General features: G+C 39.2%; 1 protein-coding gene across 1 annotated transcript; it reads right to left on the bottom strand.

The window, feature by feature from the left end:
- Window positions 1-18,245: 18,245 nt before the first annotated feature.
- LOC130025291 (butyrophilin subfamily 1 member A1-like) lies at window positions 18,246-41,509 on the bottom strand. Its single transcript, XM_056116247.1, has 8 exons — window positions 41,444-41,509; window positions 34,734-34,846; window positions 33,900-34,077; window positions 30,574-30,721; window positions 27,015-27,362; window positions 26,281-26,562; window positions 20,299-20,421; window positions 18,246-19,159 (listed from the first exon to the last, which is right to left on the bottom strand). The coding sequence occupies exons 3-8, from the start codon at window positions 33,948-33,950 to the stop codon at window positions 19,122-19,124; spliced, it is 990 nt and encodes a 329-aa protein (XP_055972222.1). The 5' UTR covers window positions 33,951-34,077; window positions 34,734-34,846; window positions 41,444-41,509; the 3' UTR covers window positions 18,246-19,121.
- Between the last annotated feature and the right edge of the window lie 30,580 nt (window positions 41,510-72,089).

Genomic DNA, 72,089 nt, shown 5'->3' with positions numbered 1-72,089 from the left:
TTTTTGTGTCACATCCGGTGATGCTCTTGGCTCTGCACTCAGGAATTACTCCTGGAAGTGCTTTGGAGACCATATGGGATGTTGGGGACCCAAACCCTGGTTGGCCGTATACAAGGCAAATGCCCTATCTGCTGCAGTATTGCTCCAGCCTCCTGTGGTCAGACTTTAAGGGTTTTATTTATTTATTTATTATTATTATTAATTAATTTATTTTAAGTTTTATTAGTGAAACACCATGAAGTACAGTTGTAGACTTACAATTTTTTGTGCTTGGGTTTCAATTATACTATGATCACGTACCCATCTCTCCACCAGTGCCCATTTTCCATCACCACTGATCCCAGTATCCCTCCCACCCCCCATCCCCCTTGTCCCACCTTGCATTCTAAGGGCTTATTTTAATTGAACATTGTTCCCTGTCTTTGTTTCTTTATATATCACATGCCATTGAGATCATTGATCTCTCTCTGTCTCTCTGTCTCTGTCTCTGTCTCTCTCTCTCTCTCTCTCTCTCTCTCTCACACACACACACACACACACACACTCACTGGCACATAACCTAGAAAAAGGTAAATTATTTTTTTAAAAAAGAAATGTGATTTACAAAGTTGTTGGTAGTTGAGTTTTAGGCATATAATGTTTGAACACCAATCTCACCATCAGTTTCAACTTTCTTCTTCCAGTGTTAAAGAATAAGAAAGAAAAAATCCTAAAGACTAAACAAAAAAAACCTCTTAGAATAACATTAGATTTGTATACTAAAGTGGAAGTTAAAAAAAATCAATACCAAAAAGTCTCTATCTTTCCTATATACACATAATGAAAGAGAAGAAAGAGGAAAAAAATAAACCCAAAACAACAATCCTGCTCGCATTGTGCCTCAAAAGAATCAAGTACCTTGGAATCAGTTTTACTAAGGAAGTGAGGACCTTTACAAACAAAACTACAAAAAAATCTACTTCACGAAATAAAAGAAGAAATGTGGAAATGGAGACACCTCTTCTGCTCAGGGATCCGGAGAACTAACATTGTCAAAATAGCAAAACTCCCCAAAGCATTCTGCAGATTCAATGCAGTTTCTATTAGGGTATTCGTGACATTTTTTAAAAGAAATAGATCAAACATACTTGAAATTCAGATGGAACAACAAACCCCCATGAATGGCTAAAATAATCCTTGAGAAAAAGAAGATGGGAGAGCACAAGGACTTAGCACGGGAAACCAGTCGCTTGGAGCAGAAAAGCGAATGGACTTTGTGTTAAACCGCACCAGCATGCCTGCCAGGAGGGGAAAGGGTGTTGCCCCATTCGCCCTCTCCTCTCTGGAAAGAAAGAGGGCGGCCGCCAGGGAGCCTTGTGGACAGCAGGTTTGAGCCGGGGGTGGGGGTGGCAGGGACCTCATGGGAAGGGGGGCCTTCCGGTCCGTCCTTCACGCCCGACCAAGGTCACCAGTTGCCCCCCACGAGCGGCTCTCCGGCATGGCCACGACTCCAGAGCACAGAAACCAATCTCTTAACTATCTAACTTTTAATAGAAATACTTCCAGGGTTAATAAGTAAAATAGCAGAAATCCAAAACCGACATCATTTAATTCTTAAACCCAGCTGTAGAAAGCAAATCATTTCACAACGCTTTTTCAGCATGTCTGATTTGGTGGGGGGGGGTCGTAAACTCTAAACAATAATGGTGCATCTTTTATCGAAACAATGAATCTAGTCAAAGTAGATAGAGTATTAACTAGAACTCATCTGCCTCACAGGAATTGGGAGGGGTGGGAGGTGGGGTTCTATCGGGGTTCGCGGTTAAAAATAAGTATTGGTAAAGGGAAATGTGTTTGATATTTACATGACTGAGACCTAAACCCGAAAGCTCTGTAACTTTTCCCACAGTGATTCAATAAATAAATAAATTATAAAAAAAAAAGAAGATAGGAGACATCACCTTCCCCAACTTCAAACTGTACTACAAAGTGGTACATAAATAAAACAACATGGTATGGAATAAAGGCAGATCTGTAGGCCAATGTAACAGAGTTAAATATACTGAGACTTTCCATCAAATATGTGATCATCTAACCTTTGATAAAGGAGCAAGTGCAGCGAGGAAAGTCTGTTCGATGAGTGGTGCTGGGAAAACTGGGCAGCCACATGCAAGCAAGTGAGCTTTTTCTAACTTCTTTAACACCAGGCACAAAAGTCAGATAAAAGCGGATTAAAGGCCTCAATATTAGACCTCAATATTAGACCTGAATCCAATAAGGTCCATGGAGGAAAATGTAGGTAGAACTCTCCATGACAGTGAAGTGAAGGGCATCTTCAAAGATGCAACACCAGACTACATTTAACTAAGATACTTCTGCATCTCAAAAGAAACAGTGAACCAGCCTTGGGAGATTATAGGAATCCAGGAATTTATCCGTTTCTTCTAGGTTCTCTTGTTTCGTGGCTTACAGTTTTACAAAGTAGTCTCTGATGATCTTTTGAATTTCTTTGGTTTCTGTTGTGATATCCCCCTTCTCATTTTTGATTCCAGGATGGAAGATGCATGCTGAAAGTAGACTATTGACTGAACGTGACTGCCACTCAATACCTCTTTTGCAAACCACAGCACCCAAAAGGAGAGAGAGAACAAAAGGGAATGCCCTGCCACAGCAGCAGGGTGGGATAGGGGGGATGGGGAATGCGAGGGATACTGGGATCAGTGGTGGTGGAGAATGGGCACTGGTGGAGGGATGGGTATTTGATCATTGTATAATTGAAACCCAAGCACAAAAATTTGTAAGTCTACAACTGTACCTCATGGTGTTTCACTAATAAAAATTTTTTAAAAAGTGACCAAGATATAAAGATAGCCCCCAGGAGTGGAATAATTATTAATCTGATATCCATTTGATAAGGGGTTAATATCCAAGATATAGAAAGCACTAGTAGAACTTTACAAGCAAAAAATATCCAACCCCATAAAATATGGGGAGAAGAAATGAACAGAAACTTCCTCAAAGGAGAAATACAAATGGCCAAAGGCACATGGAAAAAATACTCTAGTCATCATCAGAGAGATGTAAATCAAAACAATGGCATGTCATCTCACACCACAGAGACTGGCACATATCAAAAAGAACAAGAAAAACCAGTGCTGGTGCGGATCTGGGAGAAAGAGACTCTCATTCATTGTTGGTGGAAATGCTGACTGGCCCAGCCTTTTTGGAAAACAATATGGGCCTTCCTCAAAAAAGTCGAAATTGAACTTCCATGACCAAGCAATACCACTTCTGGGAATACACCCTGAGGGTGCGAAAATACATTGCAGGACACATCTGCACTTCTACATCCACTGCAGCGCTTCACAATAGCCAGAGTCTGGAAACAACCTGAATAATAAAGAACAGATTACTGGTAAAGAAACTCTGACATATCTACATGATGGAATACTACACAGCCACCAGGAAAAATGAAGTCATGAAGTTTGCTTATAAATGGATGGACAAGGAGAGTATCATGCTGAATAAAATAAGTCAGCAGGGACAGATGTAGAATGATCATACTCTTTTCATGGGCAACTCATTATCAATATTGCAAACCATAATTTCCAGAGAGAGAGACAGAGAGAGACAGAGAGAGACAGAGAGAGACAGAGACAGAGAGAGTGCCTTCTTCCCTTCTAGACACAGAGATCGGCTGGGGGTGGGTGCTGGTGCTTTATAACTATGTATCTCAAGGTGACATTAAAAAAGAATGATCACATTTGTGAAATATAAAAATTATACTATAAGCTACTATCCAAGGACATAAAAACAAAGGCCAGGAGGATTGGTCGAAGGTGGGAAGCCTGCCTCATGTACTGAGGAGAGAAGGCAGTTGAGAGAGAGAAGGGACCACTATAACAATGATAGTTGGGAATGATTATCTGGATAAGAACTGTGTGCTGAAAGTAGGTAAAGGAACAAACATGATAACCTCTCAGTACCTGTATTGCAAACCATAATGCTTAAAAGGAAAGAGAGCGAAAGAGGGAGAGACAGAGAGAGAGAGAGAAGAAAAGTGTCTGTCACAGATGTAGCCTGGGGTGTGGTGGGAGAGAAAACTACACTGGTGGAGGGATGAGGGATGAGCATTGAAACACTGCACGACTGAAACTCAATCATAACAGTTTTGTAATTGTATCTCACGGTGACTCAAAAGTAAAGAAAAGAAATATTTCAAGAGTTTTGCTAGAAAGAAGAGACAAGTTGATTGCTAGTTGAAAGGGGATATGGAGTTTCAAGTGCCTTTTTTATTCCTAGGTGAATAACTCCATAGGAAGATAGTAATCAGTGATTTAAAAGAGAGAGAACACAATTTCTTGAGTTGTGCTTTTGATTAAGAAAGGAAAGAAAGGTTCCAGTATGGGAGTACTAAGTTGGTCTTAGGTAGGAGTAAAGAGTTTGCATGTATAAAAATCAATATGAATAACTTTGTAAATCGCAGTGCTTTAATCAAAAATTGAAATTATTGACAATAAAATTTAGGATATAAAAAAAGATTTCGGATATGACTATAGGAAGGAGTGGCTAGGCTGGATAAGACAATATTATGGGGTGGAAAGATAGTATGCTGATAAGGAGCTTGCCTTGAATGTCACCAAATCTGGTTCTATCCCAGGCACTGCCAGCCCTGGTTCTATACCAGGCACTTCCTGGTTCTGTTCCAGGCACTCATCTCCTAAGTGTTGCCAGAAACTGTCCCTGAGAACTGAGTCGGAAGTAACCCTGAGCACAGCAATGTATGTTTCCCACCTCCACAGTCACTCCCCCTCTGCCCCATCCCCCCACTCCCAAATGATGGTATCACTGAATAAGATGAGGTCAAGGAACACAGAATACAGACTACGAGCACAATTCTCTATGTGATTACTGAATTTCCGTTAGAACAAAGGGAAAGTGCCAATTGAGTCTATATAGGATTTGCTGATAACTGACTCTGGTTTTCTGGGGAAACAGTGAGAATTTTCCCAGCCATTCTCTGGGTTCAAAGGCATTAGGGAAATAGGTATAGAAAGACTTGTGGGGGATGAGAGACCAGAGGAGGGGACCTTTGGGTCTCTGATTTAAGAAGCCAGAGATGTGACTTAGGAGTGGAGCACTTGTGGTGCAAATGTAAGGAACTGGATTTGATTCCCAGCACTGTCAGACACACACACACACACACACACACACACACATTCGCGCACACACATACACAGAACAAATCCTGCTATATGACTTATTTAAGTAGGTATAAAGGTCATAGGTATAAAGGTCTTTCTGATAATTACAGGGAAGATTGTGGTAAGAAGAATAGAAACCCAGAATTATAGTCTTGTTTGGTTCAACCCAGATTCAAATTACTGATCACTTTTAACACAAGATGCTCTGAAACTTTCTCCCAACTCTTTGGTGGAGTTTTATGGTGAAACTGGACTGCTGTTATTCATTTAAAACCATCTATGTGGGTTCTATTCTTTCCTTCTCCATTTGAAGAATCATTTCTGTGACAATATAAGAAAATAGAATAAAAGAAAAAGGAAAACAAAGCTTCTCTAGGAGTTGTAGACAAAAAATTCTCAGTATGTTGGGTGAATATACACTTTGATAAACTTGTTCTGGCTACACAATTGTGCAATTACTTTTTGTTTCAAGCTTTCTTTCTATTTTGAAATTGTTAATTGTGTGCCTGACTGTCCTCACCAGGCCCCAACAGCTAAAGACCTCCGCGACCCAACCAAAGCCATGCTGAGACTATTCTCCACATGCTTGGACGAGCCTCACACATAAAGGAACCAGCAGAGGAACCCAGGTGTGCGGGACCCGGGGCTGAGATCTCCAAGCCTGCAAGGTTCAGGACTGGGCCTTCCAGTAGCTAGACAGTTACACCCACCAACTGCCGTGTAACCCCAACAACGGCCAGGATCCAGAGATTATAACACCAAGCTCCCGGAAGCTCGTGGCCGCGAATGCTTATTCTCCAGTTTTCTCTCTCAGAGAACCCGGCAGGCTACCAAAAGTATCATACCAGCACATATGCCTGAATAGGAACACCTGTAAAGTTTATTTATGATTTCAGGTTACCGAGAATATCCCACCCATACGGCAGAGCCTGGCAAGCTATCTGTGGTATATTAGATATGCCAAATCCAGTAAAAAAAAATGGATCTCATTCCCCTGACCCTGAATACGGCAGAGTTGAGAAGGATGTGGAAGAAGAGGCTGATAAAATCTCAAGGCCGAACTAGGCTGCTAAAAATGACTGTCTGTACTTTCAATGCACATACGCTGGCATCTGATACATCCATCAAGGACCTGATGGTACAAGTGCGAAAGATCAAGTACGACATCATTGGTCTGACCAAGACAAGAAGGCATCAATCACATCACGTCATTTTCGATACTGGAGAAGAACTGTTCCTTGGAACATGCGACAAAAGAGGCGTGGTGGTTTCGGTGTCCTTGTCAACACGAACTTAGCCATGAGCATTGATTCATTCGAATGCCTAACAACCTGAATCGGACGATTACACTTGAATAGATGTGGCTCACTGCCAGCAGTTTCTATATTTGTTGTCTATGCACCAACATCCAATTATGGTGAAGGAGAAATTGAGAAGTTCTACATGGAGCTGGAGAAGTTCTATAAAGAAGACCACACCTTCTATAATATCATTGTCGGTGATTTAATGCCAAGATAGGACCAAGAAGATCAGCTGAAGAACTCCACATTGGGACCCATGGTCTAGAATGGAACGAACAGGGTGACAGACTGTCTGAATTCATTATGTCGACCAATACCATCCATGGTAAACTCACAGTTCCAGAAAGCCGAATCTAAACGTTGGACATGGGAGTTTCCCGGTGGAAAGTTCCACAATGAAATTGACCACATCATATTCAATCGATGGTTTTGCTTGACTGATGTTGGTGTTATACCAAAATTCCAAATGGGATTGGACTCCTTCATGCAAAATTCTACTTCATGGAGCAGGGAGAAAGGAATGCAAAGTTTAAGAAGAGAACTCCCAAAACGACCACCAACTGGGAACTCTTTGGCTGTCATTGACAACATTGAAGAGAAATATGATTGACTGGTTCCGCACCTCCATGATTGTGCGAGGAATGCCGAGAGAGATAACCACAAAAAAATGCCTGTCTTTGAACACTCTTGAGCTTATTCGCCAACGTGGCTTGGCACATGCCCAGGCAACCACAAGTGAACATCAGAGCTCATAAAACAGTGCAGAGACACGATCAAGGAAGACCTCAAAGAGAGAAGAGCAGCAGTACTGGTAGATGTGGCAGAAGTCAGGAAAAGCATTCCTAATGCCCACCTGTCCTTCACCAACTATAAGACCAAGACTACTGACGACCTCCTGATGTATCTATCACATCTTTCAGAAGGACAATGGAGAAAAATTATTCATGACTTCTACTCAGATCTCTTCGATAGCCACGTCTACCTGCCCATATACCAAATTCCACAGGATGAATATGTAGTTCCCAACATTCTCCCTTCCGAAATCCAACACGCCATCTCATCGGTAAAGAAACAAAGAGCACCTGGCCCAGACAAGGTCAGACCTGAACACCTAGAGAACCTACCGTCAGTACTCATCAATATACTGGCTCAGCTCTTCACACGCTGCCTGTCTGAATGCAAGGTTCCATCCCAATGGAAAACCAGCAAGACTGTACAAGAAGGGAGACATCCACGACATTGGCAACTATCGCCCAATCTGCCTGTTGTCTGTCTTCTACAAGCTGTTCACTTGAGTCATCCTGAATAGGATTGGCAGAACACTAGATGAAGGACAACCATGTGAGCAAGCCGGTTCTGAAAAGGATTCAGCACCATCGACCATATCCACACAATAACCAAGCTCATTAAGGTTTCTTGGGAGTTCAAGATGCCGCTCTGCTTAACGTTCATTGATTTAAAGAAGGCCTTTGATTCTGTTGAGATGGAAGTGGTCATCGAAGCCCTAGCCAATCAGGGCATTCAAACTCAATACATCAGGATCCTCTGTAAGGTAAGGTAAAGGCCCTCCCGTTGATCGTCGATTTGCTCGAGCAGGCCCAGTAACGTCTCCATTGGAGACTTTGTTGTTACTGTGTTTGGCATATCGAATACATCACGGGGAGCTTGCCAGGCTCTGCTGTGGGGGCGAGATACTCTCGGTAGCTTGCCGGGCTCTCTGAGAGGGGCGGAGGAATCGAACTCGGGTCGGCCATGTTGGCCGCTTGTAAGGCGAACGCCCTACCACTGTGCTATCGCTCCGATGCTCTGTAGAGCAAGGCAAATGCTCTACCTGCTGTACTATCGCTCCAGCCCTGTAAGAAATTATTTTTCAAGGAAAACATTGACTTAAACATTGACTTAAAAAGTCTTAAGCTGGGGCTGGAGAGATAGCACAGCGGGTAGGGCGTTTACCTTGCACGCGGCCGACCTGGGTTCAATTCCCAGCATCCCATATGGTCCCCTGAGCACCGCCAGGAGTAACTCCTGAGTGCAGAGCCAGGAGTAACCCCTTGCATCGCTAGGTGTGACCCTCCTCCCCAAAAGGGAAAAAAGTCTTAAGCTATCTTTATATATGAAAATTAAAGTTTATATTTCCTAACATGGGCATTGATTCTTTTCCAGCATTTTGAAGATATTTTGTGCACAATAAGATAAACTGGGCACTTGAGCTTTACCCTGACACTGAAGATATATGCTGTTATAAGAAAGAAAAACATTGAAACTTAGAGGTAAGTACTATAACAAAAATCTGATAAGAGGTAGCCAACATTCAAAGTTGTGTTAGACTTTGAAGCTTGTTATGGTAATTTATTCAGGTTGTTGTATTCAGCTTCCATTATAATTTCCTTCACATGCAGTGGGGAAAAATGGACACTCACAGGCATAAAGAGAAACAAGAGAATGGTAAGATGATAAACTCAGAGCCTAGAGTCTCCAGAAGGATTTTTAATGTTCTTAATGATCACATATAGTACTTTTCATTTTATAAAGCACCTCAAATTTCTTAGTTGACTTCGCCAAAACTTCAAAGCAGGGATTCACACAATCTCTCAATAGATGAAGGAGTCAGGTCTTAGAAAGCTCTGTTACATTTGTGGAAGATGTGAAAGTTGTAACGGATTTTTTAAAAATCCTAGACTCACCATTAGAAGCCTGCCCTACTATTCAACCACAGATAGAAAAAATGCCACATTCCTGTCTCCTTCCACTTCTACCGGTGGGATTCTGCTTCCATTTCTCCTTTTCATCCTTCTGATTTTCTGACTGATTATTGGGTACCATTTTGTGCCTGACTTCTCCATTTAAAACAAGTCTGAATTTTGGGCATGTAGAAAATGGCAATGCTTTATAACCCCTCTGCCAGCCTGAAGATTGGCAACTAAACTCACAGCTGGGAAGCAGTTGTTCCAAACTGGGGTCTGGTGGGGATAGTGGCCCTTGGTCATAGGTGGATGCTGTTTCTAGGCTCCTGCTTCCAGAGCCTTGGACAGGAAGCCATGTGTGAACTCAGACTTTCTGACGAACTGGCTTGGCACTACTTCCTTTCTATGTGACAGATGCACCCCTGCTTGCTGGAGACCTAGCTTGCAAGTCTGAATAGATTGGCTTCCGAATGAAAAAGAAAAAGCCCTAAATGAATTGTGAACAGAAGAACTGATGTGTCTCTTATCGGTCTGCTGCCTGTTGACTTTGGCTGGGAGATAATCACCATGGTTAACCAGGATCCCAGCAGCCAGTTATTATTCCTTCCTGGCCAGTCTCATTCATCATTGTTTTGGCAGATAAAACCCTGAAAGAATATTAAATCCCTGATGCACTGTAGCATTGTGGTTTCTCTTTAGGGATCACATTCTCTTTTTCTTCCTTCCCCCAATTCAACCCCTGCCTGCCCCTCCCCCATCCCTAGCAATGGGGACAAGAAGGGGCCTGAGTAAGTGATGCTCCTGATCTCAAAGATAGACTCCCTCCAACCCCAGAACTCTGATACCATGTGATTCATGAAATGTCCCATCTGGTACTATATAACCTAGAGGGATTCTCTGCAAATTAGTTTTTTAAAAAAACACAGGCTCTCAGATTTCCAGAATTTCCAGCTATTAGCCTTGGCAGGGGTAAAGTATTTCATGAAGCCTACATTTCAGATTCCTATTCTTCTTCTTGCCCGCTCGAGCAAATCGATGAACAACGGGAGGGCCTTTACTGAAATATACTTAAAATATACATATTCTTCTTCTTCAACTACATAAGAAAGCAATGATTACTGTCCATCTTCATTATTTGTCCTTCCTACACTGTGATGATAGCAAGAAGAAAAAGAAACTGGCTCAATCTGAAGGTGACAACTAATTGCATTTATTTTCTTAGTCAAGCCCCGACTCTCTAAAGTCAGAGCTAATGTTCCTGTCAGGGAAACAATGGCCTTTTTCAAGTTTTCTTTGTCTTGGTCCAATCTTTGTCTGCTCTTTGCAACAGGTTTGAGTCCACACAGGTTAACAGCATTTATGTAGTTCTTCCCCTTTAATTAGCCTTAAGCCCTCGCTCAGATCACTGGGGAGCAACAGCAGGAGCAGCAGCGTGGGCTTTTGTCCCCTAGTGGACCTTCACTCTGGGATGCCGCCAATCTGCTTTTACCTGCTGTCCTCATTGACGTTCATTACTTCCTTGGTGTGATGTGTGTTATTTAAAAAAATTGTTTTCTCTGTCTTATTTTAAAAGATTAAAAAAATTGGTTTCTGGATCCATGCGGGCTGGAGCGATAGCACAGCGGTAGGGCGTTTGCCTTGCACACAGCCAACATGGCCAACCCGAGTTCGATTCCTCCGCCCCTCTCGGAGAGCCCGGCAAGCTACCGAGAGTATTCGATGTGCTAGACACAGTAACAACAAAGTCTCCAATGGAGACGTTACTGGGCCCGCTCGAGCAAATCGACGATCAACGGGAGGGCCTTTACCTTTACCTTTACCTTTACCTTTACCTGGATCCATGCATTCCATGTGGACCAAATGCTGAGCCTCCCCTGAACTTGAGGTATGAAATTTAGAGCAGACTCTTGGATGAATTATTATCTGGGGTAGAGAATCACAGATGGGGACATGTTCATCTATCTGTGTGTTTTTTTAAAATTTTTTTTGAGGAGGCTTTTGGGGCCTTATCCTGCAGACAGTGCTCAGGACTTATTCCTAACTCTGTGTTCAAGAATCACTCTGGTCAGGGCTTGGGGACCACATTTAGTGCTGGGGATTGAACCTGGGTTGGCCGCATGCAAGAAAGATGCTGTGCCAGCTCTACTATCTCTGAGCCCCTGACATCCGTCCTTTTGTTGATATGCTAACAACACAACTATAGTGTGATACTATGAAGTGTCTTAGACATGGGATCACTCTTACTTTTTGCTTTTTTTTTCAATTGAAGCACCGTGATTTACAGAGCTACTTATAGTTGAGTCTTAGACATAAAATATTGAAGCACTGATCTCATGATCAGTGTCAACTTCCCTGCAACAATGTACTCAGGTTCCCTCTCATATTAAAGGTTGGGTCTCTTAATTTCAGTGTTGTTGACTTTGTGGTTTAGATATTCAGGTTTGTCATTCATTAACACCACCTTTGTACCTGAATTTTCTGACCTGACCCCTATTGCTTCTCATCTGTCTCTTCTCTCTCTCCCTTTCACTATTCCCTCGTCTCTTGATACTCTGAGACCAAAGTTGATCTGGGCACCCCCCCCCCTTTGAAACAATACATCTCCAGTTATTCTAAAAACCCCATATAAAGTGATATCATCCTGTGTTTATCCTTCTTCTTCTGCCTTCATTTTAACATGATTTCTTCCAGTTTTATCTATGTTGTTGTGAATAGCATGATTTCATCATTCCTTACAGCTGTGTAGTATTCCATTTACCACATCTTCATAATCCATTTGTCTGTCACTGGGCAATCACAAAATAATTTATTTACATTACTTGTAAATATTCACTGCCACAGTAGCTCAGAAGTGTACTTAGCAGTAGCTTTGGCTCTGATCTCCCACTCCTTATTCAACCAGCATCAGCAGCTTCTGGGCATCCAAGTGCATTGACAATCCTCTGGTATAAATTTCTGAACTTGTATAAGATATAGAGTTGCTTCTTGTTATGCTTTAAAGATCTCCTGATGTATGTTTCTCCTTGTTTTGTAGACATGTTCTGATGTCAATAATTTTCTAATTAATTGTTATTTAAAAATTTTTTTATTAGTGAAACACCACGAGGTACAGTTGTAGACGTACAAATTTTTGTGCTTGGGTTTCAGTTATACAATGATCGAGTACACATCCCTCCACCAGTGCCCATTCTCCACCACCACTAATCCCAGTATCCCTCCCAACTCTCATCCCCCCATCCCACCCTGTCTCTGTGCAGGGCATTCCCTTTTGTTCTCTCTCTCCTTTTGGGTGCTGTGGTTTGCAAAAAAAAGGCATTGAGTGGCAATCATGTTCGGTCTATAGTCTACTTTCAGCATGCATCTCCCATCCTGGGAGGATCCTCCCAACACCCTTTATTTGGTGCTCCCTTCTCTATCTGAGCTGCCTTTTTCCCTAGCATGTGCAGCTGGCCTCCAAGCCATGGAGTAAACCTCCTGGTACTTATCTCGGCTATTCTTGGGTGTTAGTCTTCTATTTTGTTACTTTATGTTCCCCAGATGAATGCAATCTTTCTATGTCTGTCCCTTTCTTTCTGACTCATTTAGCTTAGCATGATACTTTTCATGTAGTACCACTTGTATGTAAATTTCATGACTTCATCTTTTCTAACAGCTGCATAGTACTCCATTGTGTAGATGTACCAGTTTCTTTAACCAGTCATCTGTTCTTGGGCACTAGGGTTTTTTCCTGATTCTAGTTATTGTAAACAGTGCTGCGATGAACAAACAAGTGCAGATGTCACTTCGACTATACTTTTTTTTGCCTCTCTGGGATATATTCCCATGAGTGGTATTGCTGGGTCAAGTGGGAGCTCAATTTCTAATTTTTTGAGAATCCTCCATACTGTTTTCCAAAAGGGTGAACCAGTCAGCATTTCCACCAGCAATGAAGGAGGGTCCCTTTCTCGCCACATCCACGCCAACACCAGTTGCTTTTGTTCTTTTGGATGTGGGCCAGTTTCTGTTCTAATTAATTGTTAATGTACTTGTTTATTAAGGAAATGCATCCATATTTATCATGCAGTTTGCAAATTTCTCATGGTTTTAGTGGTAATTTGAATTGTTTTATGGATTTTCTTTTCAATTTATGAAAAATTTGTTTGGAACTAAGGAGTAAGTTTGCAATTGTAATAAGTGTAGTCATTATACCACTGCCATGTAACCTCATCTGTCGGCCCAGCTCTACACATCCTGGACTCCTGGAGCAACACTTTCAAATTCCACAATCCAGGAGGAGCATGCCAAACTCGATGGGAAAGTAACATAGAAGCCAACTAAGCTTAATAAACAAAAAGTATAACCCAGAAAGTTAACTGGCAGCACACAGCTTAGTAAACCCTCAGACAAGGATTCAATGACCCCACAGTGAGATAGAACAATTTTTACAAATTTTCTTTTACAGAAGTATTTTTTATAGTCCCATTAACCATTTATTTGTAACAAGCAATGTAAATAAATTATTTTGTGGTTGCTGAGGTGGCAGGCTTGGAGAGTTGTTGGAAAAATGGGGACAATGGTGGAGGTAAGGTCACTCTGGTAGTGAGATTGGTGTTAGAACACTGATTGCCCATAGTAACTGTATTTGCTCGAGCGGGCCCAGTAACGTCTCCATTGGAGACTTTTGTTGTTACTGTGTCTGGCATATCCAATACTCTCGGTAGCTTGCCAGGCTCTCCGAGAGGGGCGGAGGAATCGAACTCGGGTGGGCCATGTTGGCCGCGTGCAAGGCAGACGCCCTACCCGCTGTGCTATCGCTCCAGCCCAGTAACTGTATTATGAGCAATTTTTGTAAATCACTGTGTTTAAATATAGTACAAATAGTGCTTATAATAGAACAAGTCCTGTAATATGTACATATGTTAATATAATCTCTTCAATAACGATCTGGAGAAAGAAGTATAATTATCTTCATTTGACATATGAGAAAATTGAGACACAAGACGATTTAATAATTTTCTTCAGTTTGAAGTTAGTAAATAGTAGATCTTGAATCCAGACACAAGTAATATGAGTTTTAATTTGTGCTTTAAGATCCATATTTTAAATTTTGCCTGACTTTAAGCTCATTGGTTCAATATTATTTACCGAACTATCAGACTTTGATATGATTGATATGAACTATAACCTTTATCAAGAAAACACTTAGATAAAACTTTGTTTTTTCTGGAACTCCTGTTCTATTATAATGATATATACTAGTGAATCCCTAGTTTACATACACTAACATTTGTGTTATTGTATTTTTATTTTAATCACCTAATATTGACACTTTAATTTATTAACAGGGAAAGCAATTTTCTCCTCATTTAAAAAATTTAAAGTTGTATTTTCACAATGTATATCTACGCCATAGATTAATTATCCCTAGAATTAGATCCAATTAATGACTGGACAATGTCTTTGAGTCTCTTGGGAAATTGGCATTAGGGAATGAATGCTGATTCTCACTGATAGTTGGTAAGATTCTAATAAACTATATATAAAACTGAGGCCGGAAAGAACTAGGGAGAATTTTAAATCCCTGTGGAAAGTACAAACTACTTGGAAAAATACTCAGGGAAGAAGATAGTATATTAGTAACTTTTCAAAAAATTATAGAAGAAGCAATTTCTTTCAGTGAGATTAACAAAGTGGGGTATGTTTAAAATAATTTTAAAACTTCTCCTTGCCATGGAGTTGATAAAACAGTTGTTTTGCTAGAAAAAAGGGATGATTTTGTCAAACCAACAATGAAATATTATCTCTTGCTATAGTAATTGGAACACATCAAAAAGACCAAGAAGAACCAGTACTGGAATGGGTGCAGGGAGAAAAGAACTCTCATTCGATGCTAGTGGGAATGTCGGCTGATCCAGCCTCTCTGAGAAACAATATGGATATTTATTTTTTAAAAAAAACTTAGGAACTTATGGGGGCTGGGGTGATGGTACAGCAGGTAGGGTATTTGCCTTGCATGTTGTTGACCTGGGTTCTGTCCCTGTCATCCTGGATGGCCCCCAGAGGACTTCTAGGAGTGATTCCTGAGTACAGAGCTAAGAATAATCCCTGAGCACCTCTGGTGATTTCCTCCAAACCTCCCCTAAAATCTAGGAGTTGAGTTTCCATGGGTTTGGAGAGCATAATGACATGTATCCTTCATTGTCATACAGGGAAATTTCTCTGCTGTAAAATTCCTCTGCTGATTTACTCTTCCTTCCTCCTATTTCCTGTCCTTCCTACTTTTTCCATTCTTTTTCTTCCAAGATTTCAATTTTTAAAAATTAGTTAAGGTTTGTTTGTGATCTGACATGTGTGTCTTAGAGAATGTTCTATGTGCTGTGATGAATATAAACTTCCTTCAAAGTACAACAAAAAGCAAGCAAACAACTTCATCAAGTATTGGGGAGAGGAGATGAACAGCCAAGTACTCAAAGAAGACAAAAGTATTCAAGACAGATATGAAAAAAATATTAATTATTACTGATTATCAAAACATGAAAATCAGAATGACAATGAGTGACCACATCATACTAGGAAGAAAAGGTAACATCGAAAAGTCTGGAAGCAATAAGTGCTAGAGGGGATTTGGCAAAAAAGGAATTCACATTCACTGTTGGTTGGATTACTGCCTGTTTCAGCCTCTTTGAAAAATATTTCAAGACTTCTAAAAAATTAAGGATAGAGCTTTCATATCTTACAATTCCATCTTACAGTTCCACTCTTGGGCATCTATCCCAATAACATAAAATCTTTAATCTGAACGTACTTATTCACACCTATATTAATCTCATCATTACTTACAATAATCATGATATAGAAGCAAATATAATGTACAACAACAGATAAGTAGATAAGTATTGTGGGAAAAACACAATTTTGTATCTTTTAATTGGAAAATTTAATCCATTTACATGTAACATTTTTTTTTTATATATAAGTACTTGTTACTTGCAATTCCAGTGAGGGAGATATGAAGAATTCCACCAAGTTCAATGAGAAAAACCTATCAACTAATCAATCAACCAAACAAATAAACATAAACCATGGAAAGCTCAACCAACACAAATCAGTTCAGTAAATCCTCAGAGAATCACTTTAGTAATATCATGGGGAGGATGTTTAGTGAGCATGAAGGAACACAGGTAGTACAGGTAGTCATCAAACCATAACAAAATATGAAAGAAGAAATGATGAAACTACTGTCAGAAGTAAAAGAAATGAGGAGTTTAGTAGGAGATGTAAGAAACAAACTTCACAGGAGGTATGAGCAGCAGAATAACAGCAACTGAGGAAAAGATTGGAAATCTCCAAGATGAATGGTCAAAGGAATTAGAATTGGATATTTTGTCTATAAAACTGAGCTTACATGAATCAGGGGTTGGGAGGAATCATAGCAATACTGTTGGAAGAAAGTGGGCTCTCTAATAATGGATGTGGTATTAGAATAATGTAATGTAAAAAGTATAATTAAGAGCAATTTAAATCTTAATATATCAATAGAAGTGGCTTAAAAAAAGCAAAAAGGAATACATTTCAATTCCATGGGTAAAGTAGAAAACATTTTTCCCAAAGAATCAGAATACATTTTGTATCAAGAAAACAGGTCAGGGGCATAAGTTTTGCATAGGCAAGAACCCAAATTCAATTATTGACCCTGTATGGACCCTGGAGCACCATCAGTGTTGCCCTTAATGGTTCTCAGTAACTGCCAGTTAAGATCCTGATGGCTCCTCAGCACTTCCAGGTTGGCTCTGGTGGCCCCAACACCTATGACATCAAGTAGTGACTCATTATTAGGCCCCAGAATCGATTTTTTTAAAAGAAAATTTCCTTCAGTTATATAATGTCCCCAAACCTATCCCTTCACTAATATACATTTCCCACCACCAATGTCACCAGCTACCCTCCCACCTGCCTCTATGGCAGGCAGGCATTTTTCTTCTCTCTCTCTCTCTCTCTCTCTCTCTCTCTCTCTCTCTCTCTCTCTCTCTCTCTCCTTCTTTATTCTCTCCCTCTCCTTTGGTATTGCAGTTTACAACACAGATGCTGAAAGGTTATCAGGTAAATCCCTTTAGCTACTTACTGTAAACACTTTTAATGAATTATACTAGCGAGTAATATCAGTGGATTTCCAAATTATGGAAATAATTTTTATAATGCCAAATTACAAAATAAATTTATCCTTCAAGCATTTAGAGAGATTGATATTGTGTAGGAGAAGGTAGCAAGGGAGAGAAACTGAATCTCTTTCTGTGACCTTGAGCCCAGACCTAATTGTGAGCACCATAAATGTTGCCAAAATGGTCTCTTCAGATTCAGAATTCTGTTGTCTCAGCCAAAGTGTCTGGAGATTTGGGATACCAAAGCTTTTGAACAAGGGAAGTAAGAGCTTCAATATTGTTGTGTCACATACATGAGCACACATTTGCAAACACACATATAACTCAAGGCAGGAGGAGATATGCACATTCATGGAACAGTCCCAGAGAAGGAATAGAAATGTGAGCAAACGTGGTATCACAGAGAACAGCAGCGGTAGAGGGGGATGAGAGAGTTTCTGAAGACTTGAATGACATCAGTCAATTTGACCAAACTGGTATTTACAAGATAGCATTGTAGCACTGTAGTACCGTCCTCCTGTTGTTCATTGATTTGCTCGAGTGGGCACCAGTAACGTCTCACAACAAATTGTGAGACTTATTACTGTTTTTGGAATATCAAATACACCACGAATAGCTTGTCAGGCTCTGCCGTATTACAAGATAATTCACGCAAAAACAGTGGAATACATATTGTTTATAAGTTCATACAGGACATTTACTAAGATAGACTGTATTTTTTTGCTTATTATTTATTTATTTATTTTTTAAATTTTTAATAGTGAGGCACCATGAGGTACAGTTATAGATTTACAAATTTTGTGCTTGAGTTTCAATTATACAATGATCAAATACTCATCCCTCCACCAGTGCCCATTTCCCAGCACCACGGATTCCAGTATCTCTCCCCGCCCCCATCCCACCTTGCCTCTAAGACAGGGCATTCCCCTCTGTTCTCTTTCTCCTTTTGTGTGTTGTGGTTTGCAAAAGAGGCATTGAGTGGCAATCCGCCTTATCACCTCTGGATAGATCAACAGAACAAAACTCAGCAAGGAATCACTGGCTTTGAAAGAAGAAATAGAAGAGAAAGGGCTTATAGACCTATACAGGGCTTTACACCCCAAAAAGAAAGAATACACATTCTTCTCCAGTGCCCACGAAACATTTTCCAAAATAGACCATGTACTAGGCCACAAAACATACCTCAATAGAATCAGGAAGATAGAAATAGTATCAACCATCTTTTTAGACTGTATTTTGAGCAAGAAAACAAATCTCAATAGATTAAAATGATTACAGTATTGGGTGTTCCTGAAACAACTGTTTAATACGCTTTCCCAGCCTCTTGTCTTCAGCCTGGAGACAATCATGACAGCTCCGTTGTTAGGAATTCCCAGAATATCCTTTTACCCTGGTGACTTCGGAAACTTTTGAGCAACCACGAGTTCATGAGTGCAATCCCCAGTGATATAAAGTAATTTTTTACTACAACACGTTCAAAGATCTTGGCAAGGGCACCATTATAATATTAATACTCATGTTTTTGTACCATCATGATAATAAATTAGGGATATCTTAAGAAATCTATCTGGAAACTGGTACATTTATAAATACTTCATGGATTAAAGTAAAATAACAAGGAAAATTGGAATTTTCTCTCCTTCCCTTTGTTGTTGTTGTGATGTCCAAGGGTCCCAAATTTAGTTGAAGTGTTCACAGATGATGGAGTGGGGGTGCAGTGGAGATTGAACAGTCCTTTGTGGTACTGGAGAATGAAAAGGGCAGTGCACTTAGCTTGTGTTTCAGGATGAAATTGCAGATTCATGGAACATGCTATCAATTGTCTTCAGTTGTGGAGCACCTTTGATGACTATCTGAGAAATAAAACATGGCATATAAAAATTTATAAAGCATTTTAAGACAGGCTTGAGAAGAAAACAGTATAAATGCTTAGAGATTATGTTAGAAAAGAACAAATGCCTAAAACCAATCTATTAAGTTTCCACCACAAGAAACTGTGAAAAAGCAAAATACAAATAAGAAATTAAATTAAGAGCAATGTCAATAAAATAGCTTATTAGTAATCAAAATAAAAAGTCAGTAGATCAAAGCAGTTATTTCTAAACATCAATAAACTTGGAAAATTTCTAGCTAATTGAGAAAAAAGTATTAGACCCAAAGTTCCAACACCAGGAATAAAGAAAGAACATTAAGGCATTAAATGGGTAATAAGGAATTCTTTTAAACAAGCCTATGCCAAATTAAGAAACTCAAAATATAGAATTTCTTAAATCAATGATTGATAAATTAAGCAAAAAGAATGAAGTAGTTTGCAAGTGCACTATATAAATCATGTATTATGCAGTGGTCATAAGTCCTGTCTTCTCTCTAATCAACCACTGTTAGTGATTGTGTGGTTACAAAGACTGGAATTGAAAAGGGAGACTCAGCAGTGTATCTGAGCCCATATGAACATACGTTGGGAAAATATCCATAGCATAGCTGTGCCTCTTTGATTGGCTTATTGAGATATATTTTAATCCACGTTTCTTATACTAGAGATATATGGTGCCAGAATGAGTATCACCCAAGGAAGGTCAATTTAATACTTCAGAAACATTGAATGCCTCATATGCCATATGCATAGTTAGCGTATCATGGATATTTGGTTCTTCCATCCCTGATACTTCCTTTTCTATCTTTTATATTTTCTCCCACACCTGGTGATAATGATAACAATAATAATAGTCACCTTTCACCAGATGCCTTTATATTGGCATTATGTAGATATACTTTGTATGCAATTTGTACAAATAGTTTTTTTAAGCCACACAGAAGTTGCACAAAGAAAGTACGAATTCATATTTTTACAGTTAGGGGATTGGAATTTCTTAGACATGATTTCCTTTGAATGGAGTCTTTACTGTTATTAATGTGCTTTCGAAGAGGAATACCGAAGAATAGATATCTCTGAAAAGGGATGTTTGATATTAAAAGAAAAAAATATCTTTACCTTTTCGCGTTTTTTTAAAGTATAGACAAATCCCAATGATTATGATAATCAATAGTATCCCCACAGATGTTCCCCACAGCGCGCGTTCTGTGACACTTGATGAACTGGAGGAGAGCTCAGAAACTGAAATATAGAGAGGTTTCCCGGTGAGTTTTATTAAGAGAGTAGTTCCCACACTGACTTTTTGTTCACTGAAATACCTATAATACGATCCTCAGCAACAGTACATTGTAGATCCTTCATCTCTCTCCATTTTCCTTTCACTATTTGTTTAAATTGTAAATAAAATTCCATTCAAATATTATGTCACTCAGGTAGCCTGTTCAGTAATGACTCCAATGGTAGACAAGCAAGCAATGTAATAGAATTGAGAGTATGGAAAAGAGGAGGTTGTTGTGTTTAAGATGGGTTGAGAATAGCCAGAATCTGGAAAAAACCTGAGTGCCCAAGAGCAGATGACTGGTTAAAGAAACTTTGGTACACTTACACAATGGAGTACTATATAGCTGTTAGAAAAGATGAAGTTATGAAATTTACATACAAGTGGTACTACATGGAAAGTATCATGTTAAGCGAAATGAGTCAGAAAGAGCGGGATAGACACAGAAAGATTGCATTCATCTGAGGAACATAAAGCAACAAAAAGGGAGACTAACACCCAGGAATGGCTGAGATTAGTACCAGGAATTTTGCTCCATGACTGGAAGGCCAGCCACACGTTCTAGGTGAAAAGGAAGCTCAGATAGAGAAGAGAGCACCAAATGAAGGGTGTTGTGAGGGCCCTCCCAGGGTGGGAGTGGGAGAATCATGCTAAAAGTAGTCGATAGACCAAACATGATTGCCACTCAATGCCTCTCTTGCAAAACACAGTACCAAAAAGAAGAGAGAGAGAACAAGGGGGAATACCCTGCCACGGAGGCAGGATGGGAGGGGGGGGACGGGGGGTGGGGGGGATGCTGGGACCCGTGGTCGTGGATGATGGGCACTGGTGGAGGGATGGGTACTTGATCATTGTATAACTGAAACCCAAGCACAAAATTTGTAAGTCTATAACTGTACCTCATGGTGTTTCACTAATAAAAAAAGAAAAAAATAAAATTGAGATAAAAAAAATAAAATGGGTTGAGGCTGGCAGCATGAGACAGCATGGAAGAATGAGGTGAACCGAAGTACCTATTGGTTTGAAAAATATAAAAATTGGAAAATAATTAAAGTGTGAAGCATTGGAGTTTAGTATTTCAGGACTGCAATATTTCCACTTTTGGACCAAGCCCAGGTCTGACAATGGTGATTGAAGTCAAACAAGTCTGAATTTTCTCAGTGAAAGACTTTTAATCATTTCCATCACCATTCTTATTCATTGGCTTTTTCTCACTCCTCAGGTATCAGGTATGACATTATCTCCAAAAAGTCTTTGTGTAGGAATGGAGAGAGATGGTACAGTGGGTACCGCACTTCCTTTGCATACACCTGACCCAGGTTTAATCTTCAGCACCCCATAAGGTTGCCCCAGCTTTTCCAAGAGTGATCCTTAAGTGCAGAACCAGGAGTATGTCCTGAGCACCAGCAGGTATGAACCAAAATAAAAAACTAAAAATATTAAAAACAAAAAATGTTAAAAACTCTGTGAGCTTTTCGGAGGTTTTATCAGGGGAGCACAGCCACTCATATACTCTCCACTGAAGAATTGTCAACCTGTATTTGAGAAAGCCTGTCCTCTTCCACCAAGTGCGCAGCGTCAGGAGGGATGCACATGGAGTTGTGAGGGAGAAAAAGGAGGACACCCAGTTTGCCAGCAAGATCAGCTGAATCAATCCTGGCAATCAATGAGGTGATAGATATAACAGTCAGATCCCCCTCACAGACTTTGTAATGTGCCTATCAAGTGGACAGGAGGGGGGAGGTAAGGGTGGGGATAACGGTGGGGATGAAATATGGGGACCCTAGTGGAGGGACATTGACATTGGTGGTGGAATTGCGTTGAAATACTATATACCTAAAATTCAGTTATCAATAACTTTGTAAATCTAAGTTCTTTAATTAAATTTTGAAAGTTAAAAAAATTTAAAAATGTCAAAGAATATTAACGTTTCTGAGAATAAAAAAATTGTGAAGAAAGAGTACAAAAAAAGGGAAATCAGATGAAAAATTGTTACTTATCCTTTCAATGTTATACTAAAATATTATATAATAATTTTGTCTAAAGATCATTGACAGAAAAATAGAACTTTGCTTTCATTACTTGTGGACTATCGACTTAGGGATTTTATTTAAGGATTTCATTTTTTAAAATGAGTTTTTAAAAACTTGTTGTTGCTGTTGTTGTTGTTGTTGTTTGGGCCACACTTGGCTGTGCTTAGGCCTTTCTTTTGTACATGGGGATCACTTCTGGTCATGCTTGGAGAACCACATGGAATGCCAGGGATGCAATCTAGTTCGGCTCCATAGAAGCAAGCCCTTAAACCACAGTGCTCTCTTCAGCCCTCTCAAAGGATTTTGGACTAACTTTATTTTCCTAATGTTTCTCTTATTTTCAAATTATTTTAAATGATGACAATCACCTCATCTAAAAGCTTCTCTGAGAATGATTTATTTTTACTGAACCTACCTACATTATACAGTAGGTTCCTTTTCTTTTCCATCGCTCAATCTGTATTAAGGGAAGTGTCCAGCATGCAGAGGATGAGTGCATGAGTGCCAGCCCTTTCTATCATCTGAGCTTCTAGACACCAGCTTTTTTTTAAATTGAATTACTATGAATACACAGTTACAAAGTTGTTCATGATTGGGTTTGAGTCATGCAATATTCCAACACCCATCCCTTCACCATAGACAGCAGATGTTAAGAAAGGAATACAGGCTTCTCAAAACAGTTACAATCACTTATAAGCCCATGTGGGAGAAACTGAAGAGGTCCATTGAGTGATGAGTAGACCATGCATTGGCAAATAGAAAGAACCAGCAAAAATATACTTACTGAAGGTGAGGATCAAAGTTACATGCTTGCTTTTAACAAAGGGTTCTAGAATCTAGGTATGCAATTCTGATTGCATTTTTTTTTTTTGCTCAGAGAAGCAGAGGTAATCACTTAAATTGTCATTCATAGTGATGAGTAATATTTGTAGAAAGGATATAATAAAATTTCTGTCCTAGAAATTTCAGTAATTCTGAAAAATTGTACCAGCCTCTCTGCCTCACTTGAACTTGTGGAAAGTTGCTGGTCCAGGAAAAGAAAATGCAGAAAATGAATATGGCATAAGAGCTTTACAAAAATAACATGAAGAAAGATAACGAATGGGAAGAAAGAAAAAGAATAATCAACATTTACTTGAAAAATATTGCCATAGAATAGATGGATACAAACATTTAATTATGGACTTAAAAATCATTATTGAGTGATTAGACTCTATAAAAGGAAGTAGAAAAAGTACAAAGAGAAGTTAAGAAAACAGGCAGCACAAGATTACTTGGTAGAAATAAGGAAATGAGGTATAAATAAATGAAAACAATATTCGTCAAAATCAAAGCCACATCTCATGGTGTTCAAGGGCTGCTTCTGACTCAGTGATTCGAGATTGCTTCTTGCAGTGCTGAGGATTAAACTGGGGCTCCTGCAAGCAAAATTTGCACTCTAGTCCTTTAAGTTATCTATGCAATTGCAATGAATATTATTTTTACAGAATCCCTCAAAACTCTAGCACTGGTGGTGGGTTTGGAGTCCAGTTTGAATCCAGTCCCTGAGATAGTTATTAAGAACTTTGTAAATCAAAGTGTCTAAATAAAATCACTGTCACTGTGCTCCCGTTGTTCATCGATTTGCTCGAGCGGGCCCAGTAACGTCTCCATTGGGGACTTTGTTGTTACTGTGTCTGGCATATCGAATACGTCACGGGGAGCTTGCCAGGCTCTGCCATGCGGGCGAGATACTCTCGGCAGCTTGCTGGGCTCTCCGAGAGGGGCGGAGGAATCGAACTCGGGTCGGCCATGTTGGCTGCGTGCAAGGCAAATGCCCTACCCGCTGTGCTATCGCTCCTGCCCTATCTAAATAAAATAATTTAAAAATTCTAATAATTTTTTAAGGGGGGAGTGTTAGAACTAAATACCCAGAGGTGCTCAGGGCTTAGGTATCAGTCTTGTGTTCAGGGGACCAGGTGCTGAGGATTTAACTGTAGGCCATGTATGCAGTAAGTGGCTTACTTTGTTTAATATCTCCTACATCTACCACTGTCCCACCAAACATGATTTTTTCTCAGAAACCTCATAAAATTTCAAAATGTTTTATTATAACATTGTTAACTGATTCAGTTTTACAGACAAATACAGTGCTTGATAAAAAGAGGGCATAAATAAAAAGACACCAGGTAAATCTTACAAAGAGAATTAGGAGAGATTAGTCTATTAAAGAAAATTTGAAAGTGGCTTGCCAAAGAGTGCATTAGTCTGAACGGTTGAATCTGCTCCAAATCCATATGTTGAAATACTTATAAATATTATTATTTATATATTTTATATGTAATTATATAATAAAATAATGGAGCTTGTAGGCGGTTTCTCTGGTTTGTGAGGCTGCTACTCATATAAAAGAGGACCCAAGAACTCCGTCACCCCTTTCATTATGTTTGGACAGGATGATAAGCTGGCAGTCTGAAACTTGTAAAGAAATTTTGTCTAGAACAGAACCTACTGGCACATTGGCACACTAATTTTGGCTGCTTCTGAATTGTGAAAACTAAAGTTCTTTATTTATGACACATAGTCTGTGATTTTTTTTTTATAAATAGCTGTAGGAAAGGACCAAGATAAGTTTTAATTCTATGAGGATGTGAACTAGGATGAGGATGGGAACAATCTGTGTTTGGCGGGTAAGGGGAGAGGTGGTGAAAAAGAAATTCTCATCCACTGGTCGTGAGGAATGTTGTCTGGTTCAGCCCATATGGAAAACAGTATGGAGAATTCTCAGTGAACTTAAAATTGAGCTACTATATGACCAGAAATTCACATTTGGGTATCTACCCCAAGGACAGGAAAGCATTAATTCAAAAGCATATATGTACACTGTTATTCATGGCAGTACTTAGTACAATAGCTAAGATTTGTAATTAACTTTGATAACTAACAACAAATCCGTGGATCATGATATGATATATAAATAGATAAATATGATGTACATATAATTCCATTGTGTGTATAGATACACATGCATATACACAATGGAATATTATGCAGCTGTAAGGAATGATGAAATCATGCAATTTGTTGCAAAATGGATACATTTGGAAGATACCATGTTAAATGAAGCAAGTCAGAAGAAGAATAAGCATAGGGTAATATCATTTAGATGTGGCATTTAGAGTAACTGGATGAGAAAACACAGTGGTTTAGGAGCGTTGACTAGAACACTCTTGCCTCCATATTGTAGGGAGGAGAAGGAAAAAATAGAGAGAAGTAGAAGGGGAGAAGAGATAAATGAGAAGCAACAGGACCAGCGGTCAGGGGTGTAGCTACAGTGGTCATGTTAAGGAATGATAAAGTTAAATATCCAAACAAGGCTCAACAATACTGAAATCGTGAGACCTAAACTTTAATAACCAAACTTAAAAGATACCTGTCAAGATTGCACACTGGGGGTGGGGTGAAGGGATAGGAGAGGGAACCTCACTGGTTTAGGGAAGTTGACACTAGTGATTAAATGTTGTATGCCAAAAACCCAATTACGAATAACTTTTCAATTCATAGTATTTTAATAAAAATTGGGGGAAAAACTTGTCAAAGGTAAAAGAAAGGATTGGAAAAGTTGTTCATGAAAGGGAAGTGGTGAAGAAAAAAGGGGAACAAATTTGGGTCTCAGCAGCAAGTCTGGTGTGCATGATAGAAAATAGAACTGAGCAGATCTGGTGAGAGTAAAAATATTCCATGTTGGTGGACAAGAGCTGTGAGCATATACGTACATTTTAGGGACCTATGGAGGTAGAGGAAACTTACCAGATACGGATAATTGTCTTTTCTTTTCCTGATTTAATACTGGGTTCCAGACAGAACAGGTCATAGTCTCTTGCAGAGTTTCTGTGACTAACAAACTTATTGTTGCATGGAATAGGCCTCTTTGGTCTTGATTCTGAGACTCAGACACATTTTGAATTATCATTCCATGGGAGTCCATCAACTGCATCTTTGGTTGAGGGAACCAGTTTTCTGCCTTGCACTCTAATTGGATATGACTGAGTTTAGCAACTGCTATACTGAAGTGAGGATCTGAGCCCAGAACTAGGAAGAGGGAAAGAGAGATATCAGGTTATAAGCTCATTACTCTATATATCCCTCCTATTTTCTGAACTGTTAATTGATGCTTTCCAAACTCTAATATGCAGAACATGAAACCTAGGATGTGATGATGTCTTATCAACATCCAACGAGATCTTCTAGACAATATAGATTGGACTAGAGAGGAGTACACACTGTCCACTACAAATGGCTTTGTCTGTTTTTGACTCCCACTATGACTCTCTATATAATCTATTATCTATCTGCAAACCATGAAGGCTTTTCTAAATCATGTGTTTCTAAGGAGTAACTGATGGATTACTGATAAACAAGAAAAATAGTGGAATCTCCCTTTCTCCTATGTCTTCTTTATATTTCATAGGAACTCAGAGGAAATTCATCCCTGAATAATATCACCCTGGTGGGAATTCAAGGAAAGAAATGTGGGCAATTACCTGCCACTTTAAGTTCAATCACTGCATGGTTGTCCAAGGAGTTTTTTTGAAATCGACAGTAGTACTGCCCGTTGTCAGAAGGTCGGACATTATTGATTCTCAGGACCACAATTCCTTTATTTATCACATTTTTCACAAGCTTTATCCTTCCTTTATATTCCTCCAGTGTTTCCTGAGGCTGGTCCATCCCATTCTTATACAAATGCACCACTTGGGAGGTCAGTGAGCGGGACCAGCGAATCTGCATGTTCCTTGCACTTTGAGGAGGTGAAAGGGAGCATGGCAGTTCAGCTACTCCACCTAGGATGGCCACCACAGGTTCACTGGGTCCCTGGACTTGGAATGCTCCTGAAAAACAAAGAACAGGAACCTCTACCTTATGCTGACCCTTCTGGAGAGATCAACATTTACTGAAAACTGTAAGACTGTGAGGCCTTTTGGAAATTGGGGCAGGTTGATTCCACTGTCATCTGGCTATGACTGTCAGCCCCCAAATCTGACCTTCTACCCTGTTTCAATGGGCCCAGTCTGACTGTTCCTGAAGCAAGTGGCTGCATATGTCACTCTGCAAGAGCTCCCACAAATTTCACACTATCACCAGCATAGTATGAACACAGCAAATGTGATTGGAAAGACTTATAGAAGTTTACCAAACTCAGTTAGCAAAGGCATTAACACAGAGGCTCAACCAGTACTAACCAGCTCAGTAAATCCCCAAACAATGACTTCAGTGACACTCCTGTATGTAAAAACGAACTCAAAGAAACAATGGCATTACAGGTAGTCAGGAAAGTCAGCGAAGCACAAGGAAGCATGAGTGCTGAAATGTGAAAATTACAAGTGAAACGAAGAAGAAACAAATGAAATGAAACAAAGCCAATACAAGTTCTGACCAGCAGCTGAGTAAAGGATCGAGGAGCACAAAGATGAGATGGAGGAAAAGACTAGAAAACAACAAAAGATGGAAAATAATCTGGAAAGAAATGAATAGCATATTAGAGAATGATGGAACAATATAAGAATCATTAGACGAGTAGGAAGGCAAATATTTGAAAAATCAATAGTTAAATAAATCATAAATAAGACTCTCCTAGTATTGAAGAATGCAGGCACTGAGAAGAGGTCTAAAAGGTCCCAGCAAAAATAAGATTTAACTAGGAACATTCCAAGAAACATCCTCTAAACAACAAACTCCAAGATAGAGACAGAATATCGAAAGAAGCGAGAATAAAAATATGGAAATTACAGACAAAGGAAATATTATAAGACTCACAGAAGATCTGTAAAATGACATTTTTTTATTTGCGTCAAAAGAGAATGGAGGAATATAGTACAAAAATTCAATGAAATGAGCACTTCAGTAAGAATATACTATTCAGCTAGGTTATGATTCATATTTGAAGGAATGATACAGAGCTTCAGGGATAGAAAACACTTTAGGGAATTCATGGACCTGAAACCAATTTTACAAAAAGCAAGAAAGGAGCTTCTTTAAAGGACAAATCAGACTTCCCAGCATGTGGCACTGAATATGGCACTAAGTCGTGATGCTTATGGTTGCCCTCCACTAGGTTAAGGAATATAAGTTTACTCCCAGCTTGCTAAGGGATTTTATACATTTTAAATGATGAATGTTTCACTTACGTTTAATATTATAGGTCTTATTCATTCAAAGAGATTTTTATTCCAGTCTTATTAGACACTTAAGCAGCATTAGCATCAATTACATATTTTCTTATATAAAACTGATATTCTCTCTCAGGATAAAACTCTAAGCTTATAGGCCTATTCAGATTTACCCTTAAAATGTTCTTCATTCTCTTCACTCTTACTAAAATCTTCATTTGTAGGCTTTACCTATTCCATGAAAACTCTGAAATATATTAGCAAATGTTTTTTTTAAAAAGTTTTATTAATGATAGGGAAAACATGATGATTACCACGATGAAACCCAAGTACAAAATAAATTTAATGCACTATATTTTAGATGCCAGAATTAAAATATACTTTTGTAAATGAGAATGAATGTTAGATTATATTGTATTAAAAATTTTAGATTTGTTTATTCACATAGGTTAAGATTATATAGTAATAAATCATCACAAATTTTGTTGGTTTATTTGCTGAATTTCCCATTTTTTTTTGAGCAGACAACATGAAGTAAATTTGTAATGTGCCAGCCAAGGGGGGTAGGCTAGGGGACTGGGAGGGAAACTGGGGGCACTGAGGGAGGAAAGGTCACACTGGTGGTGGGATTGGTGTTGGAATATTGTACACTTAAAACAAGTGTATTATGAACAACTTTGTAAATCACAATGTTTTAATAAAAATTAAAAAGTTTTAAAGAAATAAACATAAAGAATAGAACAAACTCCTTTCACCACAACACCTCGGCCCCCAACCACAAATCCAAACCAACAGCAATATCAGAGAACAGATAGGGAGTCAAGGATGACTGAGGGACGATTTGGGCCAGTTAAGGAGATTCGATAACATAAAGTCCCGGGAACAATGTCAGTTTAAAGTTTTCAGCTACTGAATCCTGGGAGTGTGGCAGTGTTGAGTCTACTTTTATATTTGCTAGGAGGAAGCTGGAAGCATCCTAAGTGAGAAGTGTAGATCGGCTAAGATCAGGCAAGGAAGGGACCATGCAATAGTTTCACCAACAGTGTAAAAAGATTTCCTTTATCCTCATAAAATTTAAAGAAAAACGAAATCAGTGCAACTTCATGGTCAGCAAGATCCTAGGGGTCAGTGTTTGTCTAAACAACCCAAGTGACTCACTCACTGTAGGGTGTGGGAAGCAGCAAAGTGGTGTGACTGCAAGGGCTTGGCAGTACCAACATCAGCTAGCACCTTCAATGCAGGTTCTGTCCTACTGTAGGAGGAAGGAATTGCACAGGAACTCTGTGGACTCTAGACTTGATAGTTAGCAATTATACTAATTAAGAATCTAAAGATGATGTGGCCAGATCCATAGTACAGTGGGCAGGGTAATTTGCTGGGGTTCAATTCCCCAGCATTCCATATGGTCCCCAGAGCTCCTCCAAGGGTGATTTGAGTGCAGGGTGAGGAGTAACCCCTGAGCATCACCGGGTGTGACCCAAAAAGCAAAAAAAGAAAAAAACAAAAAAAATATCTAAAGATGCTCAGTGGGAAGATATTGAGAAATATTAATGTTTACCATGAGCATAGGATGTGCAAATGGGGCATACAAGCTTATTTTTGCCAATCTCATTTGATGCTATTTGCAGAGTCTCAGAACTTATGCTTCTTTGTACAATCAAGGTATTCTTCACTCTCTCTCTGTCTTTGTTCCTTTCATGTATAGCTACATTTTTGCACGCTCGCATATGCATACACACACACACACACACACACACACACACACAGTACCAAGATATGAATAAGGAAGCTTAGAACAGTTCCTTGTACTTAGTAGGAAGGATAAAGTTTGCTTTTGCTCACTAAATATTGATATTTTGTCTTTTTTTCTTTCAACTTTCCTTCTTATTTTTACCACATATTTAAAGGATTAGAATTTCTTATAAATTCTCACCTGCAACCAATACCTGTATCTGCAGACAGAAGTAGAATAAAAAGATGCTGCCACGATAAATTGGAGAGACTTGCTGATTTCTTGGGTGACTCAAGCAGGGCAAACCTATGATCATGTGCTTCTGACACAGTGGGGATGGACGGTCACTCTGTAGTGAGGAGGGAGATAAGAAGAGAATTTTGAGGCTGAAGTCAAGTGGTAGAGAAAGAGAGTGCAGAATCTTGGAAAGATCAGCTTATTTATGAAACTAAGGCCATTGGTGGAGTAAGATCTTGCTCCCTTTTATACAGATTTTGGGATCCTCTTATTTAGTTTTCATGGACTTTTCTTCCTCACCCCACAGTTTAACCTAAATCCTAAAAATAGGCTTAATTATGGATCCCTTTTCTTCTCAAATACTCTCTCCTTTGTGTTTTTTCCCTTTTATTAAAACAATTATTTATTTTTAATTTTAAATGTATTTTGAGGCATTTTAATTTACAATAATAGTGAAGTCAGTGGTTTATAGTTGCAGAACTGCAGTAGCAAATCCTCAATCAGTGTGTCAAGCCCTCCCTTTCCTATTCCTTTAGCCTTCTCTGTTCCGAGTTCTGTTCATCATGTCTTAGGTTGCAAAGTTTGTTTCCATTGAGGATTATCTAATCTTTTGCTTTGTTTCTTTATACTGTTCATATGAGAAATGTCGTATATTTGTCTTTTACTTTCTTTCTCACTCCACTTAGCATTTCACCCTCTAATTTCATCCAAGTTGCAGAAAATGGCAAACTTTCGTCTTTTTCATAACTGAGTATTATTTCATTGTGTATATAAGCCAGCATTTCTTTAACCAGTCATTTGTTTGGGGAAATTTAAGTTGTTTACATATCTTGACTATTGTAAATAATGCTGTAATGAACATAAATCCTTCAGATTAATGTTTTTGTGTTCAGGGGGTAAATACCCAGGAACAGAAACATTAGATCACATGAAAGTTTTATTATTAATATTTAAGAAATATCTAAACGTTTTCAAAGAAGTTGAACTATGCAAAAAGTCCTACCAACAGTGAAAAAGAGTTCCCTTTTATTTTTTTATCACATTCCCACCAGCACTTAATGTTCCAGTCTTTTGTTATGAACTATCCTCTCGTGTGAAGTAGTATCTCATTGTGTTGATTTAAATTTCTCTGATAATCAGTGACACTGGACACTTTTTTGTATATCAGTTGACCATTTTTATGTCTTGAATCTTTATGTCTATGCTTGAACTCAAGTTGGCCTGTGCAAAGCAAATGCCCTACCTGATGTACTATCTCCAGTCCTGATCTCCTCTCATTTTTGGATGGGGTTATTTGCTTTTCTGTTGTTGAGCTTTGAAAGTGCTTTATATTTTGCTGATTTTAGTCCTTTGTCTGATGTATAGTGTGCAAATATTTTCTCCTCATTAGTAGGGTGTCTTTTTATTTTCGGCCATTTAGTTTTATACTTATTTTATTTTTATTTTACTTTTCTGTAGTGCAGAAAGTTTTAGTTTGTTATGGCCTTGTTTGCTTATTTCTGCTTTTGTTTACTTTGCCTTTGGGGTTGTATCATCAAAGAAATCTCTAATGACAACATCATCAAGAGTCCTGTCTGTGTTTTCCTGAATGCATTTTATTGAGACAGTTTTGATGTCAGGGTATTTAATGAATTTTAAATAAAATTTTGTGTATGTTGTGAAATAGGGGTCTAATTTAATCTGGGGGCATGTGACTCCCTCCTACCCTATACCATTTGTTGAGAAGAGGCTCTCCTAGGTCCACTTCATATAACCAGCCCCTTTGTTGTAAATTGACTGTCTTTATACCTGAGAGTTTATATCTGGGCTCTCAATTGTATTCCATTTATCTGAGAATCTGTCTTTGTTCTAGTAGCACATTTTTAAATTATTATTTAATCACTATAAGATACAGTTACAAGCTTTCATGATTAAGTTTCAGTCACACAATGATTGAGCTCTCATCCCTCCACCAACACACATTTTCCACCACCATTGTTCTCAGTATCCCTCCTACCACCCCCACTCCATATCACCCCCACCTCTGCAGTAGGCACCTTCCTTCTCTCTCTCTCTCTCTCTCTCTCTCTCTCTCTCTCTCTCTCTCTCTCTCTCTCTCTCTCTCCTTTTGGGCATTATGGTTTGAAATACCGATACTGAGAGGCCATCATGTTTGGTTCTTAGTCTACCTTCAGCACTCATCTCCCATCCCAAGCAACTCTTCCAATCATCATTTATTTAGTGGTCCCTTCTCCATCCCAACTGATTTTTTCCCCTAGCACATGAGGATGGCTTCGGAACCATGGAGCGGTCCTCCTGGCCCTTATATCTACTGTCCTTAGGTGTTAGTCTCATATTATGTTATTTTATATTCCAAAACTAGTGCACTATTCTATGTCTGTTCCTCTCTTTCTGTAATTTCACTTAGCATGATACTCTCCATGTCCATACACTTAGAAGCAAATTTCATGACTTCATCTTCTTCTAATGCTGCATAGTATTCTATTGTGTAGATGTACCAAAGTTTCTTTAACCAGTCATCTGTTCTCAGACACTTGGTTTTTCTCCAGATTCTGGCTATTGAGTAATACACAGTTTTGATGGCTGTATCTTTGTAGTAAAGATTAAAGTCTGGGAATGCATTGCCTTCTTCCCATCTTCTTTTTTTCTCAGAATTTTTGGCTATTTGGGCAATTTTAGGCTTCTATTTTAAATTTTGAGTTACATGTTCTATGTCCTTACAGAATGGCATGGTATTTTTTTTTGTTTGGGGTCACACACACCTGTACTCAGGGTTTACTCCTGGGGGGTGCTCAGGGTACCAGATGGGATGTGGAGTATAGAACCCTGGTTGGCTGAGACCAGACAAATGTCCTTATACACTGTGCTATAGCTGTGGTTCTAAGCATGGGAAATTTGAGGATTGATTAACATCTGTAAATTACTCTGGGTAAGATGATGATTTTGACACTTTTAATTTGTTTAATCCATAAACAAGGAATATGTTCCCATTTTCTTTAATTTTTTGTTTGTTTGGGGGCTACACCTGGCAATGCAGTAAAAACTGTACAGTTAAACTCCAAATAGGGCAACATTTGGTCTCCTAGAGTACCTGTACATTTCTGTTTATTTGTCTTTTGTTCATGGATAACATCTAGTGGTGCTCAAATCTTATTCCCAGCTCTGCACTCAGGATCACTCTTGGCATACTCGGGGAACGGCAAGGGCTGCCAGAAATTGAACCCAAGTCGGTCACATGCAAAGCAAGCACCATATCTACTGAACTACAGCTCCAGCCCAAGTACCTGTACCTTGAGCTCTTCATGTTGCTCTAAAGGGCCCTTCTCCTTGAAGGGCTGCATTCATGCAGTTGGTGAATGGAGACTAAATCCAGATAACCGATGAAGGAGAAGACTTAGTCCCAGTTTCCAAGCGGAGTTTTGTCTGCCTGCTTGCAGCTTGTCCTGCACAGCCATTGGGAAGGCCCAGCTGATGGGAACAATGACACGACATGTTAAAGGATAAAACACCAAGTTCTAGAGTCATCTGCACTTTATGTTACACATACACAATTTGTAGAGGACTTGCTCTAGGTCTCTTTAAAGTAAGCAGTGGCAGGAGACCTACAATGCAAAATTTGATGGCAACTAGCTCAACAAACAAGGGAAACTCAGATGAATCCTTAACTGCAGCACGTAACTCTGGCTCCCCGCCACAGTGGGATACTGTGGAAGCAGTTCAGAGCAACGAGTAGCGTGGAAAGCTGCTAGAGAGGGTGGGGAAGATTCAGTAGAGACTCTCAGACTGTTAATGCTAACCTCTTCAAATAGATGTTGGCTAAATTTTCTTCATGATAACTCATGGGAAAACTTAAACATCTGATTCAATTCCCCTATTGCTATTTTTCTGCTTGTTCTACACCACACATTATTAATTTATGGGAAAATTAATTTATGTAGAAAAAGTAGCGGACTCTCTTTGAAAAGGGAAAACGGAGCAAGCCTGATTTTTCTAACGAGTTTTAGATGGAGCTAGAAGATGATGGTTCCTTACCATGTTATTTGCGTTTTTCTACATCAACTCTTCAATAAAGCACAGGCTTACTTAGGAGTGCTAATTTCTAACAGGAATTTAGAACACTCAACTGTGTTTTGTCAGATGTCAAAGATGTTTTGCTGTTTCACTCTGATGTATTTGGCCACACTCTTCAGGGAATTAATTAGCTTCACAGTGACTGATTCCTTAGAATCTAAGTTACCTGTAGAGGGGAGAAATAGAAGGAAGAATTTGCCACAGCACAACTTTACATTAAAATTCCCAAATCTCTCTTCCAGGTCAATATCAATATCTTTAGAGAATATGTACTAGTCAAGGATTCACTTTTATTTATTTATTTATTTTGGTCACCGTCCTCCCGTTGTTCATCGATTTGCTCGAGCGGGCCCAGTGACGTCTCCATTGGAGACTTTGCTGTTACTGTGTCTGGCATATCGAATACGTCACGGGGAGCTTGCCAGGCTCTGCCGTGCGGGCGAGATACTCTCGGTAGCTTGCCGGGCTCTCCAAGAGGGGCGGAGGAATCGAACTCGAGTCGGCCATGTTGGCTGCGTGCAAGGCAGACGCCCTACCGCTATTCATTATTATTTTTTATTGAATCACTGTGAGATACAGAGTTACAAAGCTGTGCATTGTCAAGTTTCAGTCATACAGTATTCTAACACCCATCCCTCCACTAGTGTACATTTCCCATCACCAATGTCTCCAGTTTCCCTCTCCCCACCCTCCTCCAAGCCTGTCTCCATGACAGTCTCTCTCTCTCTCTCTCTCTCTCTCTCTCTCTCTCTCTCTCTCTCTCTTCTTCAGGGCATTATGATTTGCGATAACATATATTGTAATATATGGTATTTTATTTCAACATGCAGTTCTTATCCAGAGTGATCATTTACAACTCTCTTTGTCATAGTGGTCGCTTCCCTATCCCAACAGCCCTTCCCCCAGCACTTGAAGCAGGCTTCCAACTGTGGACCAATCCTCTGGTTAAAGAAATGATGGTACATCTACACAATGAAGTATTATGCAGCTGTTAGGAAAAATGAACTTATGAAATTCGCTTATACATGGATGGACACAATGCTGAGTGAAGTGAGTCAGAAGGAGAGGGACAGATATAGGACGACTGCACTCATTTGTGGAATATAACAAAAAACTATAATATGATACTGTAGAATAATGTTGGTTTGCCCTTCCTCTCTGGCCTCTGGAAGCTTGTATTTGTTGATTGCTCCCCAACCTGTCATTGCCTTTCTCTCCTGATCAGATTCTGACTTGTAAATATTGTTTTTCTCTTCTCCTTTAATGTCCTTTGCATGGTTAGTTATTTCAGAGCAAATTGCTTTTTGTATGGATACAGGAAGACAGTTAAAAAGACAAACTTGTGGCTTGGGAGTTCACTGACTCCAGATAATATTACCTCCTGGACATCTGCTCTCTCGGCTTAAGCCTCAGTTGCCCTTACTTTCTAGATACCCAAGAGAGGGTCCTGATGAGGGATTGGATGGACCCAGGTCAAGAGGGGAGCTAGCTACCCTAGCATGGAAATGGGCCTGACCAAAGTGCCATAATGCTTAACTATAAGAGCTTGGTAACGGACAAGTTCTGTCATGATCCAAAAGTAATAACTAGATTTGGACTCTGCTGGGATTATAAATGATTAATCTGGCCTGAGCACTGTAGTCTAAGTCTGTAGCAAGATGTCCCCAGGACAGTCACCCTACAAGCCTAAAAATGTCTATTATTGTGTCCATACAGAATATTAGGAAGGAGAAGTAAAGATGTTAATCGAGTTGCAAGTCTAAGGAGAGGCGAAACACTTGAAGGGCTCTTTTGCCCTCATGGCTGCAGGTGGTCGGGAAGACTGGAAAAACATATTGATCACTCTTCCCATGGGGAGGCGTGGTTGGGGAGGCGTGGTGAGAGAGAAGAAAAAGAGTGGCTGTGGGGAGAGAAGGGGAGAAGAGAGAAGGAGACACAGAGACAGAAGAGAACAGGATATTGAAGAGAGACAGAGCCAGGGACAGAGAGAAGAAGAGACACAGGGTTAGAGGAGAAGGCTGTGAGTTAGAGAGAAGGCTGAGAGGAGAGAGTAGGAGCAGCTGGGGAGATTGGAGGGGAGTCATGGAGAGAATTGTAGAGTGAGTTAGAGAGAGGGTTGGAGAGAGCTGGGAGACACGAGAGACTGAATAAATGGCAACTAATCAGCAACCAGCTTGACCCTCATTCTTCCTTTGTCCATCCAAGGCAACAGCTGTGTCGGATGGGGAAGTGGGTTGAGAGCACTGAACGCAGGTGGCAAGAGAGAGCTGCTCAGAGAGCCCATGAACATTTGTTAATGTAATCCCCACACAGGAGGGGTTTTCACATACCGAGAGTGGGGATTTTCATATGAGACTAATAGAAAAGAACAGTAGAAACAAGGATCAAGGTTTTATTTTTAAACTCATAATGACTTTGTTAAACTATTTATCACGTATCATCAGATGCTTCCTTTCATGTAAAACTCAGTGGCTTTTAGCATATTCACAGAACTTTAAAAACAACTACAATACTTAATTTTATGACATTTATCAACATGCAAAAAGAATTCCCATGCCTGATGGTGTCATTGATAATTCTTACCATGTTCCACTTAACCCCCAGAAACCATTAATCTAATTTATGTCTCTGTAAAATTGCCCATTTTGATGTGTCATAAAACGACTTCATATAATATATTTAGGCCTGGTTTCTTTTACTGGTAGTGCGTTCATATATGTTGAAGCAAGTATAAGTATTTTATTTATTTTATGAGCCTAAAATTTATACACATAACATATAATCAAATAATATATGTTTAATCCTTGTCATAAAATTTATTGCATGTATTTCACTGTCACTGTCACTGTCCTCTCGTTGTTCATCAATTTGCTTGAGCGGGCCCAGTAATGTCTCCATTGTGACAATTGTTACTGTGTTTGGTGTATCGAATACGTCATGGGTAGCTTGCCAGGCTTTGCCGTGCGGGCGAGATACACACACACAAAACCAGCAGGCCCAAAGGGTTCTGTTTTTTTGTTTGTTTGTTTTGGAGCCATAGCCAGCGGTTCTCAGGGCTTATTCCTGGCTCTGTACTCCAGGGGGTTTGGAGACCACATGGTGGGGGAGGGGAAGTAGGGACCGAAGGCTGGTCAGCCAGGCAAACACCCTACTGTACTCCATTCATCGCTAGGCCTCTGAAAAATAATACTGAGAAAATATATATCTGTTATTATCCCAAATAACACTCTCAGGGATATTTAACATTTTTATTCTAAATTTTAAAAGTACATTTTTTAATAACTTTATTTATAGAATCACTGTAGAACAGTAACAAAGCTTTCAGGTTTAAGTCCCCGTCATACAATGATGGAACACCCATTCCTTCACCAGGGCACATTTTCCACCATCAAAAACCCCAGTATACTCCCCATCCCACCCCCTCCCCCTGCCTGTGTGGCAGATGATTTCCACATTACTCTCTCTCTAATTTGATTACATTCAATATTTTGACACCAGACCCACCATTATTATTTGGGATTTTACCCCAACACTCAAACCTGCCTAAAAGGCAACATTAGATGATTTGTTTTCTATTGCTGATTATGAATAGCATATGGTTTTGGAATTCTGAAATTTTAATAATTAAATCTGAAGGAATTTCTGCCAAATGCCGCTGGGTTCTGAGATTTGTTTGTGAGTCTCTGGGATCTGGTCATTAAGCAGCTTGATCAGTAGATACAGAGGTCGTTCTTGGACGTGACTCAGGATCTCGTTGGGGCAGTGGAGGACAAGGGTTGGCTCCACCCCCCTCCCATGAGGCCCTGCATATCTCATCACTGCTGGCCCATACCTGACTGTCCAGTGGCCTCTTGAAGATTGTGGCCACCGAGCCGCCAGGGGGAACAGGCCAAGGCATGAAACCTATTGGCACCTGGGGTGAGATGGCACCTTTTCCCACCTGGGGTGGTCCAGCACCAGCAACCTAATGTGAAGTCCAGACGCATTTGTGCCAAAAGACGCTGGATTATGAGATTTGTTTGTGAGTCTCTGTGATCATGGCGGTTAAGCAGCTTGATCAGTAGCCAGAGGGGCCATTAAACTTTGGTTTACATGGTGAGCATGATTATTTTTTGATCTATTGATAATTTTTCTTCAATAGGTTTATGTTTAGATTTTCACACTATCAAATATATAACCGAGGTGCGGGGCTGGAGTGATAACACAGCGGTAGGGCATTTGCCTTGCACGCAGCTGACCCAGCCAAGCCGGGTTCAATTCCTTCACCCCTCTCGGAGAGCCTGGCAAGCTACTGAGAGTATCTAGCCCGCAGATATATTCAATATGCCAAACACAGTAACAACAAGTCTCAAGATGTAGATGTTACTGGGTCCACTTGAGCAAAATATATAACATTTAAAATAAGTATATTTGTTTTCTCATTAACATCCTGGATGAGATTTAACTGACAAATAATATTATTTTTATCCTTTGAACTACCATATGATCTATCCATTCTACTGAAGAACACAAATACTAATTGAAAAAGATATACACAGGCCTATATTCATTACAATATTCTTCACAATGACCAAGATCTAGGAATAACACAAGTGCCCAATAACACATGAATGGATAAAGAAGTTATGATATTGATGCACACTGAAATAATACTCGCAGACAAGAAAAGGGGAGATGTGCCATTTTCTACAACATGAATAAGATTAGAAGTCTCATGTTAAGTGAAGTTGGAAAAAATAAAAGACCAATAGTGGTTGATTGAACTTAATATGATATGTAAAGAAGCAAAGCAAAGGAATAGACAATAACCGATGGACTCAAAGAGGTTACTAAGAAAGGGTGAGTGGTCAGATCCTTCCATGAAAATCCACATCAGTGGACCATTGTGGAGGAATACTGTGCTTTACTGGTAGTGTGGTGTGGTAACATTGTGCTTTTAAAACTTATAAGCATTCACAGTCTTATAAACCAATGGCACCTCAATAAAAATAAAATAAAACAAAATACTGTCATGAGAATTAAAGTATTAGAAGTATGTTGCTTTCTTTGAGTGCTACCAACTTATAATACATTTTTCATTAGGGTTATAAACTTGAAAGATGGTGTCTTAATCACTAGATCACTTGACATCCCCTTACTCATTGATTTGCTTGAGTGGGCGCCAGTAACATCAACATTTGTCCCTGTCACATGCTAGTGTAGCCCAATGGCGTCTGCTCACTCCAGGAACACGAAGAGCCTCAAATCATTTGTTCATGGTCTTGATGAAGAAGTCTGACCATCTCATAGGTGGGCAACCACACCATATTTTGACCTTCCCTGGAATCCTGTCGTTAATGGCTCCAGTCCAGTGGTCATCTCCAAATCGCATTACATCTGACTTTTGACACCTTGGCAATTTTCCATTAATGGCAGCATTATTTACATAATCTTAGTACAACTATTGAATCACAAAACTTAACATTTATATGATACTAGTCTCTAATCAATAGTTTTTGTTCAAACATTTTCAGTTTCCCAGTTAATGCTGTTTTTCTGGTCTAGATTTGAAATACCCTTTGCACTAACTATTCTAAAAACTGATTCCTAACACATGTCACTAGCTATAAAGAAAAGTTCATACAGATAAAGCATTTGTGGGTTATGTTTGTTTAAAATGTTACATCTATTTGTATGGAAAACTAAGAGTTCATATCAAAGCAGTCATTTCTAATCCAGTGAAAAAGATCTTATCTAATTTAATTTTATTTTTATTTTATTCCTATCATTGTCATTCTTTTTTCAGTGAGACTCCCAGCTCTTGATCCTTAATATATCTTTGTAAAAAAAAATCAGTCCCCCTATATGCAAATTCTTCACCTCTGCAATTACCCTTTATTTGATATGAGTACCCTCCTCAGGCACTACTATGTTCTGCTAGATCTTCCTTCCACAGATGCACCTTTCTGCCTTCTGGTATTCGTGTTTAATATGACATTCCTTGCTTTGCTCTGACTATCCACAGTGATTCCCCCAAGGACCTTCTACACCCACATCAGAATGCATCTATTGGTTCACCTTCCTGCTTTCACTAGGTTCTGACAGTTCGGTGTGGGCCATATCAGCTCCTCTCTTACATCCTCCCTGGCTGAGTCCATTGCCAGAATGGTTGTAAATTTAACTTTGCCTCACCTAAATGCCTAGGAGTGTGTCTCTTTAGCAACGCTAGATACAGAAAGAAAAATGTAAATGTAATGAGAGAGAAGGAAAAGACTATGCTTTGACTTCTAAGATAATAAACAATTATGAGAGAATGGAAGACAGTCTCTCTTATCATTGTGAAGAAAACATCGTTATAATATCTGAGGGCATAGACATTAATTTTTAATTTTAATTTTAAAATATCCCCTCTGAGTATTATTAAGAGTCACCTCATAACCTAAGGTATACAGCACACTGTCATATGAAGAACACCAGTCCAGGCCTCATAGAGTATGTAACTAAAAAAAAAGCTATGCTTAGAAAGACAGCACCCACCTCAATTCTGGCCAACTAACAACATTTAATTGCTGTATTTCCTTTACATTAAGCTGAATAATTATAACTTCCCTCCTTCCTTCTGTCTCAACTTCATCCCACTTTACTGTCAACAAGTGACATCCGCAGAACTCCATCCATATCTCCCTGCTCTTATGTGAAATTGAATTTCTGAATTGAATTTGACTCCTTTCTCCAACTTTATGAATGATCCCCTTTATGAACACGAGTTCCAGAAGACACTTACCTCTTCTTCTGGTGTGGGAACTGGATATTACTTCTCCAGTTAGATATTGTTCTCTCCGGTGCTCAGGCTGGAAGCTGTGTAGAAATCTGAAATTGCTATACTAGGTGGACTTTGGACTTGGACTGAGAACATATCACTCACTGTGCAAAGGGTGTCTGTCAATCCAATATTTGCCAGTGCAATGATTTTAGATACTATTTTATAATCATTATTTTAGAATGTAAAACGAAAACGAAAGTTGGGGAAATAATTTGCCATAAATTATTTTGTACATTTTGTATATTTTGTACATTTAGCTACAAAAATGTAGCTAAATTTACATATATATATATATATATGTAAGGTAAATATATGAATGACTCACAGCCAGAGCTGATTCTGAACCATCACCGGTAATCACCAGTTCTTTGAAAATGCTGCACTACTTACTTTCAATTTTTATGCCTTTTTCCTCTCCTCAAATCTCCACCTTACTCTGCTTGCTTGTCTTTTCAATTTTCTTCTTATTTCATTGGCCAAAGAAAACATTGGATGTAGCATTTACTCTCTTGTATCTGAACTCTATATATGTATGTCCATTCTTACCCAAACAGAACCCTGTTATATCAGCTTGGTTCTTTTTTCCTGTTATAGAAGAGAAAGTAGTTTTGGTCTTTATGTTTGAGATCCACCTATAATTTTACGAAATCATAATTTAAAATATTAATCATGTTTTTACATGTAACAAGTGCACACAGAAAATTATTTTTGGCTTAAACTCCTGAGATATATTTTTAATTTTCTGCACTTTATACTGTTTGATATGCTACAGCCCCTGTTTTCTCATCTGTTTAATGAAAGGAGGCATAAATCTACATTATTAGACATGTATTTGGCAAAAGTTATTGTTATAAAAGGGGACAGAGAACTTGGCAGATGTATCTTTTGTGAAAGGTATTGACCACAATCTTAAGGCATTCTATTTTTATTTCTTCCTTATATTCCTTTTGGACCTTTGGTACTCTAACACTACCATTAAAGTCAATGTTTAATCACGTCATAGTATCAGCAAATATACCCTGAATCAGACACTTAGCACCAGATATCACGTTGGTAGGGTTCATTGTAACTTAATTCTTGGAGATACCACTACACATTAGTTTCAGTTAAAGAAACATAACTCTTTTTTTAAATTGAATCACTGTGAGATACAGTTTCAGTCATGCAATGTTCCAACATCCATCCCTCCACCAGTGCACATATCTCACCACCAGTATACCGGCATCCCCTATATCCTTTCTACACCCCCCCTCCCCCACCTGCCTCTAGTGCAGGCACTTTTCCTCTTTGAAAGAGACTTGTGGTCCTTCACTTCCCCTAATGATTGGTAATTATTTCCACCTCACCGTGCTGGAATACACAACAACTCGAATAGGTGACTACTCCACTATCAGTGCCAAATATAACACTGTTGCTTTGGCCAAACTTGACTTCCAGAGAGAAAACAGTCTTGAGGGTGGTCACTACATTCAGTGAGGGTTTGTATTCTTCATAGAGAGACTGCATTGCTTCCACATATAAAGTACAAGTGAAGTGTTTATGTAAAGTGACAAATTATGAGTAAGTGATTAACATTTCTTGCAAATGCATGAATAGCTGCACAGTGGACAATTTTTTTCTCAGAAGTAGCCCAAACTTTGTTTTCTTTCTTTTATTCATGTTTCCATGGATAATTATAGAGATAATAATAAGTTACTATACTTTGCAATAGGCACACAAGATGACTGAGGGACATTTTTTTGCAGCATAAAAATTACATTACTCTTACATTTTATTATTTTATTTACGTGGTTATCTGTCTTTGTGCCACACCCAGCAGTGCTTAGGGCTTAATCCTGACTCTGCATTCAGGGATCACTCCTGGATGGGGGGATCATAGGAGGTACTGGGATCAAACTGTACTATTTCTCCAGCCCCTCAAAATTCAATATTTAAATGTTTTATATTTTAAATATGGCTGTAGTGATAGCACAGCGGTAGGGCGTTCGCCTTACACGCAGCCAACATGGCCGACCCGAGTTCGATTCCTCCGCCCCTCTCGGAGAGCCCGGCAAGCTACCGAGAGTATTCGATATGCCAAACACAGTAACAACAAAGTCTCCAATTGGAGACGTTACTGGGCCCGCTCGAGTAAATCGACGATCAACGGGAGGGCCTTTACCTTTACCTTTACCTTACCTTAAATATATACTAAATAATTTGCAAATATGGTTAACTTATGTATATTTTAATAAGATAATACTATCAAAATAAGAATTTTAATAATAGCATGTATGCCTGTGAATAATTTTTAAAGATAAAATGAAAAAGACTTTTTAACACATATGAACAATGACCTTATTTTTAAAATTTCTGGCACTGCTAATATAAATTATCAATCAGATATTTGCTTTGTTTATTTTGTTTATTTACAAAGCAAATATCTGATTGATAATTTATATTAGCAGTGCCAGAAAGTTTAAAATAAGATCATTGTTCATATGTGTTAAAAAGTCTTTTTCATTCTATCTTTAAAAATTTATTTTATTAGTGAAACACCATGAGGTACAGTTGTAGACTTACAAACTTTTGTGCTTGGGTTTCAGTTATACAATGATAGAGTACCCATCCCTCTACAACCAATGAACCCAGTAGCCCTCCCACCCTGACTCTCCTCTGTGGCAGGACATTCTCTTTTGCTCTCTCTTCTGTAGGGTGTTGTGGTTTGCAATAGAGGTATTGAGTGGCCATCGTGTTCGGCTATAGTCTACTTTCAGCATACATCTCGCATCCTGAGTGAATCCTCCAAACACCCTTCACTTGGTGTTCCCTTCTTTATCTAAGCTGCCTTTCCCCCAGCATCTGCTGCCAGCTTCAAAGTCATGGAGCAGACCTCCTGGTACTTATCTCAACTATTCTTGTGTGCTCGTCTCCCATTCTGTTACTTTATATTCCCCAGATAAATGCAGTCTTTCTGTGTCTGTCCCTCTCTTTCTGACTTATTTCACTTAGCAGATACTTTCCATGTTGAACCACTTGTATGCAAATTTCATGACTTCATATTTTCTAACAGCTGCATAGTATTCCATTGTGTAGATGTACCAAAGTTTCTTTAACCAGTCATCTATTCTTGGGCACTAGGGTTTTTTCCTATTGTGAACAATGCAGCAATGAACATACAGGTGCAGGTGTCATTTCAGCTATACATTTTTGCCTCTCCCGGACATATTCCCAGGAGGGGTATTGCTGGATCAAATGGGAGCTCAATTTCTAATTTTTTTAGAATAGTCCATACTGTTTTCCAAAAGGGCTGAACCAGTCGGCATTCCACCAGCAGTGGAGGAGGGTCCCTTTCTCGCCACATCCGCGCCAACACAGGTTGCTTTTGTTCTTTTGGATGTGGGCCAGTCTCTGCAGTGTGAGATGATATCTCATTGTTGTTTTGATCTGCATCTCCCTGATGATTCGTGATGAAGAGCATTTTCTCATGTGCCTTATAGCCATTCAAATTTCTTCTTTGACAAAGTTTCTGATCATTTCAAATGATGAAATTTTTTTCTGAAAATTTTTTTGCTCCCTTCCAGGAGAAACAGCCGAGAGTTCTGGAGGGCGGCCAATGAGGAGATTATCTGGATGCAGCAGAGAGCGGTTTATAGGTATGACCCCATCATCGCGGAGACTGGGGAAGCAGACAGAGGATCTCTGCTCCCAGAGATCCATTTTTTGATGGGGTTGGATGTTTTCTTCTTGTGGAGTTCAACCAGTGCTTTGTATATCCTTGATATCACCCCCTTAACAGATGGGTATTGGGTGAATATCCTTTCCCATTCTGTAGACTGTCTTTGAATTTTGGTCACTTTATCTTTTGCAGTGCAGATGCTTCTTAATTTAAGATAGTCCCATTTGTTTATTTCTGTTTCCACTTGGTCAGCGGCATGTCATCTTTGAAGATACCATTAGCCTCAATATCATGGAGGGTTTTGCCAGCACCATTTGTTAAAGAGGCTTTCCTTGTTCCACTTCACATTTCTTGCTCCCTTATCAAAGATTAGATGTTCATACATTTGGGGTTGTATGTAGGAATATTTCACCCTGTTCCATTGGTCTGCAGCTCTGACTTTGTTCAAGTACCATGCTGTTTTAATTGTTACCGCTTTGTTGTAGAGTTTGAGGTTGGGGAGTGTAATGCCTCCCATCGTCTCTTCCCCAAGAATTGCTTAGCTATTCGTGGGTGTTTGTTGTTCCAAATGAATTTTAGGAGTGCTTGATCCATTTCTTTGAAGAATTTCATGGGTATCCTTATAGGGATCATACTGAATCTATATAGTGTCTTGGGGAAAGATACTTGTTTCAAATATGTGACATCACTATTATACCTTAGGGCATAACAAACAATTTATATAAATTAATAATTTAATGAAATTATATCAAGATTTGGCAAATTTATGAGGAAGAGAGAAGGAACTGAGCTGGCTTGTTTCCACCAACCTGACATTGTTGTTGCCAGGAACTAGTCTGGCACTTTCTAACTAGTCACGGTATTTTTCTGTTACATATAAACTTTTGTTTTGTTTTTGTTTGGGGTCACACTCTCTGATGCTCAGGATTTTGTTCAGGCTTTGTGCTCAGGGTTCACTCCGGTAAGGCTTGGTGTATTGTATTTGCTGCTGGGGAATCAAAGCCAGGTTGACTACTTGCAGGGCTGTACTATCCCTCCAACCACAAACTTTTGAGGGGCTATCAGATATCATTTTAGGATCATGATGGACCAAATACAAACAAGTCAAACTATAATCATGTTAGAATGTTATGAACATTTTCAAAATCACAAGAATTAGCAAACCTTCTTCCTATCTTCCGGTAAGATTTATTAAGATACTTAATCATAGAATTACACCCATTTCATAGGAGAGGGCACTATTTAACCCTACCCCCAAATTACCACAAGTTAAATTGTGTAAAAATCCCTTCTAATATCCTTTGAATGGCACATATCATGTTTCTGTATGGAATATATTCTCACTCTCTAAACCTGGCAAGTTCAACTACATCTTTTGCAGGAAGATAAAGATACTTAGCAAAATGGAAATTTATATAGTTATATCATAACTAGAAATAGAAAAAAAAAGTTGATAAAACCCCCAGACTAATAATTGAGAGCTGTCTTTTTTATGATTGTTGGTTTTTTGTTTGTTTGTTTGTTTTTGTATTTTTCTAAACAGATCTGGAGCGTATCGTGTGGAGGGAAGTTGGCCAGACAAGCAAAACAGTCACAGAATGATATCTTCAATCTATCATCCCTTTTACTTAAAACACACACTTATATATATCTTTCTTATATCCCCAGAGGGGTGTAGGTGAGAGCCCTCCTGGCCCCAAGGGACCCAGCCCTGGCAGTCGACTTTCACTACCCAACAGCTGCCACACTCCAGGATGCTTTCTGGACACTTGGGCCGAGTCTTATGCATGAAGTCCCATGGAACCCAGGTAATGTGGAATTTTGTGACCTTCGACTCTGGGCTCAACGGATCTGGGAGCAGAGATCCTCTGTCTGCTTCCCCAGTCTCTGCGATGATGGGGTCATACCTATAAACCGCCCTCTGCTGCATCCAGATAATCTCCTCATTGGCCGCCCTCCAGAACTCTCGGCTGTTTCTCCTGGAAGGGAGCATAAAATGAGGCGCCCATAACCATGCCACCAAACTCCATGCCAGTTGTTTTCACTTGGAGTGCCCTAGAGGGGGGGCGGGTGAGAACTCTCCTTGGCCCAAGGGACCCAGCCCCGTAACCAGCCTCCACTACCCAAACGACACCATGCTTCGGGCCACTTGCAACACATCATAAGACACTTCCTACCCATTTTTCACAATTACTACGCCATATTTGATGGGGTTCAGACAGTAGGAGACAAATTATCTATCTATCTATCTATCTATCTATCTATCTATCTATCTATCTACATATATATGCCTCTCAGAGAGCCCAACAAGCTACCGAGAGTATCCCGCCACGGGCATAGCCTGGCAAGCTCCCTATGGTGTATTCGATATGCCAAAACCTGGGCACTGGTGGAGGAATGGGTGTTTGATCATTGTATAATTTAAATAATTTAAACCCAAGCACAAAATTTGTAAGTCTACAACTGTACCTCATGGTGTCTCACTAATAAAAATTAAAACAAACAAATAAACAAACACTAATCCAATGAAAATAAATGAAAATGACCCACTACATTATAAAAAATGATTACATTCTTGTGTTAAATGAACTTTAAATATCGTTCTTATGATGGTTAAAAAAAAAAACCAGTAACAATAACACATCTCATTCCCCTGTCCCTGAAAGATCCTCCATTTGTTGGGAAAGATGAGTAAGGAGAGGCTGCTAAAATCTCAGGGCTGGCACAACACCCAAAAGGAGAGAGAGAACAAAAGGGAATGCCCTGTCACAGAGGCAGGGTGGGATGGGGGAGATGGGGGGGTGGGAGGGATACTGGGACCCGTGGTGGTGGAAAATGGGTACTGATGGAGGGATGGGTATTTGATCATTGTATAATTGAAATCCGAGCACAAAAATTTGTAAGTCTACAACTGTACCTCATGGTGTTTCACTAATAAAAAAAATCTGTATCTAGAACAAAAATAAAATCTCAGGGCTGGGATGAATAGAGATGTTACTGGTGCCCACTTGAGTAAATAGAGGAAAAATGGGATGACAGTGATACAGTGATATAGTGATTTCCTTCTTATAGTCATATCTCACAGATTTTAACCTCCTTGTTTCACTGAACTGAATATAGCCTGATCTATCAAGAGATTTCTTTGGAAAGAAGTTGCTAATCATTATCTCATTTATCTCTGCAGTACTCTTTCAAAAGCATTATATCAGTCCTATACGTATTCAGAAGGTTTGCAATGCTCACAATTAAAGATCTTATAACATATATCTACTTGGCAAAAGCTCACTATACATTAGAAACTTTATCTTTAGAATTCCAATTACTAGGAAACACATTAAAACACTCAGAGAAAACGGGATAGTTAGTTCTCATTCGGGCGTCATCCACAGTTGCTGGGGCAGCTGAGGGCCTTGTGCCTCACTCACACTATTCCCCATTTTCAGAAACCACTAAAGCCAAAAGGGCTGCCTGTAGCCACTTAAATTTTAAAATGTCCTTTTTCTTTTTTCATGTTTTTCCTTCAGTAAAAGAAATCTGGTTTGGAGTTTCAGCAGGAGAGCCTGATATCTTTGATTTTCACCAAGGCAAAATTCTGGGTTTTCAGTAGCTCCTGAAATTTAGGTTACCAACAATCTCAGAAATCAAACTAAAACACTGGTAGGGCATGAATTTTGCAACCAATTCTATTACTTTAGAAACTCACATTTTAACCCATTACTCTTTAAACTTGTTTTCATGTCACAATAATTTCAACTCACACTCTAATAATCCAGTGCAAATACAAATATCCATTAGCGTACCAGCATAAGAAAATCCTTAAATCATCAATTTTATGAGACATAAAAAACCCTTCTTTGGCTTAATTTCATTTTATTTTATTTTATTTTATTTTTTATGATGGAAAGTCATTTTATTTTTCCCTAGACAAATTGGAAAGTCAAAGACTTTAACAGGAAGTGTTCAGTACCATCACGTCACTATGAATGCCAACAATGCCTGTCTTTCATACACACAGGAACCCAGGTGAGAGTTCAGCCTTCATTACATGTTTCTCCAAGGCCTTTCCACAGTTTTGCCTGTACAAAACTTCCTGCTACTTTGCTTTCAGCAAATAGCAACATAATTAAAAAATTTCATGTTTCCTTAAGTGGATACCTAAATCCAGCCCTATATTAATACAATTAGAAAAATAAAAATCTTAAAAATTCATGATACTAGTTCATGTGCTATTCACACCATTTCTCCAAAGGTAAGATCATTTGTGAAACTCCTACATAACAACCTTCTGCTTTATTCTGACAGGCTTAAGACCTGTGCTCTAGTAAGACTGTTAAGTTAACGAAATTATGGGATATTTAATATTTACTTATCTTTGGCTTAATTTTAAAAGTTCTTAATTATCTCAACTCATAAGATTTTTGCACCAGAGACTTTAATAATTTCACAATTCAAACATGCTTTCAAACACAGAAAGTGGCCATTGGTATTCACGAAACTGTTAAATAGCAGCATTAGTTGGACTGTCAATGTTTATGAAAGCATGAGAAAACTTTGTTTTGAAGTAGCCTATTTTTTTTTTTAAATCTCTGCACTACGTCACAAAGATCTTGTTTTTACCAGGCAGGGGTCTCTCAACCAGTTCCTGCTAGACCAGGATGTAAGGGATCTGGTCTGGGTGTTTTCCCAGTCCTGGAAAGAAAACTACCTTTAACTTTTCAGTATGGTCCCCAGATCAAAAGCACCTTCTGCTAGCCAGCCAACGCTGAAGGCTGGTCATTCTGCAGAACAGAGTTATCAGTTTACCTCTCTTCACCTCTCTGAGAGGTTGCTGCCCTTGGACCTGAAATCGACGAAATCGTCCGTCACAAGGGAAAGTAGTGTCGACTGATTCTGACTCATCACTAGACGGTGAATTAGGGGACCAAAGACATAAAGACTCATTAGAAACAGGACAAGTGACAGAACAAGAACAGAACAACAGCCATAAAAGATGTTCCAACAATGCACGCCCCTGAACCAGATTCTGACACCCTGAATGTTTCCTTACCAAGCAGCGTCCACTGCTCTCAGGGTGTCCCAGGAGTAGTGGGGACGTCTCCCACACTCCCTGACCAGTGACCCTCCAGCGCATTCACCTAGGTCCTCTGCCGGTCTTTCAGATTGGGCCCTTCCATGCCGGTTTTCTACTGAAGAAAGATTCGGCTCAGTCTGAATTTTCTAAATCCTGAATAAAGTTTCTATATCATATGTGGAGGGATCTCAACCATTAGGGTTCCCGGCCAATGCACCAGATGTAGTACTCAAGTTTCAGATCCTCAATCTGAAGAGAGACCCAGTTCCACATATGATAATGCAAAAGCAAAGGAACTAGCCCCAGCCAGCGGTACCAGGAGCTAGGGTCCAAGTCTCACATAATACAGGGGAGTCTTGACCAGGACCCCGACTCCAAATCGCAAGCAGTTTATATAGGGTTCAGAGTTAAGAAACAATTTATATACTGGTCTGTTTTTAGCATTGGCCCTATTACAATGGTGGTGAGCAGCAATTAGGCAATGGTTAGTAACCGTTTCTAAGGAGAGTACAGTGACCCCTCATGACCGGCCAGACCCAACTGCCCAATTCCTGATCTCAGCAGATTACTCAACTGGGAGTTTACCAGAAACTATAAGTCCTGCTTTGGGGAAACAGAAACTGAAGCCTACTTGAGACTTAATGTTAGCCGCAGCTTGTCATGGCATTAGTTTCGCCCTCTCAAAAGGAACACAGTAGGGGTATATCAAATGCACAAAGGCTACAGACACTGAGACATGGTCTTGAGTAGGAAACTTCCCATGGTGGGGCCTGGGGGCTTGGATGGGACAGACACTGGGACAATGGTGGAGGAAAGTGGACACTTTAGGAGGATGTGATGCTGGATTGTGTTATTCGTGAAACTCTATTGTTAACAATATTGTAAACCATGATGCCTTAAAAGAGAATGATCCTATACACTTTTATGGGTACAGTCTCATTCTGTCCCTGGGGATTCAGGGGACCATATGGGATGCTGGAGATGGAACTGAGGAGGCTGCATGCAAGACAAATGCCCTACCCACTATATTATCATTCTGCCCCTTAAATAAGACCATTTTTAGAAGATCTCATTTTCCCTGACTTATCTCAGAAAAAATAGTCAAAGTCAAAGGGAAAGAATCTATATTACTTTCTACAAATGTTTTTAAAACTTTTGCTAGGATTTTAAAATACATATTAGAAGCAAGCTGGTCAAAAAGCTAATATTGTCCTTGATACTAGCAAAAGACACGAGACAGCTAGATGAGAAATAAAGGACTTTAACTGTTCATGCCAAAGTGTTAGCCCCATAGTTACCTGTAGTTACATGTTCATTTGCAAACATTTACTTTATCCTGCTAAGACATACAAATAATGCATAAATTCCACACTGGAAGTTGCATATGTAGTGGTCATGCTACTTTAGGTGGAGTGCTGCTTTTAAGGAATTCAGTGCTTTTATAAATGAGTTTGCTCTTTGTTCAGAGGAAACATATTATCTCTCAAAATCACTTAATGCAAACAAAACTTTGAGGAATGATCCAGGTAAAGAAAAGTGAAACCACTGTATTCTTTGTGAAGCCAGAAAGAATATGAAGGAAGGTGCAGTGATGCACTTAGGTTGCAAATTTTATAGTTATTTAGTTTTCAGATTATAACAGTGCTAAGACAAAAAGAAATAATTTTTCTATTTTTTTTTCTTTTTGGGTCACACCCGGTGATGCACAGGGGTTACTCCTGGCTCTGCACTCAGGAGTTACTCCTGGCGGTGCTCAGGGGACCATATGGGATGCTGGGAATCGAACCCTGGTCAGCCGCGTGCAAGGCAAACGCCCTACCCACTGTGCTATCTCTCCAGACCAATTTTTCTAATTTTGAGTAATAATGAATCCTTAAATTTTGTGTCCTAGATACTTCACTTACATCACTCTAATACTGGGATTAGTATATAGATATTCAAAATTCATTACTGTTTCTCACAACCCAAAGTTCAATCTATCTATGTAAATATAGACATGAACAAAGTTCATGTCTATCTATGTAAAGATAGACATGAAGTTTAACAGGATTAGAGAAATCACTGGAAAAATTTTATCAAGAAGAGAGAAAAGGCCATAATTCCAAATATGATAAATTAATCAAAACCGAATATACCCCAAATGGAATAAACCAAGCCTGTTGATATATGAAAAAAAAAACAACTTCTTTCAGACATTAGTAGGCAGCATAATGTTACGTTCTTCAGTGGGAAAAATAGAAGTCTGCAAACTTTCTGGGCTAGCATTTCCAGATTGCAGAGCAGATAGTCACATGACGACAGCTGCCTTACTGAGATAAAAAGAGAGTTCAAGGAAGTTGAACTTGGGAGAGAGGGTGCCAACAGAAAAGAAAGCTAAACAAAGAAAGATCTAAAGAATCTTTGCAAGATTATGGTGACCTGGTTGTTGAGAACTATGCATATATAATATCGTTCAAAGTGCTAATGGGTTATTTGGGTAAATTTCAGAACTCACAAAGGCTGAAAGGGATTAGAGTTCCAACAGGTTAGAGAGAGATATCTTGTTTTTCAGTAGAAAATGCAGAAGAAGCTCTAGAGTAAATGCTACTCTAAATTCAGTTTTTCCAAATTCTACTTTGTTAAAGCACAATGAGTTGCAAAGTTATTAATAGTTATTAATAATTATATTAATTATTTAACATATTATATTATTGGGCTGGAGCAATAGCGGGTAGGGCGTTTGCCTTGCATGTGGCCAACATGGCTGACCCGAGTTCGATTTCTCCACCCCTCTCGGAGAGCCCGGCAGGCTACCAAGAGTATCTCTCCCACACGGCAAAGCTTGGCAAGCTACCCAGGATGTATTCGATACGCCAAACACAGTAACAAGTATCACAATGGAGACGTTACTGGGCCCACTCGAGCAAATCAATGAACAATGGGGGACAGTGACAGTGACAGTGACAGATTGTTTTTATTAAGTGTCCTTAAGAAAATGTGTTGATTTTGATGAATGGATTATGAAGATGTGGCATATATACACTAATATATATGTATGTATGCTGGTGCAAGAAATGTTAAAATCATGCAATTTGCTGCAACATGGTTGGAACTGGAAGATGTCAAGTTGAGTGAACTAAGCCAGAAGAAGAAAGAAAAGTACAGTATGTTCTCACTTATCTGTGGAATGTAGACTACAGGATCACCTGTCACCTCTTGCCTGTCATCCCGTGGTTCATCGATTTGCTCGAGTGGGCGCCAGTAACATCTCCACTTGTCCCAGCCCTGAGATTTTATTTTATTTATTTTACTTTTTTGGTCCTCGTTTTTTTAATATTTATTTATTTTTTTATTAATTCACCGTGAGATACAGTAACAAAAATTTCATGTTTGAACTTTAATTATCACTGTCACTGTCACTGTCCTCCTGTTGTTCATCGATTTGCTCGAGAGGACCCAGTAACGTCTCCATTGTGACAATTGTTACTGTGTTTGGCATATCGAATACGTCACGGGTAGCTTGCCAGGCTTTACTGTGCAGGCGAAATACTCTGGGTAGCTTGCTGGGCTTTCCAAGAGGGGTGGAGGAATCGAACTCGGGTCGGCCATGCAAGGCAAACGCCCTACCCGCTGTGCTATCACTCCAGCCCGAACTTTAGTTATATGGTCATCAAACACCCACCCATTCACCAGTGCACATTTTCCACCACCAAAATCTCCAGTATTTCCCACCCCCTATTCCACACCTCCCCCTGCCTGTGTGGCAGACAATTTGCAAACCATTCTTTCTCTACTTTATTTATTTTCGATATTTTGAGATCAGTCCTACCACCCCTCATACCTGCCAAAAATATAATTGCTAGACAATGTGTTTTGTATTGCTTGTTATGAATATAATATAATGTTGCATTGCTGCGAGAGTGGCTGCGCACTCTAGGAATTCTAAGATTTTAATAATTAGGGTCTGAAGAAATCGCTGCCGCAAGTTGCTCAGGTTCGAGGGTCCTGTGTGTGTCTCTGCATCATGGCCACGTGGGAGCTGGTGCTTCTTGCTGGCTTCTAGAAAATGGCGACTGCTGGAGCTCTCAGAGGGCAGGCGGAGGTATGGCCCCTGCCCCTGTCTGAAGCAGCCCAGTGGAGAAGGCCTATTGCAAAGTTCAGGGCCATCTCTCCTGCAAGTTGCTCAGGTCCGAGATTTCTGTGTGTGTCCAGCCATGAGATTTTAGCAGCCTCTCCTTACTCGTCCTCCCCACGCTGCCGTATTGAAGGCTCTTTCAGGGTCAGGGGAATGAGGCCCGTTATTGTTACTGTTTTTGGCAGAATCTCCTGCCCTGTGCCAGGCTGTCTTTACTGGGGCCCTTCAGAGGGAAGGGGGCACATTGAGTCTCCCTCCCTGCCCCAAACAGAACCCTGGCAGCAGAAAACCTCCAGAACCCAGCCAAAGCCATGCTCAAGGCCACTTTCCACATGCTCAGACAAGCCTCATGCATGAAGGAACCAGAGGAAGAACCCAGGTGTTCGGAACCTGTGGTTGAGATCTTCAGGCCTGCTCGGATCGGGACTGGGCCTCCTCCATCCAGACCCCCAGTTTTCCAGTAGCTTGGCAGTCACACCCACACACTGCCCCTGGCACCATGTAATCTCATCAATGACTGAGATCCAGAGATTATAAAACAAAGCTCCCGGGAAGAGCTCCCGAACCTGGCTCACCATCTAGTCTTACACAGCGTGCAGCTCAGCACGCCAGGCATGGAACTCTAAGCATGATGCCTACTGGAACTCTACACATGATTCATGATGGACATTGCCGGCTCTTTTGCAGGATTCAGACAGAATGGTGTTGGCAGGGCACGGAGAAACTGCGACTGCAGCCACAGTGTTGCCACAGCGCCGTGGAGCATGGAGCCGTGGCAGGAGTGTGCACAGCAGCTCATCCACTGCAAGGTGCTGTCCACCAACCACCAGGTGACTTGGGACTCAGACCAGGTGTTCGACCTGGCACAGACTCTCCGTGATAGGGTCCTGCTCTGCCAGCTGCTCAACAACCTCTGGGCGCACTTCATCCACCTCAAGGAGATCAACCTGAGGCCGCAGATGTCCCAGGTGCTGCCCAGAGACAAGGCCTGTTCATGCTTGTCAGCGTGCAGATCGTTACAACAAGCCAGCCGACTAAAAGCTTGCATTCGGTAGACTAGGAACACCTATAAAAGCGATTAAAGGTTGTCCCCAAAGCCTCTGTTCCTCTCAGAGAGTACGGCAAGCTACTGGGGTATCCCGCCTGCACGCAGAGCCTGGCAAGCTACCCATGGCATATTTGATATTCGATTCGATAGACTACTGGGTGAGGAAATATATTATAGTCAAATGGGGGATCCTTAGATCATCCTTGATCCCAGCGTTGAGAGAGGAGACAGACATAGAAGAAAAGATATCAAGGGGGTGGGGTGGGAAGAGAACAAAAAGTAATGGGTCAGCAGATCTCAGGGCTTCAGTTACACCAGTGATATGAGTGAGGGGTATATCCATAAACCCAAAACACAGATTCAATGAAACTGAAAACATGAGATCTAAGCGGGAACCACTGAAACTTTGTAATGCGCCTGTAAAGTTCAAAGGTGGGGGTAGAGTGGAGGTTGGGAGGGGGAGGGAATCTGGGAAAATGGGGAAGGGAAGCTGACACTGGTGGAGGGGCTGGTGTTGAATTATAGTATGTCTAAAACACAACTATCAATGACTTCGTAAATCATGACTCTTTAATAAAAAAGATCTCAAACTATTACAGTTTATAAAAGAGAATTTGCCATTTTAAGGAAAATTACATGCAGTTTAGAACATACAGAGGGAAAAGAATGGCAAAAATGGTACATAGAACAAGGGAAATGAAAGCATCTAATTATATCATTCTCATATTAGTCACAATGTTATAGTATTGATTAAAGGTAGAATGGGACAAGCTAAGATTAGAGAGTAAACTCAGAAAACAAAACTGAAATGTGCAATTTATAGGTCAATATTAAAGACAAAAATTACAAAACTTAATATGACAAAAGAAACAGGACAAGAAAAACAAAGGAAACAACTGCTTGTAAACGCAGAGAAGAATAGTAAATTTAAGCCTATCTGTAGCAGTGGCCTAAACCTGTACATTCAATATAGACACAGGAGGGTATTGAACACCTGAAATGCTGTTAGTACATTAAGATATACATTATTTTATTCAATTTGAATTAAAAATAAATACTGAAATTATTGTAAATCTTTGATGTATTTTAGAACAATATAGTTATATGAATGTGCCTTTTCAACTACAAATTTATGAACTCTAAATAAATAAAATGCCAAAGTCTGCTTATATTTTATAATATAAATTAATAAAGAGAGAAAATGACAAAACTCAAGATATGAAAAAAAGAAATGTACCTTTTAGTTTAAAATTTTAACACTTCTTTCTTAATTATTGTTGAAACAATAATTAGAAATGTTTTCTGTAGGTCTGAATACCTAAACCATTTTTAAATACACTGGAACACACCAACAGTGGGGTGCAATTCTTTGTAAGTGTAATTATAACATTTATTAAAACAAGACCATTTGTGGGGAAAGAAAAAGGGCCTCAACAAAATTAAAACGACTGAAATGATGAAAATCATGTTCTTCCACCAGAGTGGAATTAAATTAGAGGTTTCTTAAAAGTCCTGCAAGTATCTGAAAACTAAAAAACACATAAATAATAACCTATGGGTCAAAGCAGAAACAATTGGGAAAAGAAATATTTTGAAGTAAATAATAAAAATACAATGTAAAAATTTATTGCACACACAGTTAAACACACCTACGAGGGAAATTATAGCATAAAAAACTTATATTAAAAACGAAATTTAATAGTTACTTTAGCTCCTAGCTTAAGAAGCTAGGAAAGACCAATAAAAAGCTAAAGAGGAAGAATACAGTTAAATTTATAACAAAACTTATTGAGATTATTAGCAAATAGAGCGATAGCACAGTGGGTAGGGCGTTCGCCTTACAAGCGGCCAACATGGCCGACCCGAGTTCGATTCCTCCGCCCCTCTCGGAGAGCCCGGCAAGCTACCGAGAGTATTCTATATGCCAGACACAGTAACAACAAAGTCTCCAATGGAGACGTTACTGGGCCCGCTCGAGCAAATCGACGATCAACGGGAGGGCCTTTACCTTACCTTTACCTAACAAAACTTAATGTATGGACAGGAATGTGGCTCAGTGGTAGTGCATTTGCGTTCTGTGTATGAGGTCTTGAGTTCAGGTCTTGACAATTACCCAGACCCTGGAGATGTTGCGAGTGACCCCTTAGCACTGAGCCAGGAGCATCCCCTGAGCATCAAAAACAAACAAATTCAAAGTCAGTGGTACTTCTCAAAATCTGACAAAACTGAAAAAGCTCCAGCTAGACTGATTGCAGAGTCAACAACACTGAAATCATGAGCCCCAAACTTTAACAACCAAACTTTAAAATACGCCTGTCAAATACAAATGACTGAAAGGCACATGAAGCAAAATTCCTGGTACTAATCTCGGCAAATCCTTATGAAAAATAAAATAAATAAAAATAAAATAAAAGGCACATGAAAGATTGCTCTACATCACTGATCATCAGAGAGATGCAAATCAAAACAATAATGAGATATCATCTCACATCACAGAGACTGACAACCAGTACTGGCATGAATACTGGGAGAAAAACAATATGGATATTCCTCAGAAAACTAGACATTGAACTCCCATTTGGCCCAATAATACCACTTTTGGGAATATGCTCTGGGAACCAAACAACAACAAAAATTACACACAGCAGAAACACCATCTGCACTTCTGTGTTTGATGCAGCACTGTTCACAATAGCTAGAATCTGGAAACAACCAGAGTAACCAAGAACAGATGACTGGAAACCAGGCCACATCTACACAGTGGAATACTATGCAGCTGTTGGGAAAAGGAAGTCATGAAATTTGCTTCAAAATGGATAGACATGAAAGTATTGCACTAGTGAAGGAACAGGTGTTGGAATATTATATGACTGAAACTCAATCATGAACAACTTTCTAACAGTGTATCTCATGGTGATTTAATTAAAAATTAAAATATAATTTTAAAAAGAATTATAAAAAATTGCTTGTTAAGATCACAGGCTGTGGTGGGGAGGGAACTTGGGAACATTGTTTGAGGGAAGTTGAAACTGGTGGTGGGATCAGTGCTAGAACATTGTATGTCTAAAACTCAACCATGTGTATAACTGTAAATCAAAGTGCTTTAATAAAATAAGATTTAAAAATCCAGTTTTTTAAAAAAAATTAAAATACACATAATTCCAGTACCAGGTCTGAGAGAGCATTCTTCAAGATCTGTAAGATGTTAGAAGAATAATAGTGAAATGTTTTTTTTTTTTATAATTTATTTCTTTATTGAATCACTGTGGGAAAAGTTACAGAGCTTTCGGGTTTAGGTCTCAGTCATGTAAATATCAAACACATTTCCCTTTACCAATACTTATTTTTAACCGTGAACCCCAATAGAACCCCACCTCCCACCCCTCCCAATTCCTGTGAGGCAGATGAGTTCTAGTTAATACTCCAATAGTGAAATGTTTTGAACAAATCTGTCTCAAATTAGGAAGTTCAATATATAGTTTATTGAATCATTTTAATGAAAGCAGGAAGAAAAGGGGAGGACAGCTCAGAATAACACAGTATAATTCGAAAGCATATTAATCCTATATTAAGCACTATTCATATGAACTGCATTTCTCTGATATACCAAATCTCTTTTGTAATTATTTGGTTATAAGGACTAGACTGGATATTGAATGCAGTCGATGTGTGAGGACTAAACCTGGGTCAAAAGGCACGTTTATTGAATAATTATGCTAACTAGAGTGGTGGCTCTTCCATTGGTCTAAATGAATGCTGGTGGATTTTATCCACATTTCTTGGACAAAGGAAATGGTGGCAGAATGTTTAGCTCATAAACATTAGATGCCTCACACAACTCATGCATCGTGTTTGTTTTCTATTTCCTCACCCTTCAACAATACTGAAGTAGGTAATTGGTTACCATGACTAGTTATCAATGATAATCTATAAATAACTAAAGCCAAGATCTGACTCTACCCCTTTGGAGAAAAAAGAACGAGGCCAGATAAGACTCATGCCAGAGCCAGCTGAGAGAGGCTGAACCCTCCCTCTGAGGAGAAACTTCAGCAGGAACAGAAGGGCCTAAAGTTACATATGAAAAAAGACCACCAAAACTCGAAGCGCTTTTTCCTTGATAAGATCATATTTAAGTTATTAAAAAAATTGTCATTTTTTTTTATAACCTGCAACTTTACTATACGAGTCTATTGTTTCTAGGAGTTTTTTGGTGGAAGTTATTGGGTTCTCTAAGTAGAGTATCATATCATCTGCGAATAGTGAGAGCTTGATTTCTTCCTTTCCTACCTGAATGCCCTTAATATCTTTTCCCTATCGCTATTGCAAGTACTTCCAGTACTATATTGAACAGCAGTGGAGAGAGTGGGCATCCCTGTCTCGTCCCTGATCTTAGAGGGAAGGCTCTCAGTTTTTCGCCATTGAGGATGATGCTTGCTGTAGGCTTGTGGTAGATGGCTTTAATTATGTTGAGGAAGGTCCCCTCTATACCCATTTTGGCTAGGGTTTTCATCATAAAGGGGTGCTGGATCTTATCAAATGCTTTCTCTGCATCTATTGATATGATCATATGCTTTTTATCTTTTCTTTTGTTGATATGGTGGATTATGTTGATTGATTTCCGAATGTTAAACCATCCTTGCATCCCTGGGATGAATCCTACTTGGTCATGGTGTATGATCTTTTTGATGAGTAGTTGGATTCTATTTGCTAGTAGTTTGTTGAGGATCTTTGCATCTGTGTTCATCAGGGATATCGGCCTGTAATTCTCTTTCTTTGTGGTATCTCTGTCTGCTTTTGGTATCAGTGTGATATTTGCTTCGTAGAAACTGTTCGGAAGTGTTTTTGATATTTCAATTTCGTGGAAAAGCTTAAAGAGCATCGGGAGTAAGTCCTCTTTAAAGATTTGGAAGAATTCACTAGTGAATCCATCAGGTTATAAAATCAATACCCAAAAGTCCATGGCTTTCCTATACGCAAACAGTGAGAGAGAAGAAAGCAACATGAAAAAAACAATCCCGTTCACAATTGTGCCCCAGAAAATCAAGTACCTAGGAATCAGCTTAACTAAGGAAGTAAAGGACCTGTACAAAGAAAACTACAAAACGCTACTTCAGGAAATAAAAGAGGACATGAGAAAATGGAAGGATATCCCCTGCTCATGGGTCGGGAGACTTAACATTGTCAAAATGGCAATACTACCAAAAGCATTGAGAGAAGGGAGCACCAAATAAAGGATGTTTGGAGGATCCTCCCAGGAGGGGAGATGCATGTCGAAAGTAGACTATGGACTGAACATGTTTGCCACTCAATGCCTCTTTTGCAGACCACAACACCCAAAAGGAGAGAGAGAACACAGGGGATTGTCCTGACACAGAGGCAGGGGGGATGGGGGGATGGGGGTGGGAGGGATATTATCCATGGTGGTGGAAAATGGGCACTGGTGGAGGGATGGGTATCTGATCATTGTATAATTGAAACCAAAGCACAAAAAATTGTAAATCTACAACTTTAAAAAAAATAAAATACAATAAAGGGGAAAAAAAATTGTCATTTTTAAAGTGCTGGGAATTGAGTCTGGATCCTCTACCTGCAAGAACATGTTCTACCACCAAACCACATAGCCAATGACTCTTTTGTTGTTGTTGTGGTTGTTTCTGTCACACCCAGTGCAGCCCAGGGCTTACTCCTGTTTCTGTGCTTAAGGATCACTTCCGGCAGGGTTTAGGGGACTATGCAGAGTGATGGAGATTGAACCTGGTTTGGTTGCATGCGAGACAAGCATCTTACCTGCTGTACGATCTCTCCTATCCCAGGAAAAGATTCAGACATTGAAAGCCCTCAAGCTTGAGCAGTTTGCAACAAGCAAATAAACAAACGAACAACACCCAACCAATTTTGCAAAGGCAGATGACACTACTGCCCAATTTGGAATTTCTCTTTTCTTTATGTTATGAGGAGATGGGGAAGGTTGTCATCCCGACTTTGAGAAGGCCTGGAGTTTTCATCACAAGGACCCATGTACCTAAAGCTTTTAGCAGTAAATATTGCATTTTCAAAAATGATGCAAGAGCGCAGCAATCTGTGTTGAAGGATATTATTTGAACCATACAGGCAATATACAAATTAGCATGAAACAATTTTTTTTCATATTTGCACTCAATTCAGATCTGTTTTTCACTTGCTTTGCAAACATATAATTTCCATTCTTCTTGTGTTCCACTTCCTCTGAAATTATTTTATTAACTTTGCCACATTACTTTTATTTTTAAAATTTTTATTAGTGAAACACCATGAGGTACAGTTTTAGACTTATTAACTTTTGTGCTTGGGTTTCAGTTATACAAAGATCGAGTACCCATACCTCCACCAGTGCCCATCCTCCACCACCACGGGTCCCAGCAACCCTCCCACTCCCCCATCCATGCCGCCCCACCCCCCCGGCCCACCTCTGTGGCAGGACATTCCTTTTTGCTCTCTCTTTCCTTTAGGGTGTTGTGGTTTGCAATAGAGATACTGAATGGTCATTATGTTCGGTCTATAGTCTATTTTCAGCATGCCTCTCCCATCCTGAGTGGATCCTCCAAACACCGTTTACTTGGTGTTCCCTTCTCTATATGAGCTGCCTTTCCCCCCAGTATGTGCTGCCAGCTTCCAAGCCATGGAACAAACCTCCTGGTACTTATCTCAACAATTCTTGGGTGTTTGTCTCCCATTCTGTTAGTTTATATTCCACAGATGAATGCAATCTTTCTATGTCTGTCCCTCTCTTTCTGACTCATTTCACTTAGCATGATACTTTCCATGTAGAAGCACTTGTATGCAAATTTCATGACTTCATCTTTTCTAACAGCTGCATAGTATTCCATTGTGTAGATGTACCAAAGTTTCTTTAAGCAGTCATCTGTTCTCAGGATCCTCTGAAATTCTTGACCTAATTTTTTCCATTTTAACTATCCTTTCCTCCTGTCTTAAGGAGTGTAAAGATAGGTTTAAGTTATTTCTCATTACCTTTTAATTTCTTTTATAGTAGCTGAAAGCTTCAGTGACTGAAAGATTTGTTGAAGTTTATTGTTTGTTACAAGTTATTGAGCGATAGCACAGCGGTAGGGCGTTCGCCTTACAAGCGGCCAACATGGCCGACCCGAGTTCGATTCCTCCGCCCCTCTCAGAGAGCCCGGCAAGCTACCGAGAGTATTCGATATGCCAGACACAGTAACAACAAAGTCTCCAATGGAGATGTTACTGGGCCCACTCGAGCAAATCGACGATCAACGGGAGGGCCTTTACTTACTTTTACTTTACAAGTTATTGAAATCCATTTGTAACCTGAAGAATTGACTTAAAAGCACTGTTCAGCATTGCTCAAGCTTAAGGAAATTTCCTAGTGAACGTGGTTGTAGGAAGGAAAAAGAGGAAACAAAACTGTAAGATAGAGAATGCATTGTTGTAATAAGTTAAAATAAAGATATATATTTTTTTATAGATAACATATAGTTGTGTTTTACGCTTTTCTTTTGATCTATGTTGACAATAATTGACTTTGGCTTTTAATTGTTTTTATACTATTGACATTTAAGGTAATCAAAGCAGAACTGGATTCGTATCTATTACAAATTCACTTTATTTATTATCCCTATTCTTTATATTTTCTGAATATGAAATTCTAGGTTGACGATTTTACTGTGCTTTCTTTTATTCTGTCAAGATTTCTGAGAAGTTGGATATGAATAATTCTAATATCTTCTCCTTTGTAGGTAGCACTGTAGTATTGTCCTCCCATTGTTCATCGATTTCCTGGAGCGGGCCCAGTACCATCTCCATTGTGAGTCTTGTAGTTAGCGTGTTTGGCATATTGAATACGTAATGGGGAACTTGCCAGGATTTGCTGTGTGGGCGAGATACTCTCGGTAGCTTGCCGGGCTCTCTGAGAGGGGCGGAGGAATCGAACCCGGGTCAGCCCAGTGGGCAGTGTGTAAGGTAAATGCCCTAGCTGCTGTGCTATCGCTCCAGCCCTTTATAGGTAAATTGCTTTTTTTTCCCCTGTTACCTTATTCACTATTTTATCTTTTATTTTTTTGTAATTTGAAAATGAAAATCTTGAATGTGGACTTTCTTTTTTCACTTTTATCCTGTTAATGTTCTCTAAGCGTTGTGGATCTATAATTTGGTGTTTAAAAATAACCAGCAAACAACCCAAGTGCCCTAGAACAGATGACTGGTTACAGAAACTTTGGCCCATCTACACAATGGAATATTATGCAGCTGTCAGGAGAGGTGGAGTCATGAACTTTGCTTGTAAATTGATAGACATGGAGAGTATCATGCTAGAAGTGAAATGAGTCATAAAGAGAGGGACAGACATAGAAGAACTGCACTCATTTGTGGAGTATAAAACAACATAACATGAGGCTAACACCTAAGGATAGTAGACACATGGGACAGGAAGATTGTTCCATAGCTGGAAGCCTGCCTCATGAGCAAAGGGGAGACGGCAGCTGGAATAGAGAAGGGATCACTAAGAAAATGATGGCTTGAGGAACCGGTCAAGATGGGAGATTTGTGCAGAAAGTAGATAAAGGACCAAACATGATAACCTCTCAGTGTCTGTATTACAAACCATAATGCCCCAAAATAGAGAGAGAGTATGGGGAATATTGTCTGCTATGGAGGCAGGGGGAGGGTGGGAAAGGGAGGTACACTGGGGATATTGGTGGTGGGGAATGTGCACTGGTGGAGGGATGGGTTTTTGATCATTGTGTGATTGTAACCCAAATATAAATGCTTGTAACTATCTCACAGTGATTCAATAAAAACACTCTCCTCCCATTGTTCATCGATTTGCTCGAGCGGGCCCAGTAACGTCTCCATTTTTTTGAGACTTGTTGTTACTGTGTTTGGCATATTGAATACGTCACAGGTAGCTTGCCAGGCTCTCCGAGAGGGGCGGAGGAATCAAACCAGCTCGGCCAGGCTGACTGCGTGCAAGGCAAACGCCCTACCGCTGTGCTATCGCTCCACCTGATTCAATAAAGTTAAAAAAAAACTCCAGAAGTTCTTAGTCATTGTCTCAAATATTTCTTTAGTTCCTTTCTTTATTCACCTTCTGGTATTTTCTGTTATGCTTATGTCTTTTATAATTTTCCCCTTGGAATTTCTTTAAATTCTGTTTTTTTTTCCCCTTTCTAGTCTTTAAGTTTGATTATTTCTACCTGAAACATCATCAAGTTAGGAGATTCTTTTTCTAGTAAAATTTGGTCTATTAATACAACGATCTAGTAACTTATCAACAAGGACATTCTTTATTTATACTACAGTGTTTTGATAATTATAATTCTTTATTCTTTGAATTTTCATCTCTTTGCCTATATTTTGTGCTGTCTACTTTTCCCATAAAGTCTCTAAAATATCAATAGTAAATTTTTATTTTATTTTATTTTGTTTTGCTCCTTGGGTCACACCAGGCGATGCTCAGGGGTTACTCCTGGCTCATGCACTCAGGAATTACTCCTGGCGGTGCTCAGGGGTCCATATGGGATGCTGGGAATCGAACCCAGGTTGGCCATGTTGGCTGCGTGCAAGGCAAATGCCCTACCCGCTGTGCTATCACTCCAGCCCCTCAATAGTAAATTTTTAAATTCCTGTTCTGAAAATTATGACACCCCTGTAATTTTTAATCTGATCCTGTAATTTTTTTTTATTTTAAATATGGCCGTGAAATCTGGAACCAGAAATGTATTCACTTAAGCCTCAGTTTCCTCCGCTGTCACATGTAAAACAATCACCAGACTTGTTATTAGGATTAAAGAAGAAAAAAAGAATGTGAAAGCATCTAGCACAGGATATATTTCAAAGGTTCCCCCACCCTCATTGGTCTTTTGGTCGATCCATCCCCCCTCAGAAGTCCTGGGAGTACCTTGGCCGAGCCACTGCTTGTCACCAGTTCCCCATGTCAGACACACAGTGATCAAGGGATGGGAAAATTGCTCTGTTCAAACAGGTGTCACTGTTCTAAACCTACAGTCTCATTTCCTGATCGTGTCTTAATCTGCTCTTCGGTGGTGAAAGTTGATTTCTTGCACATTCTTATATCAGTGGGAATTTCTGCCCTTGGCTGACAGGCATTATGGGCTGGCTTTGACATACAGCCCTACAGGGCCTGAACAGCCCCTATTCTTTTCTGGTCCTGAAAGGGAGCTTTGTGCCAGGGATTCATTAAACTGCACTGCACAGCCCCTTCATAAATGGAGCTCAATAATGAACAGTCGATTTAACTGGAAAAGCTGCTGGAGCTGTTAAATTAAAGGGAAATAAAGTACACTTTAGACCCAGTCTGCCAGAAGAAATGGTAACCTAAAAGGAAAATATTCATTTTCATTGAATTGGAGCTTTAAAAATGTTTAAAATGTCCAGGAAGCTTCCTCATGATGGGCAAAGAGATATAAAAACATAAAATTCAGCCTTAGATAGGGGCACATTTTGTTTGTCATCATCATCCCAGAGTGAGGTCCAGGCACTTCGAGGCTGCAAAGGAATGATCTAAGATAAATGTACTCTACAATATTCAAGAAGTGGTTTTCAAAATTTGGAATATTTCTCTTAAGATCATGCTTTCTCTCATATTCTTTGGATACTTGAATATATAAGAATAATCTTTTTAATTTTTCTATACTTTAAGGGATTAGAAAAGTATCTCTGAGAAGAGATTTAATTGTTACTCCTCACATAACTGCTCAGAGCTATATTTTATTTAGTGTTGTGCTCTAAATTCAACTCAGCAGACTCTCTTCTAGATTTAAGATCAGCAGTAGTATGAATATGAGCTCCAGATAACTCTCTTTTCACCTTTTAAGTGACATAATTTACTTGCAGGGTAAGAAAGAACCTATACTAACATGTGCAAAAGTATTGTTATTCCCAGTAACTCATATGAAAGCAAAGATCACTGTGCTGGCCTAGATAAAATAACTACATGGTGATCCTAACTTTTCTCTGCTAAGCATCTGTGAGCTGTGTGTTCCTGCGCACATTTCTAATCTTATGTCTCCAAATCTTTATGTAGAATCTGCCTCTGGGTATATTACAGACTTCACTAACCTAGTCAAAGGTAAAAAAAAACTTCTTCTGATTTTTATTCTTAAGCATTTTTTGCCATCAAACACCACAAAGTCACTCATCACAGAGAATTTAAAGAGAAATCTGAAAGGCAATGTGAAATAAATAAAGACCCCTTCCACCTCATTGTTCAGGGTTACTGGAATCAAAACATAGATTTCAGTTGCAAATTTGTACAGAGAAGGCAAAATTCCTGCGAAGTTGTGTGCTCTCCTTCTGAAATCTGCTTTATTTTTCATTTAGAAGTCTTAGTCAAATACAATATTTTAGGATTCTGTGTTAGGCAAATCTAAGCCACCTTTGACTTGAAACATCAAATATTTTAATTCTTTTTAGAATTTTTATCTTTTTATCTATATTTTTCAAATATTCAAAATATTGAATTCAATACATGAGATATATACAATATGTAATTTATATTAGTATAATAATATATGATTTCTATAGCATACATAATTTAAATTAATAAAATATCAAATATAAAATACCCTGAAATTGAAAAAATATAAATCTGTACATATGTTCATTTACAGTAACTATGATGACTCACTACATAGTATTGTTATTTTCTTCATCTATCTATCCCTAGTGAGTAATGCTCAAAGTAGTAGAAATAATGGACTGTTACACCAAGGAATTCTGGGTTCATATTAAAACTCATCTTATTTAACCTTAAGATGAGTGGTAAGAAGTTTGACTGGAACTGGAAACTGACAATTTTGGGGATGGGCTTTGCTCACAATGAGTCTTGATGGTTATTTGCATCTACACCTTCACTTAACAGACTTTCATTCACTTTGCACTAAGGATTTCCAAAATGATCAGCAATTTATATGATGTGAGCCTGATTGTAGTTAGATATTCATTGAACAGAAAAGGAGTTTCAGACTAAACTACACAGTTTGTGTGGGACCATTCTGATTTATGTTTGTACTTCTGGTGATTTAGCAAATATTTTAGTAAATAAATAGTAAATATTTTGCAAACATTCAACTTTAGCAAATATTATTACTAAATACATATCATATAACATTTCAGTGTGGACACGCAGCATCAACTATTCAAATGTACATGTTCAGTCATGACCTATCCCTATAGCAATAGAAATAGACATAGCTTAAACATATTCAACCTTAAGATGAGTGGTAACAGGACTTTTTGGATCTGAACATAAATTTAGGAGGATGTTAATATTTATATTAATCTAAAATAAAATAACATCAAATGTTATCAAAACCAAAGAACAGAAGGAAGTTTACTTCTGCATGGTAACATATCCCTTAATTCTTATAGCTATTTTGGTGAATTCAATTTTATGCCCCTTTTTACTACCATTATATAATATGAGGAAAGAGAAACTGTTCTCAGAGTCCAACAAAAATTATGGTAGGAAGAAGTAAAATATTTGGCAAGGGAAGGAGAAAGAGGTAAATAAGAGAGTAGGAAGAGGGGAGAAAGGAGTGTGACAATGTAGGAAGAATGTCAGCCCAGGGAAATTGAAAAATGACAATATATTAATGTATGTCAGTGAGAAAAGACACATACTTATTTTTTTTTAGAAATCACTAATTTAACTGAGAGTTATAAATATAAAAGTAACATGGGATTTCTGGATTCTAGATGTAAAGAATTTTGTAACATAAATATTTTTAATTGCATTGAGTACTCACTGTTTGCTAGGCCTATCTGACATACCTTAGAGATACAGACTGGTAAGACAGACATGAAGGTTTAAGTAGTTTAATTATGTATATGTCTTTCTACTAGACAGGTCCGAGTTTGAGTCCAACACTGACTATATATATTTGGAAAGTCACTCTCAGTCTTAACTATGCCTCTGTTTTCCCAACCTCTACCCTGCCATCAGTAAGGGAGGGCTTAGAGACTCTGGAATTGCTGGCTTCTCTCAAAGGATAACAGAAGGAGTCCCATTTTGCATAGAAAAGGAGTTTCAGACCAAACTACACAATTTGCATGGGATCATCCTGATTTATATTTGTGCTTCTAGGTCATTTCAAAAGGAATAGGAAAACTGAACAACAACATTAAAAAAAAAAGCACAAAAACAAACAAAAAAAAATCACACAGCCCCATCATAAATTTGGAAGAGGTAAACAAATGCTTCCTCAAAGAAAACTTAGAGATGCTCAATGGGTATATTTAGAATGCTCTGCATCACTTATCATCAGGGAACTGCAAATAAAAACAACAATAAGATATGATCTCATACCTGTGAAACTAGCACACATCACAAAGAATGAAAACCAATGGTTTTGGTGTCAATGTGGGGCAAAAAATCACCCTTACCTACTGCTGGTGGGAATGTTCAGCTTCTTTGGAAAACAATAAGGACACGACTCTGAAATTAGGCTTCGAATCGACACAGGAATTCTGCTTGTTGGCATCTACCTCAAGTGCCAAAGAACTTTATTCAGAAAAGAAATGAAGTCTCCTGGTTTATTCCAGCATTACTTGCTGGCTAAAAGAAAAAGATGAAATAATGCAATTTTCAGTTATGTAGATGAATCTGCAAAGTATCATGCTAAGTGGATAGATGGAAGTAAAAGAACAAACATATCTCTAACTCATGTGGAATATAAACATACATGGTAAGAAACAAGTGGCTAAAAGCAATGGACCATGAGAATGGTCTACGGAATTGAACTTACCAAAGGTAGGGATGGGGGTGGGTGGGGACACTGAGATAGTGGTAGAAGGAAACCACAGTGCTAGTGGAGGGTTTGGTATTGGAATGTTGTGTGCATGAAATCCTATCATCGCAGTTTTATTCTTTTGTTTTGGGTCACACTTGGTGGTGCTCAGGGCTGTTCTCGGCTTAGGGTTCAATGCTGGTGGGCTTGCGGAATCATATGTGGTGCTGGGCATGAAACCCAGGTTGCCCATATGCAAAGCAAGTTTTCCACCTACTGTAATATCACTCTGACCCGAACACTGGTGGTTTTGTAAATCCTGGTGCCTCAAATAAAATAATGTTGATCTTATTCTCAAATTCATTCTTTGGAAGATTTATTGTGTTAGCATGTTCAGAAAGGGATATTTCTTAATATAGCTAATCTTACCTTTCTCTGAAGAGCCCTATTTTGGACAAAGAATCTTGTATCTCAGTGTACTTAGGTTTAAAAGAAGGCTGGCAGGGGACTTTTCTGTTTCTGGCTTTAGCAACACAAAACTTTTCTTCGAGGCATGAATGTAAACATCCCTGGCAACTTTCCTAGACTTGGGAAGAAGGAGGTGAATATGAATATGTGATAAAAAAAATACAGAGATAATTAAACCGATTACAACTGAAGAGAGTTATGTGTTACATGGTAAAACAAGATTTCACAATTATAGCCACCTAGAATTTCACAGCTATAGGTTTGGCAAAAGGCTTTTCTTCCCTCTTTCTCTCTTTCCTTCTCTCTTTCCTTCTCTCTTTCTTTCTTTCTTTCTTTCTTTCTTTCTTTCTTTCTTTCTTTCTTTCTTTCTTTCCCTTCCTTCCTTCCTTCCTTCCTTCCTTCCTTCCTTCCTTCCTTCCTTCCTTCCTTCCTTCCTTCCTTCCTCTCTTTCTTCTTTCTTTCTCTTTCTCTTTCTCTTTCTCTCTTCCTCTCTTTCTCTCCTTCTCTCTTTCTTTATTTGAATCACCGTGAACTACAGTTACAAAGCTTTCATGTTTCAATTTCAGTCATACATTGATGTAACAGCCATCCCTCCACCAGTGTTCATTTTCCACTACCAATGTCTCTAGTATCGCTCCATCCATCTCACCTCTCCCCCTTCCTCTATGGCAGACAATTTCCCTCATACTCTCTCTCTACTTTTGGGCATTATGGTTTGCAATATAGATACTGAGAGGCTATTATGTTTGGTCCTTTATCTACGTTCAGCACTCATCTCCCATCCCAAGAGATCCCTCCAACCATCATTGACTTAGTGATCCCTTCTCTATCCCAGATGTCTTCTCCCCCAGTTTATAAGGCAGGAGAAGGCATTTTGATCCCACAATGAAAACAAGAAACTCTTAATTTTGGAAGGTAGCATAGGCCTAGTCTCTCCAGTGAATATTTCTTCCATTGAAACAGTTATTCTCAAAGGAAAAATTAGCAGAGTTTATACTACATCTTCATAATCCATTCATCTATCATTAGACACCTCAACTGATTCCATATCTTAGCTATTGTATTAAGTGCTACAATGAATAATGATGTGCCTGTGTCCTTTTGAATAATTATTTTTTGGTATGGTGTGTAGTTGCCCAAAGTGGAATTACTGATTCATATGACAGCTCAAATCTACTGGGAACTCTGTAGATTTGAAACTGTTTTCCACAAGGGTCGAACCAGACACCATTCCCAAAAGTGGATGAGAGTTCCTTTCTAACCACATCCCCACCAGCACAGATTGTTGCCACTATTTTTGATTTGTGTATTCTCACTGGTGCGATATGAGATATCTTGGTTGTCTTGATTTGAATTTCCCCAGTGATAGGTGATTGTGTTATAACATTCTACAAGTTTCAGCTGAGCCTCTTCATAAATCCACATATTTAACTCTATGCCTCATCAAACAATTGATCTCTTTTACCTGACTGACTCATTGTCCTTCCCTCCTTTTTTTATGGTAACAAAACATTTGGTTTTATAATCTAAATATTTAATTTTGTTTTATTTAGTTCATCCATTTGTTTGACTTAGTTATATACAGAATATGAGTTACAACTATAGTGTTAATAAAATCATGAGACCGAAACCTTAACAACCAAACTTAAAAAGGTGCCTGTCAAGATGGCAGGCTGGTGGTTAGGGGGAGGTATGGAAGGGAACCTGGGACATGGTGGAGGAAAATTGACACTGGAGGTGGGATCAGTGTTAGAATATTATATGCCTAAAATTCAACTATGAATAATTTTGTAACTCATGGTGCTTTAATAAAATAAAATAATCAAAAAAAATTAAAAATAACAGTATTTATGGGGTTGGAGCAATAGTACAGTTTGTGAGGTGCTTGCCTTGTATGTATCTGACTCGAATTGGAACTCCGGCACCACATATGGTCCTCCAAGCTTGCCAGGAGTGATCCCTGAGCACAGAACCAGGAGTCTGCCCTGAGAATGGCAGGGCGTGGCCCCCAAACCAAATATATATGAAGGTTAGAGAGCTAGGGAGATAGTACAGTGGGCAGAGCACTTACCCTTATTGTGGTCAGCCCTGGTTCGATTCCTGGTACCACATATTGTCCATTAGCCCCGCCAGGAGTAATCCCTAAGTGCAGAGCTAGAAGTAAGTCCTGAGGACCATCAGGTATGATCTAAAACAAAAACAAAGACAGTAGTTTTCTTTCTCTGATTCGTTTCACTAGCTATCTTACTCTCTCAATCCTTACCTGTTGTTGCAAATGACAGAATGTCTTTCATTTTTTAATATCTTAGTAGCAAACTATTTTGTATAGTCTTTATCCCCGCTTCTACCAATGGAGAGCATAAGTCTGTTCCCAGCTCTACGCTATTTTTAATAAAGCTAAAACCAATATCCCCAGGGTACATATATCATTTCCAAACCACCTCCACCTCCTATTTTTCTGCTCTTGCAGTAAATAGCTAAGTAG

The sequence above is a fragment of the Sorex fumeus genome, unplaced genomic scaffold (assembly GCF_029834395.1).
Source record: "Sorex fumeus unplaced genomic scaffold, SorFum_2.1 ptg000030l, whole genome shotgun sequence".
Taxonomy (NCBI): Eukaryota; Metazoa; Chordata; class Mammalia; order Eulipotyphla; family Soricidae; genus Sorex; species Sorex fumeus.
This window is presented reverse-complemented; position numbering and strand designations above follow the sequence as displayed.

Coding starts and splice junctions, on each gene's coding strand:
- LOC130025291 (XM_056116247.1), bottom strand. CDS start 33,950: ATGCAGCCCTTCAAGGAGAAGGGCCCTTTAGAGCAACATGAAGAGCTC. Junction 30,722..33,899: donor AGCAACATGAAGAGCTCAAG/GTACAGGTACTT, acceptor TCCTCACTACAG/AGTGACCGTCCATCCCCACT. Junction 26,563..27,014: donor GATTGAACTTAAAGTGGCAG/GTAATTGCCCAC, acceptor CCCTCTTCCTAG/TTCTGGGCTCAGATCCTCAC.